Here is a 72089-nt window from a genome sequence, read left to right as displayed (position 1 = left end):
CACGGTCATCATCAGGATACTAGTCAAATTGCATTTTCTTCGGATTGATAAAATGGTATTTCTGCAAGTATAAGAGAATGAGAGGATATCAATTTGCTTATTGGTTAGAATAGGTCAGTTGAGCTAATTATGGTTCAGTTAATTGGTCTAGTTTCTATCAATGTCTTATCTTACTAGATGGAAAAAGCATAAACTTAATAAACAATGATTCTGAATTTAAAAGGGGATTTTTATTGAATTCAATAATACACTGTTTTAGATACAAAATTGGAGCCAAGGCTCCTGCAGAGATGACTTCTCCCCTCTTACATCTGACAAAATTTCTTTTCCCTATATAACAGAGTATAACTACATAGGAATACAACTCTCCCCTCTCACAATAGCTTCTCTACAAAGCAATTTCTTTCTGCAATAGCTGTTCTAGCAACTTCTTTCCACAAAAGAACTGCGCTACATAGCAGTTTCAGAAACCTTGTGTGTCTTTCTTGAGTATACCTTCCAAATGGCTAGTTTATAGATAACTGGTTCTCCTTCCAGCCCAACAAAGTCTAGGGTTGTATCGTTATACCTGCTGTAAATGCAATCTTGTCCTGAAGGCTGAAGCTGGAAATTGATAGCTGTTCCTCCCATGTTGCATCTTCAGCTGGCTTGCCCTTACGTTGAATTAAAAATTACTTCATTCTTTCCTGCATCTATACTTCCTCTAGTACTCAACCTTTTTGGTTCATCTTGCGCTTCTAGTTCAGCCGGAAGTTCAGGTTCTGTTGCATATAAGCCAATAGTTTTTGGCTGGAATTCTTTGGCCAAATGGAATGGAGGAAGTTCCCTAGAAGTAGCGGGTAGCTTCAATTTGTTAGACAGCTCTCCATTTTTCAATATCTGAAAATAACCATAAAAGCGTGGAGCAAGCTTCTGGTTGATATGCTGTGCAAGCATAGCTGTCTTTGCAGCCCAAGGTTGAGGAAAACTTACTCTCCACTAATTCTGTTCCTTATATACTTCCTCATCGGTACAATGTTTCATCTGTTTTTGAGTATTGTATAAATGATGTTTGAGCTGTTTTGGTGGATGGAATGTGAGGCTTTCTTCCATATGCCACCTGAAACGAAGTAGCACCTGTTGTTACATGAAAATTGGTGTTGTAATAAAATTCCACCCAAAGTCAGCCGAATAGATCAAGTGGTAAAAACCACTTCTGATTGGCTATCAATTTAATTGTAATAGGATGAATACATCTTTAAATCTTTTCCTCGCAGCGTCAACAACTCTTACCAAAATAAACTTGCAAATAAGTGTCAGGATCCCTTAGAATAGATTTTGGAATTCCAGGAAGTGAAATGTATTCTTGCTGTGTTGATGGTGTTTACTTACAATTGAGACAAATTTACGCGTTACTAACTCTTGAATGATAAAGCTTTCTTCAAAAGTCTGTGTATTTTAATATTAACTAGAATTGGGAGGTGAGAAAATCATTTAAATTGACCATAAAAATTCTTGTTATTCCTTTTAGTACAGTTTGTAAAGTGATTACTGAAAAATGAAATTTTGAATTCGTTTTCAGCACAAGTTTAAATTTATGTTGCATGGAGTACAGTACTGGTACCGGATACCGGTACCAAATTCAGCGTTTAAAAAAAGAATGGGTACAGGTACTTGATATAAGTTTTGTAAAAATATATAAAGAAAATAATTAATTATAAATATGATTAAATTTTATAAATGGTAAAAACATAAATAAATATAATTTACTATTTAACAAAATCAACATGACCAAAATACATATCTCATAATAAAGTACTAGAATATATAAGTTTTAACAACAAATATCTAATGGATGTGTTCTAGTTTTCTCTCACAATAAGACAATGATGATTGTAAAAGAGTTTCGATGCATTTTATTGAAGCCTAGAAATTTCAACACTTACATGAACCACCATTCTTCTAGTTTCAAATGAAGTAACCAATTTTTTTATTGTAGATTTTTTATAGGTATCTGATACCATGGTTTTAGGAGTACCTGTGCTGTGTTTTTTTGCATAATTTGAGTTACGCTGAAATCTTTGTCCCCTTTTCTTGTTTCAGAGGTTAAATTGGCTCTATGGTGGAGCTCAACTGAAAACATGAGATTCTGAATACATAATGTTAATGTAATTTAGATTCTCAATTCTCAGAGGCTGAGCCTTGGCGTAATGGTAAGGTTTACTGCCTTGTGAGTGCCTAGATACTGGAAACAGCCTCTCTGCTTTGGTTGATAAGACTGCTACCAACCTCTGTACCATATGGATACCTAAGCCATTGCGCCATCCATTTTGGTATTTTGTTCACAATTCTCTAATTTGTCACTCTTGTATATTTGATAGCTCTAAGAACAATGTCTGAAATAGTGAAATACAAAGCTGATGGTAGAATTTAGCAGTTCCCTTTTCCTAGTGAGAAACTCCTTTGGTTGTGGATGTGACAACCTCGTACATAACTTCCTGCGAGTCAGTTTTTTTTTTCTCGTTTTCCCTTTGCATTCTCAAGTTGTAAACATGAATAAGATCTTTAGATTCCCTTTATGGATTACTTTATCGGGCATCAGCAATTTCTGTTTCGATAAACAAAACGATGAACTTGTTCAAAAGAAAGAAATGTGACCAAAACTACTGATTATTACGTAAGAATTTACACAAAATTTCACATTTCACGGTTTCACCCAACTCAAAATGAGAGCAATAAACTTGCAAAGTGCAAGTTGCTTTTTACAAAGGCCTTGCCTTGCCCTAAGATCTTGTCGTGAGCTATGATGGGAAACAGATAAATTTGTTACTGATGCATTAGAAGTCATTCTTCTGGGATGCAGGTCAAACCCTGCTGTTAGGAGGCATCGGGAGAACCCCATCAAAGAAATCACCAAAATAGCCACGGGGCTCATGTACTAGCCTTGAGATGATATCTCTCAGCGTGATCAGTCCTTCAAGATTCCCATCACTGTCAGCAACGTAGACCCTATGAATCTTCTCATGGTCAAGCAGTTGAATCAGTTCTTTGATTGTGCAATCCTTATTGCATGTTATCAGTTCACCTGACATTGGAAAGGTCCCTTCATGCTTCTCTAAGTAGCTTCTAACTGCTGTCAGGAAGTCTTTTGCTGTAATAGATCTGTCATAGGGAAAACTCATAAATTAGCATGGAACGGATATAGAACACCGAAATAAAGATTAGAGTGATAAGGTCATTTATTGGTTAGACGGAAAGGAAGGGAAGGAATAGTCGTGGGTTAGATTCCTGCTAATAATTTGTTGCTAACAATATGAAGAGATAAGGTTGGTTTGGTGGATTTAGAAGGGAGGGTAGAATAAGTCGTGGGTTCAACTTTATCAAAAATTAACGACTAACATTTGTCGATGGGGAATATAAATAATGTGATGACAAACCTATAGTCATGGTAGATTTCTGGAGCAGTTAGGAGGAATTGAACATCTTGCAGGCTGATGTTACCAATTGCCCTGCTGCCACCCCTTTCCATCACTGGCAACCCCCCAATCCTCTTTTTCCTCATCAGTTTAAATGCTTGAAGCACTGGTTCATCTTCATAAACCTGAAAACAAAGAAACCTATTAGAGTCGATAAATATAAAATCAGCACTTCCACTTTAGCTTTTGTTGAAGTTAAATGAAATGAACTTCTACAAAATTTAATTGCAGATATGTAGATTCTAACTAATGCAGAAAGCTCAATTTATTTTATGTTATTATTTTTTTCTCCTATAAAAAATGTTTATGAAAAAGTTATCCAAACAAGCCTAGTTCCACTGATTATAAGCTTAATAAAACAGCTGTGGATGCCTTTGATTTAGAATTATGGAAATCCATAGTCAACCTTGACACATTTCAATGCATTAAGAAGCATGATGTATGTATGTATATATATATATTATAACAAAGTAGATTAATGGTACACTTTTTCCTATACATGCAAGAGGGTGTCTTCTGGGCATAATGGTTTGGAGTTGGTATATTGTGGCATATTATAGTAAGACTTTGTTAGTATATCATAGAGTAATGTTGTATCAGAAGTATACAACATGGAGAGTTTGTTTATTGGTTAAGGTGCAGTATAAGCTGACATTCATAATTTTCCATCATGAAGCAGAAATTAAACATAAGACAGTTTTCCACCTTTATAATATGATTTGGTGTGACCATGGGAAGACCAACTTGAGATAGCTTCTTGGTTCCCCAACTCTCAAACCACTGAAGACCAACACATTCTGCCAACATGTGAATGACAGAAGACTGTGTAATGATGTTTTGAATTCGACCTGCACCTAAGTCAACAACAGGAACACTCTTCATCTTGTACTTGGAAAGCAGCAAAAGCATGGTCAAAAATGAGTTTGATCTCTCCAAAGCGAGAAAGGGGGCCCAGCGGAATGACCCTGAAATGTCACGAACCTGTTTGCTAAACAATTAGCAACTGATATAAATGAATTATAACCAATGAAAACAAATCTGTTATTAGTTTGCATTGATAAGTCCAACACACAACCTTGGTATCCTTATAAAGTTGAGAAGAAGTCAGATCCTCAAAAAAGTTTCCTGAAGTTGTCATGGCAGATTCAAGGCCTGAGGCTTCATGTTCAAAAGCAGAGGTTATTCCATTGACAGCAGCCGAAATAGCAGATCCACTGGATGGACTCCTAGGAGATGTGGGATCAGACTGTCAACAGCATTGATTGTCATATTCAAAGCGTGTGAGAAAAAGAATCCACTAAAATCACTTCGATATCAACAAGGAAACACCATTTTTCAAATAGTTCATGATCAAATTCAACATTTTCATCCAAGAAACTATCAAATCTGTCTTCTACCCAGAACCGAGAAACAAAATTCACATCACCCCACCAGAATACATATAAATAATATAAAACATGATACAGTCCTTTTAGCATGTTCTTGCTTCCTCTACCAAATTTCTCACTTCTGAGCTTTACTAAATCAAATCCACAAATATGTTATTTACACATCATTTTTCATGAAACATCTTTTTTTCTGTTGGAGAGGGGAAGTAGATAACTAATTAATCAAATTGACAAACCAACCTGATGCAGAATCCATACAACAATTCCAGCAAACTCAACTATTCCTATGTATCTGTCGATCCAACTAGCATCTTCGGGAGCATCTACATCCACCACAGGTGCACTGAGAATGTTGTGTTGTGCAAGCAATTTCACTGCTTCTGCTAGACTGGTATCTGATTTTATCTCAACTTCTGAACAAAATTATGAACCAAAAAGAGTTACATTTTGTGTAGAATTACAATCTTTCTCTTCGTGTCAGTTGATCCAAAACACTCGGTGTTCATCAGTGCAAAAACATTTGCGTAGTTTGTCATCAAATACTAGAGGTCAATTTTCATGTGGGGGTATAATGATTATACTATAGTCAAAATCTCTTTTTTCATCCCTAAGAATCAAGGTTTGAAAACTTATAACTGCAAGTACAGTACAAAAAAACTACAGAAAAATACAATTTATGTAGTCACAATTACTTCAAGAAAAGCTTATCAGGAAAAATCCCAGTTACCCTTTTCCAAAACTTGGTGAAGATTGATAACTGAAGTGATGTGAGTGGAATGAGTACCTTGATTTGAAGGAGGTAAAGGAAAGGCAGAGACAGGGATGCTCTCAAAGCAAGCATTGAGCTTTTCATCAGGACTAAGCTGTGGCTCCTGAACGTCCCATAGATCCTCCACTCTCAACCCCACCTTCGCCTCTGGGCTCCGTGGACTTTCTTCCATTGTCACCATAACTCCCACTCTTTCTTCTCAAACACCAATACTCAAAAACTAGTCTTTACACATCCCCATAAATACTTCAACAGAAGAACACATAATCTACTAACACTTCACAAGCTACTTCCCATACACCGAAGATCACCACCGCACGATTTAAAAACTTGGAACACAATTCGTTGACTTAGGAACATGGAAAAACGTGGAGGAACACGATGAGACTACACATCGTGTGATGAAGTGTTTGTTTTACACGTAATGTCTCATTGTCTTGTCCTACGTTGTATAGCGACTAGTAATCACCGAGCTTATCCAAAGTCTGTATTATATTTTCGGCACACGTCCTCATCCGACATACCACTCTTATTGCTAATAATGGTGTGCGGTGCTATCGTGCGCCATTGAAGCTTTCTCACATTACTTCATTTTTCTAAGAATGGTTGATTTTAGTTTTAGCTATTGTTATTTTTTTTTCTTTAACTATCTTTTTTAGGGTTAAATATAATTTTGTTTTTTTAACTTTGAATGAAAATTGAAATTAGTCTCTTAAAATTTTGAATTAATTTAGTTTCTTCATGTAAAAATATGTGAGTTTTAGTTCTTTTAACAAACTTTTATTAAGTTTATTTGATATTTCAATCATGCTTTGCAATTAACATTGAAGCAAAAATGTATCAAATGGAATAAACAACTCAAATGTTATCATGAGACATATGACGCATTTGAAGTGTCAAATCAACTCAACAAAATTTGGTTAAAATAACTAAATTTACTTATTTCTAAAATTTAGGGACTAAATCGAACCAAAGTTTCAAAGAGAAACTAAATTCAATTTTCACTACAAGTTAAGAGATCAAAAATATATTTAACTTTTTTTATTTGCTATTTATCATTTTAATTACTTTTTTCTATATATTTTAAAATATTATTTATAATATTTTATTTACTCGGGTAAATTTCTCTTTAAATATTTACGTGAGAGAGAAGTAACGATAAAATTAATTTATGCACGCTTTAAAAAAATTATACACTAATTTTCTTACAAATTAAATTAATTTATGTATAAACTAATTTTGTCTTATAAAGAAACTAGTTCCATTTCTTTCTTCTTTTTTCTTGGTTCATATTAAAAAACTTGTTCAAACATTATATATATATATATATATATATATATATATATATATATATATATATATATATATATATATATATATGGATAAGAACTGAAACAAATTAAAATTATGTGAAAATTAATATAAATAATTTGACTAATTTCTAAATACAAAATCAAAGACTAATTAAATGTTATTATATATTTCATTCAGTTTTATTTTTTCCTTGAAAATTAGTTAATTTTTGTGTAATTTCAATGGACACAAATGTTCTCCTCTTAGTTTTGATAAGTAATGATTGATTTCTTTCATCAGAACAACAATGATTGACCTTATTTATGAGTCACCATTTATATGTATACTTTCTTTACACTAAAGAGAGGACAATGAGTAGGATATTTATGTTGGGCAAGCTGATAGGAGAAAAGGGAAAATGATTGGGACATTCACTATTCATTAAGCTGACTCGATAATATATTATAATTTTTCTCTTTCCCCTTCACTCCAACAATTGACTGATAATATTGTTGTTCTTATCCAAATCCCAAAATATCTTGTTTCAAAGTAAAAGAGAAGGATAAAATAAGAGGAACTACTTGTAGTTTAGGTTCTATGCGGAGAGGAAAGTTTATTTTTCAATTTTTATGATTTTTTTTTGACGCATCTTAGTTAAAAATATCTTTACAAACTAAGGGTGTGTTCTTTTGTGTGGATAAATTAGAGGGATTGAAAATAAATTTATATGGATTTGAGGAAAATAATGTCTATTTTTTTAGTGAATATAGAGATTAAAATGAGTGAATTTGAAAATAAATTTTGTGAAAGTTAGTGAGTGATTTGAGTAATGTAATAGATTAAAAAAAATTAATAAATAGAATTTGAAGATGACTAAAATACCTAAAAATATATGAAATAAATTTTACATATTAAATTTTAAAAAATATTATTTAATAAATTTTAATAAAAATAATAAAACGATAAATTAAATTAAATTATTATTATTTTTATAATAATTACTATTATTTGAAGTTATTATTAATAATTAATATTATTTTAATTATTATATATATTTTTTATTATTTATTGTTATATTTAATTATTATTATATATACTAGCGAAAACAAAAGCATTATCACACTTGTGTGTATGTATTTTATAAATATACATGATATTATTAGAGCTGTCAAAATGGATAACTCGATCCGACCCGGCTCAACCCACCAGGGGTTGATGATTTAGTGAGTCAACCCAACCCGGCTCACCTTTTAGCGAGCCAAAAAAATTCGAATCTGGCCTGACCCACTACGGGTTGACGGTTTAAACGGGTTGGCTCACGGGTTCACTTAATTAAAAAAATACAATTTTTTTATTTATTTTAGTCAACTAAATTATAATTCTAATTAAAATCTAAATAAACTTTAATACAATCCAAATACAAATCAAAATAAAAAAATACACATTATTTATGTGTTTGCTAAAAAAAACAACATAACATGATCCAAATGTAAAGCACAACTTAATAAAAAATACTTGTGTGACCCTTTTATCGGCGGCTTGATGAGTTAACCCGGCTCACCACGGGTTTAACCCGAATGACCGGGTTCTAGATGAGCCGGGTCAAAAATCAACTCGTATTGAAATTTGTAAGAAAATTTCAACTCAACCCAACCCGAACCCATGGTGAGCTGGGTTGGCTCGCAAGTTCCAACCCATTTTGACAGCTCTAGATATTATATCAGTAAGTAATGATATTATAATGTTATTAAATTAATATATAAAATTAAATTAAATTTATTAAAAAATAAAGTGAAATATATAGAAAAGACGAGAGAATAATCGTTGATAAATAGAGAAAAAGAGAAGAAATAGAGATAGACGGTTTTATAAAAAGCTTTTAAAAGTAACAATCACTTTTAAAAAATTTAATAAATAATTATATTCTAAAGGGTAAAATTGGTATTTTGAATTCTGAATGTCGTTTGGTGATAAAACTACATTCATTCATTAAAAAAACTTAGAAGTGAGAAAGATTCAAAGTTTGGAACAGAAACAAAATTCAATTTTGCATGAAATTTAAAAAAAGATGGTTGATAAAACCCATTTTGGTCTAACTTGTTTTTGGACAGTTGAAAATGGGTTGGACGACCAACCCGTTTACATATCGCAATCCAAGAAAGGCAACCAATCCTCTCCCGTGATAGGGTAGCGGGCTGACGGGCTAGCCCGTCTGACACTGACACGTCCTTTAATTTAAGAAAAATTGAGAAGAATAATGGTTCATCATGTCTTCAAATTACTTTTATAAGTTCTCAACCTAGCTTGTAAATGTGACGCAAGAATATATTCAAACATTCAAGCAGAAAAAATGAAGCATGAAAGCAAGGGAACAATCTTTGTTATTTGCATATTAATGTGAGAATACCCAAGAAGAAGATAATCCCCAATTCGGCAACAGGCACTTTGGATCGAAAAGGCAATGCCCCCAAAACACACACAAAGCATAATAAATTGGGAAGGGAATGCACCTATGACATTGGTGTTGTGGGGGACCAATGCCGATGTGGGTGACTGTCGTCGCCTAGGTTAGATTTGTCGTTGTGAGGTCACAAAGCATGAACGATTAAGACAAAGGGCATCCCCAACAAGAAGAGAAAAAATCATACTTCTTGAACAAACCTGAGACACAAGTTGTCGTGGGTGACTGTTGTCGTCGTCAGCCCGCTCGCCATCGTTCGCGCATTTTTCCTGGGTTGGGTTCATGGTGTGCCTCTCGTTTTCTCTCTCTCATTGAAGGTGTTTGTGAGTGAGTGTACTGAAAAAAAAAAGTTAAACACACCACAAACAAATTAATGATACAAGCCATGATGGGTCAGACCAATTTACACACTAAAATGGGCCATGGACCAACACGCGACCAACCCATTGTGCAACCTAACAGGTTGATGGCCAAACAGACCGGATTGATTCAATCTCACGGGTTCAATAATCTAACTCGACCTACCTATTTCCTCACAAGTTGACTGGCCAACCTGTTAAGTCAAACTCGTTTTATCAACCCTAAAAAAAGCATAAACATTTTACTTTTTAATATAAATTAATAATAACATCCCTTATTCATTTGAAAAATAATAGGTTTAATTATGCATTTGGTCCCCATTTTGGAGTCAAAATCTCAAAATAGTACCCAAATTTTTAAAAGTCTCAAAATGATCCATTTTTTTGTTGAAATGTTTCACGTTTGCCCTTTCCGTTAAGTCAAGGTTGACGCCGTTAGAGGGAGTGTCACGTGTCAGTTCCTCGATTTTTTGAATTTTTTTATTATTTTATTTTTATTTTTATTTTTTTCTTGAATTTTTTTAAAAAATCAAAAAACTGACACGTGTCAAGCTGTCATCGTGCCACATGGCAGTGACAGAGTGATGTGGCAGTGACAGTGACACGTGTCAGTATTATGCCAGATGTCATTTTCTTAGTCTCAATTTGGTCCCTTTATTTTAATTTGTCTCAATTTAGTCCCAATTTTTGTAAAAATTAGCAATTTTGTCCCTCTTCAAATTGAAACAAAAATTAATTTTATATAAATGTTATACAAATATTTTTATTAAATTTGATATTTTTATTCAAATTGATATTTTTATTATATATTTTTAATAAAGCTAAGTTTATTTAAAATTATGTTTCACATTCAACTTTACTTAAAATTTTTTTCAAATTTTAAATTTATATGTGTTTTATTGTTACATGAACTAGTTAATTTATGAATTTTTTTCTATTAACATTATTTTTTATTAACAACTTTTAAACCATTTTAAATAAAGTTCAATGTAAAATATTAATTAAATGAACTTAATTTGATTAAAAATATTTACTTGAAATATCAATTTTGATGAAAATATTTGTGTACATTTATATAGAAATTAAATTTGATTTCAATTTGGAGAGGGACAAAATTGCTAATTTTAACAAAAATTGAAACTAAATTGAGACAAATTAAAATAAAGGGACCAAATTGAGACTAAGAAAATGACACGTGGCGTAATATTGACACGTGTCACTGTCACTGCCACGTGGCACAATGACAGCTTGACACGTGACAATTTTTTGATTTTTTTAAAAAAATTCAAAAATTAAATAAAAAATTAAAAAAAAATTAACAAAAAAATAATAAAAAAAATTCAAAAAATCGAGGAACTGACATGTGGCACTCCCTCTAACGACGTCAACCTTAACTTAACGGAAAGGGCAAACGTGAGACGTTTCAACAAAAAAGGGGACCATTTTGACACTTTTAAAAATTTGGATACCATTTTGAGATTTTTACTCCAAAATAGGAACCAAAGACATAATTAAACCAAAAAAATATATCCAAATTTATACCAATGAGCTTAATTTAAGTTTAAATATCTTAAATAATAAGTAAATAATAAAAGCTATTGCAAAATTTAAATTTTAATCCAATAAAATAAAATAGAATAATGCAAGTATATATATATATATATATATATATATATATATATATATATATATATAAGTATTAATGGATATGTTGTTACAAGTTAATTGGAAAATTTTGTATTAGTACTTATGTTTTTGTTAGTTAATTGTAAACTAACATTTTATATTAATATTAATATTAATATTATAAACATTTAAATGTAGTAAAAATATTTAAATTGTATAATAATATTAAAAAATAGAAAATAAGTTCGGAAACATACAAAAATTAAAAAAAAAACTAAAATTTTAAATACTTACATTTTTTTACTTTTATTTTATGTTCTTTAAATAATAAACAGTTGAATTCCACTTTTTTATTATTTGTATACTCCGTATGTAATATATATATATATATATATATATATATATATATATATATATATATATATATATATATATATATATATTATAAACATTTAAATGTAATATAAATATTTAAATTGTATAACAATATAAAAAGTATAAAATAAGTTAGGAAACATACAAAATCAAGAAGAAAAAGGAATTCTATAATATGTATAGAATAGTTTTGTTAGTGAAGTCAAACTCATCATATACTTAATTAATTTTTTTTTTAATTATGATTTTAATTCATTAACTTTATGTGAGATTAAATTTGAAAAACGCTAAAAATTTAATGATATGATAAATGATATTGCTTAGGTATCTCATGTTTAGGGATGGCAACGGGGTGGGACGGGTTTTGCTATCCCATACTTATTTTTTTAGAAAAAATTCATCCACATCCCCGTACCCTAATCCAGCGGGTATCAAACTTTTATCTCATCCTCATCCCCACCGGATAATGGGTATAATCTCGTACACATACTCATACCTATTTTCTTACTACTTCAATATTAATTTTGATTAATTTTTATAAAATCATAAAAAAATATGGTAAATGAAACATAATATTATTAAATATTCAATATTAGGAGGAAGGTTGTTTCTTCCATATCAAATACTTTGAAATAAATTATAATTGTTTACATTTTATATTAGAATACCAAATAAAATTTCATGAAAACCAAAATATTTATTAAATTTGCAAACATTAATGAAATCTAGTTGATAAATTTTAAAAATATCTTTAAAAAAATATAAAAGAAAAACAAATATTCAAATTAAAATATATTTTAAATGTTTGTTTACTTCAACCTTTTTAAATTCTAATGAATCTCTTTATTATACACTAATAAAAGTTATAATACATCACTTGATCAAAAAGAACAAATAATAAACATAATAATAAAATTTTGACATAAATGTTATATCTTTTGAGCTCCAATATATGTTGTATGGTGATAAAAGAAATATTCATGTCAATTAAATTAAATTTTTACATTGTAATAAATACAAGTTATTTATACAATTATAGTGAAAAAAATTATAGTATGATTGATAATGAGTTAGAAAATAAAAAATAATTAGATAAATTATATCAAAATAGTATTTTACATTATGAAAATAAACAACAAATAAAAATATTAAAAAATTAACCAATTATGTCTTAGAAACAATTTGAGATACAATTGAAAGAAATTACATAAAGAAAAATAAATGTATAATTAAGGATATGATAAGATGAAAAATACCTTAGAGATCTAAGAAAACTTTTCAAATATCAATATATATACTCAATGGTTGAGAAACAACGAAATTTTTTTTAGCAAAATAAAATAGTTCTTCAAATAAAAAAAATGAATAATAATAAGTAAACTTTTTTTTATATGACAGTTGAGATTAAAACAGACAAAATATGTTTGAGGGCTTAATTAGACCCCTCTAATGTTCCTGATATTTATATATATGATGAAGGAGATACAAAGAATTTGAAACATTAAAGGCTGCAACTAGGTGCTAGGTTAGAGGTTATCTAACACTCAACTTCCTAGCTTACACATCATGATTGCCTAAATATACTAATTACTTCTACAATTACTTAGTAAATGAAATGTTTATGTTATTAAACATTTAAATTGAGAGTATTAAACATTCTCATGTGAGAGGAAAATATACAATAAATAAAAATATTAAAAAATAATAGAAATATTCAAATGTGAGACATAATTTTTTTTAATTGACATACATCATTTTAGCATAATTACATAAAGGTTATGATAAGATGAAAAATATATTGAAAATGCGAATAAGTTTTATGAAAACATATTAGAAATGCGAATGAATTTTATGACAAACCAAATAATTAAAAAATAAAGAATAGAAAGTGTATATATATATATATATATATGGTTATTTAATTAATTGTGAATATTTTAATAGTTTAAACGACGGAGATATGGTGGGAATGTATTATGACGGAGATATATACATCCCATACCCATCCCCAATTGAAAAAGTTAAGAATTCCCCATACTCATACCCAGTCAATACAGGAATTCCCCGTCAAAATGCTAACGGGTTCGGACAATACTCACGAAGACAAATTTTTTTGCCATATCTATTCATGTTAACATACATACCGACGTAGACACGTGTTTCAACATGTGAACACATATATAATAATGTCATTTACCATAACAAACCTTTAACATACTCTATCTAGAAAGAGACTAGTTTAAAAATGAAAATATCAAAATTTAGAATAATAAAAACATTAAACACTCATAATATTTTTTAATTTTTTTTATCTTTCATTCAATATTCATACAAATCCCTCTTCTTATATTAACAACAAATTTATTTCCATATTCTTTTACAAAACTAATATTACAAATCAAATCAAATTTATTTCCCTCTTCTTATTCATTCTATTTTTTTTTCCTATAGCGATCAATTAAAAGTTACTCCGCAAATTTCAAATTAATCTTTTTCAATTTAATTTTTCCCTAATATCAATTTTATTTTCTTTTTTCTTATTTTATTTATGTATCATTTTTTTTCTCCTCTCCTTTCAGACGCCATACAAAGATCCGGAATTTAGCCGTCTACAGTGGTGTCCATCTACCGATGAGTGCGACTTATATATTGTTAATAAACCAACAAATACATGGACTTATACAAAGATCTGATCATCTCATTTATATATTTCCAATTAAATTAAGAGGATAAGAGTAAATTAACAATTAGTACATATGGAAATTACTGTTTCTCTTATAAGTAGAACTAAAAGTAAGAAAAAAAATAAAAAAATTTGTCAAATCAAATTTATAATTATCCAAATCCCTTTAAGTCAATCTAAATGAATTCATCTAAAATTCAAATTCCTATTTTTAGATTTTAATTATAATCTATTTAATTGAAATTGAATTGGATATAAATTGGACAATTTTTTTAATTTTGAAGATCCAAAATTAAAGTGCATATTCGACATTTAAAGTTATGAAATCAAATTTCACACCCAAGATATCATCAAGTTGGAATCATGCAACATTAGGTTAAGTAGGCATGGGTCGGAGCCAAGCACATGAAACATCAAGTTGAGTAGGCATGGGTCAAAGCCAAGCACAACTGACTCAGGTCCAGTCAAATCGGCTCAAAACCAAGTTAAGTTGCGACAACTCAAACACGGATTGAGTAGAGTTAGCTTAGACCCAAGTGGAGTTGCGTCAACATGGACCGATGTCAAGCTATGCCACCTAGGCCTAGGTTAAGTCAAGTCAACCTAGACCCACTTTGAGTTTATTTGACTTGAGCTCATGACGAGGCAAGTCAGCTTGAGCCCATGTTTAGGCGAATGAGGTCAAGCCAATGACCAAGATCAATAAACTCAAGCCAAAGGTTAAGCAAAGTTAACTCAGGTCAAAGGTCAAGCTGGACCAAGGTCGAAATGACCAAGGCACAAGTTGAGAACCCATGTTGAGCTAAGATGGCATGGATCAAGTTAGATGAGTTAACCCAAGCCCAGGTCAGACCAAGTCAGTCCAAACCCAAGTAAAAGAGAGTTTCATGGGCTAATGCCAAAGTCAGCTTAGGCCTATATTAGGTGAGTTGCCCAGACCAAAGTCAAGTTAAGTCGTCCAAACCCAAGTTGAGTTGTGTTGCCCCTGACCCATGTCAAGTCGAGTCTGCTCAAACCCGCAAGTCAACCAAGCTTAGGTCAATACAAGTAGATCTCGACCAGATTGAGTTGAATCATTCTCGGACCCAAGTCGAGTTGAATCATCTCCAACCTAGGTTGAGTTGAGTCTTCTCATGTCAGGGTCAAAGCGAGTTGAGGTCCTAGTCAATCCTAGTTCACCCATACCCAGATCGAGTTGAGTAGATTGAGTTGAGTTGACCTTAAGCTAGAATGAGTCAGGTTATCTCAAGCCCATGTTGAGACAAGTTTGTTTGGCCCAAGTCGAGTCAAGTTAATTTGTGCGCAAGTCGAATTGAGTCAACTCATGCATGATGGAACTAAGTCAAATCGTGCCCAACCAAGAGTTGAGTTGGGTTTACCCAGCCTAGGTTGAGCAAAGTCAACCCAAACTTTGGTCACGTTCATCCGCCCGGGCCTAAGTTAAGTCGTGTTGGCCTAGTCCAAGGTCAAACAAATTTGGGTCAATCTAAGTGTGAATCAACTACGACCCGCATATGGTGGAGTCGACCTTAACCTAGGTCAAGTAGAGTCAACCAAGGCCCAAGTTGAACCAAGTAGCCAGATTATAGGTCGAGACGAGTCGCCTTGGACTTTGACCAAAGTCGTGTCGAGTCAACCTAAACTCAAGTCGAATCAAGTTGGTATGAACCAAGGGGGAATGAATTTGGCCGAAAAAGGCCAAAGTTTTCTTCGAACATATTTGGAGTGCTAGCAATAAGAGCATTCAAAATAAATTGGTGTACATCGTGGTTTCGTACCTTCCCAATGGAAATTAGCCTTGAGTTATTTGAGGATCTTGACTCTTCAATTGGCCCCCAAATAAAATTGTGCTTGCGGAGAAGGATGGCAAAAGGGAGAGGCAATGTGCGTAAAATCCTTTAGGAACCTACGGTAAAAACCAAAAACTACAAGAAAGCCACACAATGATTTTAAGGAACTAGGGGTAAACCAAGCCAACATGGCTTGGATATTAATTGGAACGAGCTTGAACCAATAGTAAAATAAGGTGGTAAGTTTAGCAACTGCGTCTTTGAGACGGCAAGAGAATGGACCTAGACGTCGGTGTCAGTTAGGTTTGTGTTAGTCATACCGGAGGGAATCAAAGCACCAAGCTGATAAAGGGAAAATTATAAACACAACTGTTCCAGTATTTGAGGACGAATGGTTACCCGCTGAGAGTGGGATACCAAGGGAAATCTGAGTAATGCTTCTTTTTCATATCCTTGTTACTGCATTGCACCTTCTTATTTAGTAAAATAAGAAGTAACAATATACATGACAAGAGGAAAATAAATAACAAACCTCAATAGTGGAGAATAACCTTAATTCTTGGGCTGTTAGATCAAAGCCTCGGAGGTTAACTTATATCACATGATTGTGATGGATCTCCTCCACCTATCCCATATTAAATTTATATAATTAAATCTATTCACTCCTTCACATGTTAGCCACAAGCTCCTCTATGCAGACATGGGTACCACTGCATCACAAGAGTTTGACTAAAACATAAATTTAAATTTTGGCTTATGCAATATCTTTTTAGAATAGCAATAGAAACAAAGCTTTATATCACCTAATGGGATTGATTATATTTATCACTCAATAAAAAATAACAAAAAAGAGGTAATAAATTCAGTAAAATAAATTAATTAAACTATTACTTTAAGCATTGTCTCAGTCTACCTCTATTACTTTAATTAAACTATCCTTCATTGGATAAACATTTCTTATCAGAGTCTTTTTAGGCTAGTCTTTTATATTTCTCTAAATGTTAATCCAGCCTCCTCAATCATAGGTCGGTCTTAGAAGCCAGAGCATGACTCGGAGGACTCAAAATGAACCAGGGGCAACCAAAATCCATGGATAGATACATATTTTCTGAAATTCTGTACAGAATGTCTGATCACATTCCCCTTGATTTTCACTACCTAAAGGTCATTTTCTTTGTTCCTACAGTCTTTCCGTTCTTCTACTCCTCGACTGGGGCACTCAAACTCTCTTCCCTAACAAGGAATATGAAAGGTAAGTAGGGTAGTTAGGAAAAACAAAATAGAAACTCCACCTTTAATGTTTTCTTAATTGCGTCCAAGAGCATCACTTCCTGCAGTTTTGCGGTTCAAGTATCGAATGGCAGCATCCTCGACCCTGGAAATATTGTAAAAAGAACACAAACAAATTAGAAAATATTTTGACAGAAAAGTATAAAGAATATTGTTAGCCCTATATTCATCCATGTCATAACTTTTATTTCTCTGTGGTATAAGTAATCCATGCAGCATTTTCAGAGTGAGTATGGTATTGTATTACAATTTCCTACCAAAGTATGACTCGTCAAAATCTGATTTTTTTTTCCCCAATATATTAAACTCACAAGTTTAGCAAGTGAATACTCACATTCAGGTCACAACCTTTCTAAGCAAGTGTATTATGCATACAAACCTTACAACAAAAACAGAAAAGGTCAACCATTATCATAATACTTACCATGGTTGATTGTAGAATTCAGAACGAAGTTCCTTTTCAATGTTATGCCTGGCATCTCCGGCAACAAGTTTCAAATCCTTGCTTTGAGAAGTAATCAAAGTATCAATAAACTCCACCGGAGACTGACTAAAACTAAGAAAAAATGCCCGTCTTCTTCGATGCTCTTGGATCTTCTTTAAGGAAGCACAAATGGCCTCATCATAAGCTTCAATCTCCTTTTGGCTCTCAAGGCTTGACAAGAATGTAGACTTGTCTTTTTCCAGTGGAAAAGGCACATCAACCTGTATATCATAACATGCAGTTACAGCTGGAGCATATCCAGAAAGCTTGATGTTATGCTCCAGATGTATTGGCTGTGGCTGTGACAAATGCTGTGCTAACTTCTGAAAAACCGTGGTGAAATCCATCTTCTCTTCACCAAACACCCTTTGTAGAGAAGGATCACAAATGAAAGACGAAGGGTCATTTGGGCTCTGTAGCTTCCTGGATTTCACATAGTTAAAAATAGAAGCTATTATTCTTGGACGAGTCTCAACCTCAATACCTAAGAGTTTAGACAGTTGTTGTGAAACCATAAACTTGTCAGGTGTATAATTCATTTCCATTGCAATCAATGCAGTAAATTCTTTGTTTCCTTTCCTCTTCACCTCAAAACCATCCTGTTGGGCAGGTGAACGTGCACTATCCCATACAATGACATGATTATCAGGATAAATGCTTTGATCCAAATGTATGGTAATTTTCTTGAAAAAAGCAGAGAACTTTGGGTACGAAGGACTCGATCTCTGCGAAATTCCAGACATCGAATCCATACCATCTTCCAATATCCTTCCAGTTATCCTGAGAGACCACGAAGATTCATTGGCCTTCTTATTCTCAGAATCCATTTTAGCATGATTTGAGAAGGTATTGAACACATAAACCCGAAGAGTTTTCTGAACATGGGGAGGGAGCCTAGCCTCCTGTATATCAAACTTTCTCCTGGCCAAAGCAGTATCAACCTGAGCCTCAAAATCAAGTAATTGAGTATACAGAGCAGACTCAGGCAAAAACATAGCCCCCTTCCCTGGTGATTGCTTCTTTTGCTGCCGAGCACCCGGCATGGATTGGTTCATATTCGATGAATTATGAGACCTTAACAGGGGCTTTGGGGTTGGTCGGTTGGCTTTTCCGGTGGCCGGGGATGATGTGCCATTAGCAGCATTAGTATTTACACTATGCAAATGGGCAAAAGGCTGAGTTTGAGGTTGTGGATGAGCACGTGCAATCTGAGACTGCAATTGTGTCTGTGCATATTGAGCTTGTGCAAGCACGTGAGATTGGGACTCTGAAAGCTGAAAGAGACCAGGGAATTGTGTCTGAGGACGTGACTGAGACTGTGGTTGTGTTTGAGAGTGTAAAGGGGTTGAAATTGAATGGTTCCATTGCTGAATGGGGTTAGGGTGGTGTGCTTGTGTGCCCATTCCAGAATGACCAAACAAAGATGATGCAGCCACATTCTTTGCTTGATTATTCATTCTGATTGCTGCTTCTAAGATCTAATCGGAAATCTTCTCAGTATGCAAATTCATGAAACTGAAATTAAATATTATAAATTTAGAAAAAAAAATCAGAACAGCTTTTGTCAGAAGATACAAATAAGATTCTGGGGATCCTGAATTCTGAAAAGGTAACATTTTTAAGAGAAAAACTTTTAGGAAATTTTTAAAACGAAAACCCTAAATACGAAAACACAATGCATGTAACCAAGATGTACGAATTGGAAAAGAACCCGGCAAAAATTCAATTTGGGTTCACCTAACTTAAGGAATGTACATGATTTATGGTTTTTGCAGAAGAAAAAGACAACGGAAAACGTAGAAGAGGAAGAGAGATTCTTACTGATAGTGTCCGTTTCGGATTCTCAGGAATTCAACAAAAGAAAATTGCTGGATTGCATGATGAATGTTTTCTTCCCCTTTTTCATCCTTTATACCCAAAAAAACATGCTCTCTGGTTTTTTTGAAATACAATGGTTTCAAATAACCTTTTTTTATTAATAAAACACTTTTTTTTTATTAGTAAAAGACATATTACCACTGACAATGCCTTGTCTGGTAAGAGAACTTGTGTGGTAAGAGAAATTGCTATTTAGGTTAAATCTTGTCATCAATATATTTTTTACTAGCATTAATTATTAATATTAAAACATAACATATGTGGATTTTTTTTTTTAAACTTACATCAATTTTTAAAATGATTCATTAACATTAAACACAACCCTCTCCTGCACATTATTAAAAAAATACTTTATAAGGCTAAATTTAAAATAATTTATAAAAAAATGCTTAAAATAATAATGGAGAGGTAAATTATTTATTTATTATTATATATGGGCGTCCAAGTGTATTTATCAATTTATATAGACACATTTAAATTTCTTATTTAAGTATGTTTTACGACATATGCTAAAGTTCACAATTTTTTATAGATATAGGTTAATGCAAAAAGCGTGGGAAGCAAGAATTTGGTATTTTAGGAATGATAACGATATTAAAATAAATGAAATTTAATTATTTTAATATTAAACGTTCAATAACAAATATAAAATTTATAAAATTTTCTAAGAAGTCTAGTTACTTTAAAACATACTATTTATTGAAAAAATTATTTTTTAAAGTTTTCTAACTTCTTTCTTCTTGTTCTTACTCTTTGCTTGTCTGATTAAAGAATCGAGACTGTAAGATTAATCTTCGCGGCGAGTTCTTCAATTTGGAACGATCAATTTCTTCCTTCACGTAAGTTGAATTCCAGCCTTTTCTTTTCTATTGCATTGAGCATTTTTCCGCTTTCTTTTTAATCTTCTATATGAGTCTCTATTAATCAATGATCATATCGACATATCTTGATCGTATTTCTGATGTTTCTATTTGTAGATAAAACATCCTCTAAAGCTATAGATGTTTTGGTTGTCTTGGATTTGTTTGAGTCATTATGTTAGGTAAGGGAAATTAGTTTGTGCTTTTAAACTTTGATTTCTGTTTACTTGAATTGAATAGTGTATGTTGGCATTATATTTGAATTAGTATAAGCTTGATAAATCTATGTTTGATTTGATGGAGAGAATGAATGAGAGAATCATAATTTGAACAATTGAGCATATTGGTACACCTTAGAATATGTTTTAAAAACTAGCTAAGCCAAAGGAAAGAGTAGGAAGTACCAATTTGAGTAATTGAATAAGTTAAACTCCATCATTCTAAATTGTGGTTTGAAATTGGAATTGAATGATATGATTCTAAATTGAACAATATCATTGATTGGAATCAATTAAAGATTGGTTTACTAATAAACCTTTTAAGTCGCTTCAGATTTTTGCAAAAATATGATTTCCTCACTAATGTAGTGTAATGTGAAACCAAAGATCAATCCTAAGAAAGACAATGGACTCAAGTGCTTAAAAGTGTGATTTTTTGTTGGAAATGGAGGAAATCTACTTTATTTAAAACTTAAAGTAAATAAAATATCCTAACAATGAAATGAAAATGATGCATGAATTCTATTCTAAACATTTATATTCAAAATGAGCCTAGAACAAAGGAAAATCCATGAATTAGCATCCTAGAGCAATCTGAAATGCATGGAATGAATTACTAAAGTATGAAACATTGTAACTGATGATATGCAACTACTTTAAATTGAAAACCATAAACTAAACTAAAGAAACCATGAAACTAATATTGACAGAGAAATGCTTTTACATGAATGTACAGGGCAATATGTGTTTTCATTACATAATGCACGAAATTCCATGATTAGCATCCCAATCAACTCATCTCAAGGTATATTGAGAAATGGAAGTGGAACGAAATCATTTGATTCAATGTGGAATGAGAATCGAACAAAACAAAATCTAGTTTAACTATGCTGATGAACTAATGAATTTAACTATCAAATTAGAAACTTTGATTGTAAGCTTCATACCTAGCTACTTAAAGGGAAGTCATGAATCAAGAAAATAAAAAATGATGCACGAATGAGGGAACAAGAATTAAAAACATGAAACAATGAAGTGTAAAAATGAAGAACAAGAGTGAACTCATAAGATTTCAAATTGCACTTCTAAACTATGAAATAAACATTCAAACAAGTTTTAATAAGTAAACTAAACAAATTTACAACTAAACCAGCAAATCAATTGATGGAAATGTGAAATTGAATAAAGAAATGAGATCTAAAATAGCAAAATTGAAGAATAAGACAGAGAATGCTTTGGTTTTAAATTTTCAATGAATTCCTTCACTTAATCAAGGATGATTGAGCATTCACTTGATTTAAATTGGTCATTTTGCACTCTTTCTAATCTTGAATGTGTTTCCACACTAAAATTCAGTTCAAGAAGTGAAGTTATGCATCAAAAATAAAAAACTATCAACATTCATGATTTGTTATCAGTGAATGCACAAAATATGAAGAATAGATGAAGAATAATCGGTAGAAATGAACTAGAAACATGATGCAATGTATTGAAAACTTATAAACCACAAAACAAATGGTAGAAATCACCAAAAACTGGATCAAATCTTCAAGCTTAGCCTATTGTGTGGTCTACACTTGGAAGACTCCTTTAAACCAAGGAATTTCCCACCTAGAGCACTATGAAAAAAATTGAAAAATATGGATCTATGATATGTCTCTTCGAACCCCCAAACTCAGTGTTTATAACTCTTATATAGAGCTCCTAATCCTAGTTAAAACTAACTAGCTACATTAGTTTAGAGTTATTCAGAAAATACAAACAGAAACTACCTAAAAACTAACTATACTAGTTACTACACTTGATCATTACTAACTCTATTCGAACTGGCATTCTTTTAGAGCAATCCAATGGCCAATCCTGCCTTGAGCACGTGTAATTAAGTGTCCTAAATATTCTTCATCAGTTTACGCTTGTCTTTGAGCTTCAAAACAAAAATTCAAACTTTGGTAAACTTTTCAGCATGTGCAATTAGCTTCACTAATTCAAATTTCATAATTTGAAAGAAATGGTGTTTGTTCCACGTTGAATCGGCTTTGCAAAAGTTCGTTTTAATGTCCTTGAGGGACTTCAACTCTTAAATCATCAATTGGAAACTTAAAAGTAAATGTCAACCACAAGGTCAAACTTCAACATTTAAGTGTTATCCAAAAATAGTTCACAATTCTTCTTAGCTGCAAAATTCTTTTTTCTCGGTTTTGAATCAACTCCTAACCATTGAATTGAATGTGTTAACCTACACACAAGTCACTAAACACAAGTTAGTATCTTATCCACCTAAAAGAATCAAAACTAGACTTAACTATGTACATTAACTACACTCTTGCTAACTATTCATGTGCAATCAGATTTTTTTTTAATTCCAATGCAAATTTAAGACTTTTCCAACTATTCACAAGTGTATTTTTATGTATTCATTGAAGTGCGAAAACTAAATTTCATATTGGATCAAAATTGCAAAAATTCAACTATTGGTCAACTTTCAACACTTATGCAAATTTTGTCCAAGCTTGCATGGCTATCACTTTTTGTGGTATTTTACTGGAAATTATTCTTGATCAACCTTGATACACATGTATGCACTTGTTTCGTTTAAGATTTCTACATAAAACATTAAAACAAAGTTAGCCACTCATTCTACACAATCTACACTACTTTAGTTCACTTAACTAAGCTAAAAACTTAGAAAAGAGAACTAAACTCTATCTTAATACTTTAAACTAATTTTAAACGGGTAACTAAAGTTAACTAAATTGTCCTAAAGAACAATTATGCAAAACTAACGTATAGAAACTTATGCTAGTCCTGCTTAATTCTAACTATGCTAACTAAGCTAAATTCTAACTATAAAGAAAAACTAAATACTTAACTATTTACTACATCAATTAGCCTAAAACCCATAACCTAAAACTATAACTATTCTAAAATTCTACTTCTAAACTACACTTAACTAATACTACCATAACTATCTAATATATACTATTCTATACTAATATTTACTACCAAACTAATGAATTATAAAAATAGCAATCAAAATATAATCTAATTGTGACTTTAAAATTGAACTTAAACTAAGAAACTAATATTAAGACTAAATATTCTACTAATCTAAACTATTTCTAAGACTAATTCTAAGACTAACACTAAAACATGCTAAAAACATCAAATTAAGCTACATTTGTAAAACTAAGATAAGATTCTCTCTAACTTAAATATAACCTAAAAAAATATGAATTAACGACTAAAAGTAACCCAAAACAATGCAATTAGTCAATCAAATTTTCAAAGATAAGGGACTTATCATTTACATCTGTAGGAACTAAAGAAAAGGGTAGAGGTACCAATTAGAGTCAATTGAGCAAGTTAGATTTCTTCACATTCACTTTTTGTTTTATGTCATGGCGTTGGACGGTAGAAGAGGGTGTTGGGCGCCAATTAAAATTTCAAGGTTTGCAGCACTTTCGCTCTAGGGCTCCAGCGGCACCACTTTGACAGTGGCTCCCTCACTTGGTTCTCGTTAAGTGAGTCTATGTGTTCATTGACTTTGTGTCGTTGGGCGACACCTTATGCCACTAAGCGACAATCTTTAAAATTCATCTAGAGGTGTTCCAAGGGTTCTGTCGTTGAGTGCCAGTTTCCTCGTTGGACATTAAGTCCCTGGAGTGTCAGCGTTGGGCGCACCTATAATACCGTTGGACGCAATTTGTTTTGCATATTTGAGTGATTTTTTTTCTCGGGTTTTATGATACTAATGGATAATTTAGTTTTTTATTTGGTTATTAAAGTGAAATATTGGCATGAATGGATGGCTTATGGGGTATTTTTAGGGAGGAAATCCCATTGAAGATGTATCTTTAGAGTACATTGATGTGGGAGTTTAGGGTTGGAAGTTATCCTGACACTTTAATAACCATTCGGACTCAAGTAAAGTAGAATGGCGTATGTAGTGAGAGTTATAGGAGGTCCTAATCTAAAGAACAATGTAGTTTTTATGATACTAAAGGGTTACCCTTGTGAGTGGAATCGTGAAGCATATCATCTGCATTGTAGTAGAGGTCACTACAAGTGCAAAACCTCTTGAGATTCGACGTTGATGTTTGTATCCAGATGAAGGAATCTATAAGAGTTTGGTTTTATGTATGCTTCTATATGGAAATTATATGACTCATTGTATTTTGTGTATGTTATCTCTTTTTCAGTTAACTTACCTTTTTGTGTGTTTCGTGGTTGTTGTGTTATTTTCTTCTCTTTGCAATGATCACCTTATTGGTTTAAGTAGATGAAGATGCAAGTGTAGGGGAACCTCTTGTGGATGAGGAGACAACTGCTTGAGTCGTGGGTGATATTAGATTTTGTCAAATATAGTATTGTAATAGAAACATAATAAAGTAAAGATTGAGAATGTATATGGGAGATATTGTTATGGTCTTATCCTGTAAGACTGTATTAATATACAATACACATTAGATTAATTGTTTTTCTGATATTCATAATGAATTATTTTAGTTTAGTAGTATTATGGTATTAAAATGGGATGCTTGAAAAAGTCATTTATTAAGCTTAAAAAATATTATATATTTAACTGATCTAATGTATGAAATATGTTAAAAAAAATAATAATATATTAAATAAGTAAGGGAAAATGGTTAACTATAAGAGTATTTGGACTACTTTAAACACAAACTTCTTCCATTTACATAATTACTTAATTTCTAATAAGATTCTGGTAAGTGTGTTTTACATACTTTTGGAACACTTAGACTTGTTCACTTATTCTGATTTTTTATTAGAAGCGATGGATTTATGGGTATTTTATGTGTTCGCTTGCATGGATTTTCGAGAGAGGAAGGCCACATATTTACGGGACATACTATTCATTATGTCCCTTTCACATTAGTAATATTGTCGTTGACGCGATCAAATTAATAATACTAAACTATAGCAACTTCAGTATTGCCAAGTTTGTAGTAAACAAACTATATAGGGTTAAGTTAACCCTGAGTCGTATCCCAATGAATACATAATTGATTTTAAATATTTGATTCTTCTAAAAATCTAAGCTAATGCAATTAAAACTATTTGAATGATTTGCAAAAATATTGAGACGAATTTGAGAATAAATGAAATAGTGGATTAATAAAAGACTTTAAAACAATTATAGTAAAATAGGCTAATTCCACTGTTTTTTCAAAATAGATTCGTCATCGACTATCTAAAAATTATTGTTAAATGAATTATTGGTGTATGGATTTGTAGATTAATTAATGTAAAGTCTCAATTAATTTGTAGGTATTGTCTCTATCAACCAAAGTAAAGTCTCAAGTAAAAGTGAGAACTTTTAGATTATCCATAGTAAATTCAATCAAAATACAGTCTCAATTAAATTTTACTATGCCTAATTATGTCTATTCCTTTGCTTCCTAGCCAAATAAAAAACTTAATTAATCAAAGTAAAATCTTGACTAATTTTAGTTAAAGTGATTACCTTTAATCAAAGTAAAGTCTCAATTATTGGTAAAAACTTATTTAATCACATGAAAGTTTCTAAATAAAATCTAATTAAAGTCTTAATTGAATTTAAAAATTCTTCAACTCATATGATTAACATGCATATAGATTTAAAATCATTACTTTCTATTCGATTAAGAAGTAAAGGATATTGATAAATGAAAATCACAACAATAATGATGAATGATGAATGAGAGAAAAGGTAAATAGGTGGAAGAATGAAATGAGAGATGTGGTGGATGGTAGCTTCCAAAACCAGAGTTGTTAATTGTCCTCCTTTTGCTCCCCTGGGTCTCTTTTTATAGAACTTGGACTGAGCATTTATGTTGATGAAATCTTCTATTAATTAATAGATATCTTTAAAATAATCCAAAATATTTGAGCAATTTTAATAATATTTGGCAATTACCCTCCGTTGATATTTTCAAATATAGTTAAATTAATTAAAAATAATCTGAGAATAATTCAAAAACTGAATTTTTAATCCAAAATTCCAATTCAGTCCCTACTTGTTTGAACAAACTTTGACTAGCTTTGAACAGTTGACCAAACTTTGGTTGTTTGACCTGTTGATTGCCCATTGATAGGTTGTCACGTGCAACGGGTGCTAGACTCGTGTTTTTTCATTACAGGCTGATAGTGATGAGAGTGATGATGTTTCGCGAACTAGCAGAGCTGCGATCTGGGTCACATGGATTTGGCATTGGCGTTGCTGCATTTTGCGGCAACAAGGTTTGGAAAGAAGATGGCGGCATCTTGGTGGCTCGGTGATAGTGTTGTAGGGTTGATGCACTGATAACTGTCAATTATTAGTTAAATTGTGTATCATTTAGACATTTATCTTGCACTAAATCAATGTAAAAATCATTAGAATTTCCCTAATTTTACACAATTACAAAATGAGGTGATGAGAAGTTAAAAAAAGTGGAATTTAATACATGTTGTGCTCTTTTACAGGTAAAATGAAGTAAATTATGAAATTGGTGTTGAGCCCAAAAGTTGCAGCTCAAGCCAAAACATGAAGTGAGAAAGTTCAATTTTAAGCTTGCGGCTGAGTAGCGAAATTTGATGCTTAAGCCATATTTTAAGAAAACTTCACTACAAAGAAACATGAAGCAGTAGATTTGAAGCTGAGCACGAAAAGGAAACCTCTAGTGTAGGGAAACCTCCATTACTGACCTACAAAAGATGGATGTCCAAGCTTGGGAAGAAACCCACTTTGGAAGGAAACCGCCATGGCTAAACTTCAAAGATGGAAGCTAGAGCAACACCTTGAAATCTATAAATACAGGGCATGACCCCTGGTTTATTCATGTTGATTTTGTATACTGGTTTTATACCATTCTAGAGAGAGATACTCTTAGTTAGTTTAGGACATTAATATATAATAGTATATAGTTATGGAAGGAAGGATGCTACTTTAATTCCTCTATAATTGGGATTAAATGTAACTTCTAAACTCTCTTTGTATTGCACTTGATTATATATATATATATATATATATATATATATATATATATATATATATATATATATATATATTGTGTACTTGTTTTACGTGTTGGTTACTTGATTTGTATTTCACTTCATTGTGATTGGCCAATCATCACACCTTATCATCACTAGATGCAGAGACATTTGGGTTTAGATCCAATCAAGTCTGTAAGACTTGAGAAATTAATTAATTAATAAATGCGGGAAGTAAGAGCCTTTATGACATTAATTATTGATTGATGTGATGTGGAAAAGTACTAGCTCATATGGTTGAGAGTACTTGATTTGTGTGAGAGGACTTGGGTTCGAGTCTTATGTATGCCAATTATGTGTTGTATGGTTTATTATTATTTTGTTTTGGTAATGTAATTGTGAATGGTGAGTGATAGTCTAATCATAAGATTATAATGGTTATCACAAAATGTGATTTGGCATAGTGGTTATGCTTTGCTCTTATGAGTGGAAGGTCACGGGTTCACCTATAGAGAGGAGCACGAAATTGAGGTTGTGAGGTGAGGTTTTAGGTGTGTAAGGGGCTGAATTGAGAGAGAGTCTGTGGCAAATCATTGGCGAACCAAGGAATCCCATTTTCTTCCCAATTTCAATCAAGCATTCAGGTTAGGGGAGCTGGCCTGTGGCAAATCATTGGCGAACCAAGGAATCCCATTTTCTTCCCAATTTCAATCAAGCATTCAGGTTAGGGGAGCTGGCCTTTGTGCATGTGAATTGATTTATGTGTGTTATGAATTTCGAGCATTGTTATTCTCAATTTAGTTCTGCATGATGTGAATTCAGTAGTATGCATGATATAATCAAGAATGTGTTTGGTTTGATGTGGTGCAAAGCTTTTTCTGGACTTGTATGATTTGGGGTTGAGGGTTTTGGTACAGGATTGTATTATGGGTTACGTTCTGGTTTTTGGGTAGTCAAAATGTGATGAAAACTCGTTTATAGGGTGTGATAGATGTTGTATGTGGAATGGTATTGGTTAAATTGAATGTTGGCGTGAATTGTGGTTGTTTCGTGTGCGATCAGAAGAGAACCTCTACAATCTTCGCCCAAGCGAGTCCATCTCGCCTAGGCTAGAGTTGCAGAGTCTCGTTTTTGAATTTGGTTCGCATTTCTCGCCTAGGCGACTAGGGGCAGGGTTGAGCGACTTGGTCTCTCGCCCAGGCGAGAGACACTCGCCCAAGCGAGTTCGCGAGGAAACCTGGATGTCCTAAGCGCGACTTCTCGCCCAAGCGAGTAGTTCTGGGGTTTTGGGCGACAAGGATGCTCGCTTATGCGAGAACGGTTCACCTAAGCGAGGTCATGACGAGACTTGTTGTTTTGCTGATTGAACCCCCATCCAGGCGAGGAGTTTTGTGTTTTGAGCGACTTAGGGTCTCACTCAGGCAAGAAGGGCTCGCCTAAGCGAGATGAAGAGAGATAGCCACTGTACACGCTCGCCCAGACGAGGTGGACTAGCTTAAGCGAGACTGAGGTTCTAGCTTGAGCGAACTGACATGGCTTAAGCAAGAAGAGCGCAGAGGCATGTGTTTGTGCACTGTTTGGATTGTTACTTGTTATTTCCTAAAGGATAGGAATCATATGCTTGTGTTTGAGGTGTTTGGCTTGAAGGACTAAGTCCAATAGGGGTCTGGGATGTGCTTGATGGTTGGACACATGATGGGCATGGAACTGGTTGAGTTCCCGTCGGCTACTAATGGGCGAGGAGTCCTTAGTATGGTGATTACATGTGTCGGGCGCACGATGGGCAAGGAACTGATATGTTCCCGTCGGCTACTATTGGGCGAGGAGTCCATAGTATGGTGATTACGTGCGTGTCAGGGTCCAATTTGAGTAAGCTTGGATGATTTACTATAGACGAGGAGTCTGTAGGGCAGGACTATGAGCAGGATAGGTGGTGAGTCATTATTTTCTTCCATTCCACTAGCCTTTGTGCACCCATTAGACAGTTGATTAGTGCTTAATTGTTCATCATTAAAGTGTTTTTCATCTGTTGGGCTTTATTGGGCCACTGTTTTGAATTTGGACTAATTTCACATTATTTGGCCTAATTTTTGTTTTTAATTATTTTTAGGTATTTGGGTGAAGCAATTTTGGAGCTTGGACATTAATATTTAGTTGAAGAGACTTTCCACATCATTGCCACATCATTTCCATGTCATTTCCACGTCAGCAAAGTCAATAGGTCAACATTTGAGGCCCAGAGTGGCATTTTTGTGAATCTGAGTGGCAGAGTGGCAATTTTGTAAATATGAGTGGCAGGGGTGATATGACCACGAATTAGGTCTGCATGAAGGGAGACCAACCGCTCCATCATCTTCAACCTCTCTTCAAAACCTCCATTTTCGTTCTCCAAGCTTCCATGGACGTGCCCCTTGCGGTTTTTCACGTTTTTGGCTCATTTTTACCGTTTTTATGCATATTTGACAGCACCCATTGAGGGTTTTACGTTTTGAATTCGTTTTCCTGCTTGGGCAGTTCGTTTTATGGGTTTTATACAAGTGGAACAACACCCATTCATGGGGTTTTTGCATTTATATATGATAGCACCGTTTTGCATTCCATTGAAGCTTTGAAATCTCTCTTTTAGCTCTTAATTTGCGTTTTTCAGATTTCATAAGTTAGGGTTTTTAATATTTATGTTTTGTTTCAGATTTAAAGTGCTTGATTATTCCATTTTTATATCTAGCTAAGTTTTTCATATTGGTTCCTTGAAGAAACTGAATTGAAAGCATGAGGTTGATGTTTTGCAGTGCACTCTAATTCCTATTTTCTCTTCATCCTATTCAATTTCGTAGCTTTGAATGAAATGGAATTTGTGATGCTTAATCATGGGTCCATGTTTTCCACAATTTCAGAACCCTTGTCATGCTTAGTGAGTTCGGGTTCTGCCACAGTTGCTTAATCTGTGTGTGTGTGTGTGCGAAATTGAAAGAAGGATGTGTGCTATGCTTAATGGCATAATGAAGCTATGTTAATTTTCGCATAGTTGATTAATTTGGATTTCATGAGAGTAAATTGGATAAGAGAATTGATTTAGTAACCTGTGATTGGCGGATTTTCAGTGGAATTAAGGAACCAATACATTTTGAATCCTGTGTTTAATTAAGTTTCGCTGTTTCTATTAGAATTTAGCAATTTTGTGTGAATCTGCCAAACCCCCCCCCCCCCTGTGTTATTGTGTTGTGTTCATCTGGAAATTTGGCTTTGAATTTCATATACTACATTTAATATGTTTTAATTTGGTGGGGTACGGCCTCTATCAATAGGCTCATAGGGTTGGACCACGAATGAGTTAGTTTCGTGGGAGCACAGTGAAGTCCCGAGACCTAGTTCATGTATATGACTCATGAAGGACTATGATGTCATGGTTGGGTTATCTGAAAAACAAGAAATATTATTTATGTTATTTTGGGATGGGTGAAATATTTTAATTCATGTATCTGATTTATATATTGTGCATAGCTCACCCTTTTGTGTGTGTGGCGATGATCGGATAACTCGTTATCCAAGAGCAGATGATGTGACAGGTGGGCCAGGAGATGCATAATCTCGGAGCGAGGGATAGCATGAGATTTTGTATATAATTGTTATTTTGATTTTGAGATAGCTTTGTAACCCTTTTGGGAGCCATTTGAATATTACTTCAGTTTTATAATTATGGACTCCTGGTTTTATGACTCGTATATTTAAAGTTTTAAATTTCTCTCATTTTTGGGAAATGGTTTTATATTAAATGCGGTATTTATTTTATTTCGGAATTTATTTATTAAATATTAGTAATATTCCTTAGGGATGTTACAAAGTCTCTTGACCCTTGACATATACTAGACATGGATATGCATGATTAGTTGGTTTAAAGAATCTTGTTTTTAAAGCAAGGGTTCCTCCACTTGGATTGGAAAATCCTATGTTTGACACCCTTAGGTTCACTCTCGTAGACATGTGATTTGATCTACAAGTACGTGTACTTCCATGAGCAATGAAATAAAGAACATAATATATAGATAATTAAAGGACAATACAGTTGAAGCTAAGAAACCAAGTTTAATCCCAACATCCTAATTAGCATCACCTCTCTCATATATTTACTTAGTTTATATTTAGTTTATCCTTAATAATATCAAAACCAAAAATAGTGTCATTGTTCCATTGCCAAACTTTCAGTAAAATTATAGACCACTGATCTAGTTACCAAATCTCTATAGATACGATCTTGTTACACTACAACTGACCTAGTATACTTGCTAGAAAAGTTGGACCTTTCATATGGCCATCAACACGCGTGGATGGTGTCGGAAATCTATTGATGGTAGAAGAACGGTTAACAAAATGGCTACAGTTGGTGGCAGCATGAAATTGCTCATAGTTAACGTTGGCGAACTAACGGTGGTGGTGCAGTGATACACAATTTTTTAGGGTTTAAGTTTCTGTTTTGGGGAGATATGATGATGTGGCAAGCTTTAATTGGTCTAAATTTTGGGTGATGGATCATGACCAGGTGGCAACATCCCATTGGTTCAGCTATGTGTGTTAGGATAGTTGTCATGTGGCAGCTTTTGATTAAGGCTGCTTTTTAGAGTGATAAGAGGGGTGAAAGTTAGTAATTAAGGGGTGTAGAAACAGGTTGACTTTGTGGCCCATCACTGAAAGATGGAATGTATATGTAATTTAGGGGTGCATTTAACTCCTGATTTATTTCTTTCTTGAATTTACTAATCTTGACTTTATTTGGTAACTTGGAACAATTTAATTTCACACTTCTAATGAACCAAATTTAACTTCAGCTACATCAACAAACATTAGAATATCTAAAAATATTTTATGTAACTAAAATCAATTTTTAAGCCATTTTTATCTCTCGAACTCAATAAACCCAATTATCACAAATCCTGATTAAATCAATCTTTAAGCATAAAAATTCAATTAAATCCCCAAATGTAAACATTAAATGAGTACAAAAATCTATACTCATCACACATGCATGATGTTTTCACATGCCCAGACTTAATTAATTAATTAATTTTATTTATTTGCTTTTACTTGTGTGAGTGAGAGAGAGACTAAGAGAATTGGTTAGGGAAGTGATTCTCGTATGTTGTGTGTGACTGAGGGAATTAGTTATGGAACCGATTTCCATGAGTCTGTGAGTTTGCATGATGGGTGATGTTATGTATTGGGTACGGGAGGGGACAAAACCAGATATGTAATGGGTTCCTTGGATTTATATATATATATATATATATATATATATATATATATATATATATATATATATATATATATATATATATATATATATATATATATCTAAGCCCTGCCAAGAAAAATGTAATTTGTGTACGTTGATCGAACCCATGAACGAGAGTTTTCCTTAGCAGTCCTTTAAATCTATCCCATGCTTGACCCAAGGACTCATCAACATCTTGTTGGAATGCGAATATCTCTTGCTTTCCCTTGTTGACTTTGGACTGGGGGAAGTATTTGTTCAAGAATTTGGCCACCACATCATCCCAGTCATTTAAGCTATTCTGTGGGAAGGAGTTTAGCCAAGCTTTAGCATTTCCCGCCAATGAGAAAGGGAATAGACTTAGGCGGATGGCCTCATCTGGTACTTGATGGATCTTCACCGTGTTGCATATCTCCAAGAAAGTTGATAGATGAGTGTATGGATTTTCATGAGTTAATCCATTGAATTGATTACTCTGGACCAAGTGAATGAGAGCTGGCTTCATCTCCATATTGGTGGCATTGACGGTCGGCCGAGCAATACTATTAAAGTTGATAGGGCTTGTGAACGCTGCATAATCTTCCAAAGTGCGTCTTTCACGACCTCTACGATCACCATGAGAATTTTCAGCCATTTCTTATCAAGATTCTGAGAAGTAGACAAAAGAGTGTCTGAAGTAGAAGAGTGATGGGCAACTTGTTGTGCTTGAGCTCGTCTTCTCCTTGTGGCACTACTGTTTCTGCAGGCAGTTTTCTCTATCTCGGGATCAGCAAGGAGTGGTTCTGAAGATGCAGTCCTCCTTGTACGGATCCTACCCTGCATAAACTATAAAGCAATACCAAAAACAAGCTCGAACTGCAAGTTAGCCCAAAAAATGTGTATGTATAAGTAAACCAAAAATAGTAAATATGAACAAAAGAGTTTAAGTCTAAATAAGTCAAAATCACACAATAGTCTAATATTAGACACGGGTCCTCGGCAACGGCGCCAAAAACTTGTTAAGACTTTGGCAAGTGTACCAAGTCGCGCAAGTAGTAACCGGTAAGACCGGGATATCGTTTCCCAAGAGACTCGTGTATATTAAATAATTGCGTAATTAGTGACTAATTTAAACTAATGAATAAATCCATATTTTGAGTTTCATTTAAGAAAGTAAATTTGTGCATAAAAAAATAAAAGGTGAACTTTGGCGGTTAAAACGCTAGACGATGGAAAAGACAAGAATTGATATGGAATGATACTGTTGGGGGTTAGATTTCACCGACCTCACTCCCATGCATATAAAAGAAAGCACACCCTTTCCATTAATATACTAATGTCAACCCACAAGTCTACTCAAACTCTTATCCCTTAATAGAATGAGCCTAGGTTTCCCTATTAAGAGTCAATCCCTTGAACTCTTAACAACAAACCCGCTTTATGAACTAGGGTTTAAGACAACCAATGGGTCAAGCTCCATTGCTAGACACAAGCTCCATTAGGCATCTTGTTTCAATTCTAGGTTTCAAAAGATATTTTCCAATACCCAATGAACCAAGTATCATGCAATGGGTGATCAAACCAAGCAAGCATTAAGCAAGGAAACAAGAATACTAGCATTTAATGGAATAGGCATATAATATATTCAAAGCATCTGCAAAATACAAGAGAGTTTAGTGGTTACATCTACCCCCAACAAAATGGGTTTAGCTCTCCATTGTCATAGAGAGCCCAAACTTACAAAATGGAAGATGGAAGAATATGAAGATACAAGGAGGAGGAAGGGATAGTTCCCACAAGCCCTAGCACATCTCCAAGCTCCCCAAAGAGTGAAAAATCGTGTCCCAAACTGCCAAAGATGGTTTCCCCTCGAGAATCCATAAGAAATAGGTTAAATTTTTCCACATCAGCACAGGTGCCGCTCAGCGTCGTCCCCGCACCGCTCAGCGTCCAAAAAATGCGAGAAGAATTGCGCTCAGCGCGGGCTTCTGGCGCTCAACGCCCAAAAGTGCGAGAAGAATGGCGCTCAGCCTTTACTTCTGGCACTGAGCGCTGGAAAATGCGAGAGGAATGAGGCTCAACCTTGATTTCTGGCGCTCAGCCTTGAATTCTGCTATATTCATATCTTCAATTTTGGTTTTTTTCTTCTTTCTTCTCTGGTTGACAACTTCTTTGACTTGAGATAAAAGCTTCCTATCATTAAATTGGACACAAAAATGGGGATTAGTGGTATAATTAGATCTATGTAACCCATATTGTATTTATTCACAAAAGCAAAGTAAAAGTGAGGATTAAGTTGGTTAAAAGCTCAAGAGGAGTTGATTTTGTTAGCAAAAGATAACCAAGATAATGGTAAAAAACTACATTATCAATATATATATATATATATATATATATATATAAAATTATAATATTATATATATGATAATTATAATAATAAAAAATATTAATCATAATAATAATATATTAGTTTTTACTATAAGGACAAAATATTAATCTTATATTTTAATCTATTAAAACATGTTTTAATATATCATATTAATCAAATCACTCACAAACTCTCACAAATTTCACTTCCAAATCCACTCACTTTCACCTCCCTATCTCTTAAAAGAAACAACACAAACTTTACCTCAAAACCCACTCAAACTCATCTCACTCTTCCTCAAGTTCATCCTCTCAAAAAACCACACCCTTAATCTTGACTTATTTATATTATAATTGAGTTTAAACCAATTATTTTTAAGATAAAATGAGCATCAAATGAAAACCAGTTTTTTAAGCTTTGGTAGATGATAGTTGTTATAGAAAAATGATTTGTACTAGATGTTTTAGTTAGCAGAGTCTAATTAAAGAGTCTAGTATGTTTTAGGCTTAAATGTATAATTGTATTACAATTTCATAATGACTTTTAATATTGTTATTTTATGTTTGGATCTTTCAACTCTTCGACACTTGGAAATTGTTGAACAATCAATGAATTTTGTTTTTGTTCATTTTTATTTGTATACTGACATATGTCTTTTAGAGTTTTATAGTTTCTATATATAATTTAAATTGTCATTATTAAAGAAATAATAAATTGAATTATAAAATTATAAATATAGGTGGATAATAATAAATAGTAAAATATTATTGAATTATCAAATTATAATAGGTGGATAATAATAAATAATAAAATATATTATTAAAAATATTGACATTTATATGACATTTTTAAATGTCACTGTTTTCATTGGATTTGTTTTCCAATAGGTGAATAATGTCATTTTTAATTGTCATTAATTAACTCTTTAAAATGCTACATTATACAATGTATAAAGTGGCATTTATTGTGGCATTTGACTAAAAAACACCATATTATATTTTGTGGTGCAGAAATTGTGACATTTTCAAAACACGCCACGTACATAAATAACGACATTTAAAAATATCGTAATATACAAAAATAAATGTCATAACATACACGGTTTTTTGTAGTGAGTGGCGGGTGATGCAATTCACAACTTAGTTTTTTCTCCCTAAAACTTTGGCTTGTCTTCAAATAATATGGGCAACACTTGTTAAAGAGCTTCATTTGATTTCCTTGATCTAGCCTTTGTCATAGGTCCTCCAAGTCCTTCAAGTGGATCCTTGCCCATTCTTATGATCACGTCCCCAACACTCACTTCCATGGGAAGGATGATGGTGAGGCATACCTTGACTGGGAGATGAAGGTGGAGCAACTTTTTGCTTGCCACCAAGTGAGTGAATGTAATATGTAACATCCCTAAGGAATATTACTAATTTTTAATAAATAAAATTCCAATCAAAATAAATACCGCATTGATTATAACTATTTCCCAAAAATGCGGAAAATTTAAAACTTTAAAATAACTGTCATAAACCAGGAGTCCATACGTATAAAACTGAAATAAAATCCAATGGCTCCCGAAAATGATTACATAATTATCTCAAAAACCAAAATAATAATACATGTACAAAAATCCACAAGCTAGCCCACGCTCCGAGTCTAAGCGTCTCCTGCCTCACCTGTCAAATCATCTGCTCCCGGATAACAAGATATATGATCATCGCCACACACACACAAATAGGGTGAGCTATGCACAATAAAACATAAACAGATATATCTGAAATAAATATGCTTCCCCACCCAAATCATATAAGTAAAAAACCCATAATTTCCAAATCACCCAACCATGACCTCATAGTCCTTCATGAGTCATATGCATGAACTAGGTCTTGGGACTTCCCTGTGCTCCCACGAAACTGACTCATTCGTAGTCCAACCCTATGAGCCTATCTCGTTCATAGTCCTGCCCTACAGACTCATCGCCTGTAGTATAAACATCCAAGTCTCACACTTGGACCCTGGCACGCACGCAATCACCATACTATGGACTCCTCGCCCAATAGTAGTCGACGGAAACATCACAGTTCCTTGCCCATCGTGCGCCCGACACATTCAATCACCATACTAAGGACTCCTCGCCCATTAGTAGCCGACGGGAACTCAACCAGTTCAATGCCCATCATGTGTCCAACCACCGAGCACATCCCAAACCCCTAAAGGACTTAATCCTTCAAGCCCACACACCACACACATGCATATACATACCTACCTTGGTATAAACATCCAAACCCACTCACAAGCACATGAAAACACAATAATTCACATAAACTCGCTTAGGCTAGGGACCTCTCGCCCAAGCTAAGCCCACTGCTTCGCTTAGGCTAGTTCGCCTCGCCTGGGCGAGCTCTAAACAACCACAATTTCACGTTATCTCGCTTAGGCGAGATTCCCTCGCCTGGACGAGTTGTACCATCGCTCAAAGCAACACTCTCCCCTCGCCTAGACGAGGAACCACTTAACCATGTCATTTCACATCGCGACCTCGCTCAGGCGAATGTCTCTCACCTGAGCGAGACAGAGTCACTCAAAACACCAATACTTCTCCCCTGGGCGAGATATCGCGCTTAAAAGCACTCAAGTTTCCTCGCGACCGCGCTTAGGCGAGCTGTTCCTCGCCTGAGCGAGACTGAGTCGCTCAACATCAAACCAAGGTCGCCCGGCAAGCAGCGCGACCCAAACCAGACGTGAGGTTCTGCAACTCGCGCCTAGACGAGATGGACTCGCTTGGGCGAGACTTGCAGAGTCCCCTCACTGTCATGCACGCATTTTACCCAAAACAAAGTTACTTCATACCAAAAATTGTACCACAAACCAGTCAATCGATACCAACGTGATTATAATGGTAATTGCCATTCAGAATCATCCATTCCAACCTACTATACCACCAATTGCGAATATAAGACTAAAAGTATCCAAACCCTCATCCCACAACCTATTCTGCATACATACACAAACATCCAAATTCCATATACTTCCATTTTACAAACACGGCAAATAGAATGCAAAAATTGACACCATTCAGAATTCAATCAAGAAGCTATAATCCAGAATCATAACGCAAATATCAACTACTACACCACACATAGAGACAGCTCCCCTAACCTGGAGTTAGTGATAAAAAATTTGAGAAGATGAAATCCTTGATTCGCGCTCTCCCTCTTGGTCTAGCCCTTGTACACTCACAACCCCACTCTCACTCTCAATTTCGTGCTCCTCTCAAAAACCCTATTATCAGCACTGCTAAAACCCCTCTTTTTCCTTAAAATGGCCTTTTATAGGTGTCTTAATTAAGGGTCTAAAAGGGTAAAACGAAAATGGTCTTAATTATATTTTTAATTTCTTATTCAATGTTAACTAAGGTATTTCAGCCCTTTGACTACTCTTGATTTCTACCTTTGCTCTTTCAACTCCACTCTAAGCTAGAATTAGCAAAAATAAAGCCTTCTTTATGCCCAACCAGGTTTGAACCTATGACCTTCCACTCATAAGGCCAAAGCACAACTACTATGCCAAATCACCTTTGATGATATACATAAATCAACATAAGTTTACAATACCAATCACATCATCATACATATCTTTAAAATCAATAATAAAACAACAACACATAATTGGCATACATAGGACTTGAACCCAAGTCCTCTAACACAACCAAAGTACTCTCAACCATTTGAGCTAGTACTTTTCCACATCACATTAACAACAATTAATGCCATAAAGGCGTCCTCTACCCGCATTTATTAATTAATTAATTAATTTTCCCGGGTCTTACAGTTCCCCCATCTTTAAAAGTTTTCGTCCTCGAAAATAGAACTTACCAGCGAAGAGCTGAGGATAAGACTTCCTCATGAGGTCCTCCATCTCCTAAGTCATCTCTTGGGTTGTCTCGTCCCAGAGAACCTTCATTGTCTTCAACTCCTTACCTCTCAGTTGCTTGACCTGAGTATCCAATATGCGCATCGGTCCAACCGGCATAGTCAGATCTTCGCGTACTTGTAACTCATCTGACTCCAAAACATGATATGGACTTGCAATGTATTTCCTCAACTGTGAGACGTGAAACACATGCAAGTTGGATAGGTGAGGTGGTAAAGCGATTTCATACGCCGCTACTCCTATTCTCCGTATAATCTGATAAGGCCCTATAAACCTCGGAGTCAACTTCCGTGATTTAAGAACCCTTCCGATACCTGTGGTTGGCGTCACCCGAAGAAATACATGGTCTCCTTCATCAAACTCCAGTGGTTCTCTCCTCTTATCTGCATAGGACTTTTGCCTACTTTGCGCTGCTCTCATCCGGTCTTGGATCAACTTGACCTAACTAGTCGTTTGTTGCAGAAATTCAGGACCAAGCACAAAGGCTTCACCATCCTGATACCAGCACAATGAGGTTCTACACCTCCTTCCATACAATGCTTCATAGGGCGCCATACCAATACTAGAATGGTAATTATTATTGTAGGTGAACTCCACCAAAGGCAGCACATCATTCCAATTTCCCATGTGATCCAACACACAAGACCTCAATAAGTCCTCTAGAGATTAGATGGTCCGCTCAGACTGCCCATCCGTCTGAGGATGATACGCTGAACTCATCCTCAGTTGTGTACCCAAGGCCGCCTGCAATGATTTCCAAAACCGTGATGTGAATCTAGGGTCCCAATCTGACACTATACTTTCGGGTACCCCATGCAATCTCACCACCACTCGCACATACAACTCTGCTAACTTGTCCATCGACCACTTCTGATTCATAGGCAGGAAGTGTGCACACTTTGTCAGTCGGTCTACTATCACCCAAACTGAGTAATGACCCTTTGTTGACCTCGGAAGATGTGTCACAAAATCCATAGAGATACTATCCCACTTCCACTGAGGTACGTCTAGTGGTTGCAGTGTACCTCCCGGCCTTTGGTGTTCAATTTTGGCCTTTTGGCATACCAAACACTGAGCAACAAAGTCTGCTACGTCTGCCTTCATACCATTCCACCAAAAGGATTCCTTCAAATCCTTATACATCTTAGTCATACCGGGATGTATGCTACGACGGCTTTGGTGACCCTCCTTCAGTATCTGCCTCCTGAAATGAGGCCCTCCTAGTACACACACTCTACCTTTAAACCGTAGAATGTCGTCCTCTCCCATCTGGTAGTCCTTCCCTTTTTCAGTACCTAACCACCCCACAAACTGTTGCAATTCCAAGTCATGTCCTTGAGCCACACGAATTTCATTCAAAAATTCATTGGTAACTCTTAGCAAGCTACACTGTATCAAGCCTGACCCAAACTGCATTCCCAGATTCATGTCTCGGAGTTTCTCAATCAACTCCAACTCCTTTATCATCATGCAAGATACATGTATCTTCTTCTGACTCAACGCATCGGCTACAACATTTGTCTTGCCCGGATGGTAGAGCAATTCAAAGTCATAGTCTTTCAAATACTCCATCCACCTGCGTTGCCTCATATTCAGCTCTTTTTGGTCAAACAAGTACTTCAAGCTTTTGTGGTCGCTGAACACTCGGAATTGAGAGCCGTATAAATAATGTCTCCAAGACTTAAGAGCAAACACTATGGCAGCTAGCTCCAAGTCATGAGTCGGGTAATTCTTCTCATGCACCTTTAGTTGATGAGAAGCATATGCCATTACTCTCTTTTCTTGCATCAGTACACACCCCAAACCTTGATATGATGCATCACAGTACACCTCAAACACCTTCTCAGTATCTGGAATCACTAGCACTGGAGCAGTAGTCAAACATTTATTCATTTCCTCAAAGCACTCTTCACACTGCTCGGTCCAAGAGAACGACTAATCTTTTCTTGTCAGCTGTGTCAATGGGTTCACCTTCTTTGAGAACCCCTCCACAAATCGCCGGTAGTAACCTGCCAAGCCCAAGAAACTTCACACCTCTGTCACTGTCTTAGGCCTTTCCCAGTTAAGCACTATTTCAATCTTTGCCGGGTCTACTGCAATACCCTTAGCTGAGATGGCATGTCCAAGAAACTGCACCTCCTCTAGCCAAAATTCACACTTGGACAGCTTCCCATACAGCTGGTGATCTCGGAGTATCTTCAACACTACCCTCAAGTGGTCGGCATGTTCCTCCCGTGTCCTCGAGTAGATAAGAATGTCATCAATAAAGACACCAACAAACTTATCCAACCAAGGTCGGAAAATTCTATTCATGTAATCCATGAATACAGCTGGCGCATTCGTCACCCCAAATGGCATCACCACATATTCATAGTGACCGTATCGTGACCTGAATGCTGTCTTTTGCACATCCTCCGGTCGCACTAGAATCTGGTGGTATCCCAACCTCAAGTCGATTTTAGAGAACAATCCTGCTCCTTTCAACTGATCTAGCAAATCATCGATTCTTGGCAACGGATATTTGTTTCTAATAGTCAGCTTATTCAGCTGCCTATAATCCACACATAGCCGCGAGCTCCCATCCTTCTTCTTTACCAACAAAATTGGAGCTCCCCAAGGTGAAGCGCTCGGCCGAATAAATTGCTTCTCCAATAGCTCCTCAATTTGCTTTTCCAATAGCTCCTCAATTTGCTTTTTGAGTTCCGCAAGCTCAGCCAGTGCCATTCTGTACGGAGCCATAGACATTGGACGTGCACCAGGAATGAGGTCAATGGTGAAGTCAATGTCTCGACTCGGCGGCAACCCTGGCACTTCATCTGGAAACACATATGATATTCATTAGCCACCTGTATAACCTGAATCACTTCCGCTGCACTTTTCTTCTCTGGCTTGGCCATCACCATAAAACACACAGCCTCATCTTGTAATGCTTTCTCCGCTTCTCGAGATGATATAAATCCCAACCCTTCATGCTCTGGGAATACCAAACTGTGCCGTCCACAATCAATTATGATGTGATTGATAGACAACCAGTCCATTCCCAATATCACATCCAGTCCCTCCAAAGGCAAGCACACTAAGTTCACCTTGTATCTTTGACCTGCCACCACCATTGAACACCCAACACAAACTGAACTGGTAGTTACCTGGCCCGAGGAAGGAGTTGAAACAAGCAACTCGCACCCAAAGTCACGCGTCACCAGACTCAATCGTCCCACACAAGCATTAGAGATAAAGGAATGGGTTGCGCCAGAATCAAATAAAACCAATACATCATGCCCCATAAGTAGACAAGGTTGCATTATCAAGTTACCTGACTGAGTCGCCTCAGTAAATGTCATGGCAAAAACTCTCCCTACGGCTCGTGCCCGTTCTGTTGGCGAGGCTACTACTGGTTTCTTCGCACCGGGACTCTTTTTCTCAGGGCAGTTGTTAGCAAAATGGCTCGGTTTGTCGCAGATGAAACACTTGCGACGATCACTGGATCCCCCTACCCCACCGGTCAGCTGTGGGCAGTTTCTCTTCAAATGAGGTCCGCCATAATGATAGCAAGTGGGACCCCCAGACGTCGATGGCCGGCTGTACGACTTCTTCATTTGTCGCGCCTCTACGACATTCTTATGATGTCTGCTCGCTACTAGGCCATGGTCTTTCTCCAAATGTTCGGCATTCTTGGCCTGTTCCACCAAGACAGGAAATCTCCTTTCTCGTAAAGGAGTCACTACCTTCTTCAGCTCATGTTTGAGTCCTCGCTCAAACTTCAAACATTTCCACTCTTCTGTCATATTTTGAGAGGAAAATCTCGCCAGATACTCAAACCTATTCACGTACTCCTGCACAGTCATATCCCCCTGCTGCAGTGCGAGGAACGCTGCCTCCCTGTCCTGTCTGGCGGTGTTAGGGAAATATTTATCCAGGAACTGCGTCCTGAAGCTAGTCCACTCCACTTGTTTATCTCGGGTCTGCATATGCTACTGCATACCCGCCCACCAATACTCAGCATCACCATTCAGGAGGTAGGTGGCAAAAAGTAGTTTCTGCTCATCTGCACAGCTCATCACCGCGAATATCTTCTCACACTTGCGAAGCCAGGCCTCCGCTTCATCAGGAGATGCTTTGCCAGTGAACTCAGTTGGCTTATGGCGTAGAAAGTCCTCCACAGTTGGCACCCTAACTGGTGCAATTGCCGCCCTAGGCTGTGCCGCTACCGGTGTCTACATTGCATCCACCATCCGATGAATGGCCTTCGCGATGTCATCCGCACCACTATTCCTCCACCTCCTATTTGCAGCCATAGCCTGGATACGCCACATTACAACTGTTAAAATCAGCTCACTTAGTTAAACAATACCACTAACATCTTTCTTACATACTATCAAATCACACACACAATCAAACGATAAGCTCACTTCCCAAAAGCCCCAAAATATTTTTAAAATATTTTCAAAACATTTGCTCTGATACCAATTGTAACATCCCTAAGGAATATTACTAATTTTTAATAAATAAAATTCCAATCAAAATAAATACCGCATTGATTATAACTATTTCCCAAAAACGCGGGAAATTTAAAACTTTAAAATAATTGTCATAAACCAGGAGTCCATACATATAAAACTGAAATAAAATCCAATGGCTCCCGAAAATGATTACATAATTATCTCAAAAACCAAAATAATAATACATGTACAAAAATCCCCAAGCTAGCCCACGCTCCGAGTCTAAGCGTCTCCTGCCTCACCTGTCAAATCATCTGCTCCCGGATAACAATATATCCGATCATCGCCACACACACACAGATAGGGTGAGCTATGCACAATAAAACATAAACAGATATATCTGAAATTAATATGCTTCCCCACCCAAATCATATAAGTACAAAACCTATAATTTCCAAATCACCCAACCATGACCTCATAGTCCTTCATGAGTCATATGCATGAACTAGGTCTTGGGACTTCCCTGTGTTCCGACGAAACTGACTCATTCGTGGTCCAACCCTATGAGCCTATCCCGTTCATAGTCCTGCCCTACAGACTCATCGCCTGTAGTATAAACATCCAAGTCTCACACTTGGACCCTGGCACGCACGCAATCACCATACTATGGACTCCTCGCCCAATAGTAGCCGACGAAAACATCACAGTTCCTTGCCCATCGTGTGCCCGACACATTCAATCACCATACTAAGGACTCCTCACCCATTAGTAGCCGACGGGAACTCAACCAGTTCAATGCCCATCATGTGTCCAACCACCGAGCACATCCCAAACCCCTAAAGGACTTAATCCTTCAAGCCCACACACCACACACATGCATATACATACCTACCTTGGTATAAACATCCAAACCCACTCACAAGCACATGAAAACACAATAATTCACATAAACTCGCTTAGGCTAGGGACCTCTCGCCCAAGCTAAGCCCACTGCTTCGCTTAGGCTAGTTCGCCTCGCCTGGGCGAGCTCTAAACAACCACAATTTCACGTTATCTCGCTTAGGCGAGATTCCCTCGCCTGGGCGAGTTGTACCATCGCTCAAAGCAACACCCTCCCCTCGCCTAGACGAGGAACCACTTAACCATGTCATTTCACATCGCGACCTCGCTCAGGCGAGACATAGTCGCTCAAAACACCAATACTTCTCGCCTGGGCGAGATATCGCGCTCAAAAGCACTCAAGTTTCCTCGCAACCTCGCTTAGGCGAGCTATTCCTCGCCTGAGCGAGACTGAGTCGCTCAACATCAAACCAAGGTCGCCTGGGCGAGCAGCGCGACCCAAACCAGACGTGAGGTTCTGCAACTCTCGCCTAGACGAGATGGACTCGCTTGGGCGAGACTAGCAGAGTCCCCTCACTGTCACACACGCATTTTACCCAAAACAAAGTTACTTCATACCAAAAATTGTACCACAAACCAGTCAATCGATACCAACGTGATTATAATGGTAATTGCCATTCAGAATCATCCATTCCAACCCACTATACCACCAATTGCGAATATAAGACTAAAAGTATCCAAACCCTCATCCCACAACCTATTCCGCATACATACACAATCATCCAAATTCCATATACCTCCATTTTACAAACACGGCAAATAGAATGCAAAAATTGACACCATTCAGCCCCACTCTCACTCTCAATTTCGTGCTCCTCTCAAAAACCCTATTATCAGCACTGCCAAAACCCTTCTTTTCCCTTAAAATGGCCTTTTATTGGTGTCTTAATTAAGGGTCTAAAAGGGTAAAACGAAAATGGTCTTAATTATATTTTTAATTTCTTATTCAATGTTAGCTAAGGTATTTCAGCCCTTTGACTACTCCTCCCTGTAATTAGCAAAAATAAAGCCTTCTTTATACCCAACCAACCCAGGTTTGAACCCATGACCTTCCACTCATAAGGCCAAAGCACAACCACTATGCCAAATCACCTTTGATGATATACATAAATCAACATAAGTTTACAATACCAATCACATCATCATACATATATTTAAAATCAATAATAAAACAACAACACGTAATTGGCATACATAGGACTCAAACCCAAGTCCTCTCACACAACCAAAATACTCTTAACCATTTGAGCTAGTACTTTTTCACATCACATTAACAATAATTAATGCCATAAAGACGTCCTCTACCCGCATTTATTAATTAATTAATTATTTAATTAATTTTTCCGGGTCTTACATAATCAATCAGTTGAATCATTTTTCGATCGATTGATTTCAATTAAGTCAAGTGAAATCAACAGATTGTATGGGAAAATCAACCTGTTGAATTCACTTAAGACCAAATTATATAAGTTGTCTTTCAAAGAGTTGAGGTACGATTTTGAGTTTTTGAGCGCAAAGAAAAAAGTCATTCATCTCTGGGAATTTATTTTAACTTTAATTTTATTTTTATTTTCTATTTCTATACATATACATTTATTTATTTATTTATTCTGTTTCATCTTGTTTTATTTTTTATTTTATTGTTTTTATTTTATTTTATATATTCATTTTATTTTATTTATTTTATTTAAATTTTCATCTTATCTTATTTTATTTTCCTTTTATTATTTCTGTTTTGCTTTTTTTTTAAATGATATTAAAAAAATTAGATGAAGTAAAAAGGTGAAAATTGAAAGTTAACGTAAGTCAGTCCTCTGGAACAGTTCCCCCTCCAGGCAAGAAAACGTTCAAATCTTCATATCCCAACTCTGGGTCTTAGCATAAAAATAGAAATATTAGATATCTGTGTGTATTATTGTGACGGCCATGGCAATCGTAGTAGCATAGGTATAGGGTGGCTGAAAGTAGAGCCATTGAAAATGAGAACTTCCTAGCAAAAGGGGGGGACCTCGAAGAGAGTTTCATTACACTTTGAAAAATAGAATGGGGAGAGGCAACAAGGGATAAAAAAGGTAACAAGCCGCTAGAATAAGGAAAAAAAAAGACTTGAGACCATTAACCAGCCAAGGAGCTCCGAGAGGTGCGGCACCTCTAATACTTGAGTGAACATGATGCAGGTGTGTTAGGTATGATATGTTTCATTTCCAATCTTGAAAGCCATGAACGAATATGACATTATTATGTTTGCTGCATTTTATCTGTGGAAGCCGTGATTCAAATATAATGCAAGATTCTGGTAATCTCCATTCTTTTCGTTGTCACCGTATTCATTCATCACCATACTCATTCATTTGTGCTCACCAAACTTCTCACACACTTCAAGGGACATCAAAACATGTTGCATTCTCATGCATAACCACCGAGACAATCGAGAGCAAAACTCACGCACATAAACACTCTTTCACAACAAAGATTCACTCACTTCCACCAACACGCAACTCGCGCACAAGCCAAAATCCATCTCGGCTTTTATCTTCAATCACATATTCATACCTTCATCCAAGACCAATCTTTCTTCCTCATTCTTCCATCACTTTCAACCTGCAAACAGTACATACTCCCAACTGTCATCTTTTTCGTTCATTTTCATCACTCACCTGCATACAACCAAAAAAAGAATAGAAAACAGAAAGACAATAGGAAGAACAATTAGGATTTGGTCGCGACAGCCAGAGGTTTGGAGTTCCATGGTGCTCGCGGACCCAGTCTCGGTGGCTGGCTTGGTGGCAGGGAGTCGCAGGACCTACGACATTTCTCTCATGCGGAAGAAGAGAATTAGGGTTTGGAGACGAATGTGCGTCGGCATGGACGCCGACGATGGTTGGAATCGTTGACGTAGTCCTCGGCAGGCAGGGCCACGCAACCGTGAGCGGGATCGGCGCCGTCGTGCGGTCACGCGAGCAAGAAGACGTCGTTGGAGGAAAGGAAGAAAGAGATGTGTCTCCGGTGAGTGGTGGTTGGCGTCGTCGTGAGCGTCCCTGGCCCGCCGGAATGGGTGCGGCGTTGATGATGGTTATGGCTGGTATTGGGTTCGTGCGTGAGAGGGAAATAGGGAACCTTCGTGGTCTCCCTTTTGAGAAGAAAGGGGTTAGGGCTGCAACACCCTTTTTTCATGTTATTGGATCAGCCTACTTCTGCTCGCTGCACCACCATCTTTATTCTTCGCACCTCTCCATTACCACAAGCACCCTGTTTTTACCTCATCCACCTCCATATGCCATGTTATGTTTCTTCCTTTCTTTTCTTCGTGCACCCCCACTTCTTATCCCTGCACCCCTTCTTTGTATTTCAGTTGAGCTTGTTCCCATATACTCTTTGCACCCCTAAGTTTACTAACTCCAACACTCACTTGTGTTTTACTCCTATTTTGGGCTTGTTCTATAATTTACTCAACGTACCACCACCTTTAATAAACACACCTCATTTACTTCATGTATCTCTCACTAATTACTCATGCACTCTCTTATTTTATTTTCCACTTTTATCCTTCTTAAATAATTTCATCCTTTTATTTATCTTTTTATTTTATTTTTTTATTTTTAAAAAAAAATATTTGAAAATTATAAAAAATTGCAAAAAATAGAAAAATCAAAAAATAAAAATGTTCTCTTTCACTTTATTGTGTCTATCCGATCGTTCGTATCGTGTGACACTTATTTTCTAAAAAATTACCAAAAATAGTTTTCTTTCTCTTTTAGTGTCTGTCCGACCGCTCGCGTCGTGTGACACTTATTTTCAAGTACTTCAAAAATTCCAAAATATATAAAATATTCAAAATATAAAAATATCAACATTTTCAAACAAATATCTTTTTAAGAAATATGTGATCCTTGATTCTCCAATGTGAGATACGTAGGAGCAAGGTCGTCTTGTGATGAAGGATTATCTTTTTTCCTTTTAGAGTTATGAATATGGTGAAGTTGTTTAAGATTTTTGAAAATTCCCACTGGACATTAAAATAGCATGCTATATGTAAGACCCGTGAAAATTAAATAAATAATTAATTAATAAATGCGGGTAGGAAGAACATTTATGGTATTTAATTCTGGTTTGTATGATGTGGAAAAGTATTAGCTCAAATGGTTGAGAGTACTTTATCGTGTGAGAGGACTTGGGTTCAAGTCCTATGTATGCTATTTATGTATTAACTAATTATTATTGTCTTAATAATATGTGTAATTATGTTGTGTAATAATATAATATGTGAATTATATTAGTTAGTAAGAAACATGAATTAGCTTGGTGGTTTAGCATGGATTTGGCATTGGCATGGTTATGGGTTCAAACCTTGGAGAATCCAAATTAAACTTTAATTTTTGCTATTTTTGGTTTTGAATTGAATATGAAAGGGTAGAGGAAAACCCTAGCAGCCAAGAGAACGAAAATTGAGTGTTTGTGAGGATTAAGAGTGTTGAGAAGAACCAAAGAGGGCCATTGGTGATCAAGGGAGAATTTTCAAAGTTCAGCAAAGGAGACCAGGTTAGGGGAGCTTTACGCGTTAAGTTTATGTTTAAACCTGATTGGCATGCTAAGTATGGTATGATTACATATGATTTATATTTTTTTTTTTAGAGTTTGTGATTCTGGGAAATTTCCAGAATTAGACTGGTTGGTGGTGAACTGCCACCAGACTATCTTTTCCTTGCTAGGCCATTTAGGGTTCTTGTAGAGGAACCACTTGCCAAGTATAACGTAAAATAGACAAATTGACCCAGGTTGACCAATCCTTGCTCAGAGTTGACTAGTTAACCAGTCTGACTTTTTGGACTGTCCATTGAGAAGCGGACATGTGGCAGCGCTTTCTCTTCCCAGAATTAGGGTTTCCTCGTGAATCCCTCCATGATTAGGGTTTCCTCATGGTGGCGAGCTGCCGTAATGGGTTTGCAATGACACAGAATGTACTTCCGACGAGGCTCATGGCGAACTCGTGGTGGCTTCCATGGCGAACTCGCGGTGGCTTCCATGGCTTCGATGGTGGCACTACCGTGAAAGTGTTGAGCTTGGTGCAGCGGGGGTGGTTCGATGTGTGAAGACGAACTGCGGTTCTGGCATGGTGTAAGGCAGATCACACGGGAGGATGTGGAGGTGTTGGTACAGGTGCTGCCGGAGATATTGAACTGTCCGACGAGCTCGAGTGGTGCGTCAATGGACGTTCTAGCAGCGTGACCAAATGGAGAAGACAATGCGTGATGGAGACAGACGAGTGCAGTGGTGGTTCCGGCAACGCGACTGCGGAGACGGTGGGGCTTCGTGTGGTGGACGGGTTGATGGTCCGAGGAGTTTCGAGGTGCACGCAGTGGTGGTGGTAGCGTGATGGAGGGTGACGGCATGACGTAGAAGACGGTGGCGCGAGGGGTTGTCGGAGGTTGGCGCCAGAGATGTTGTGCGAGCAGGTGGTGGCTGGCGCGGAGGAGGATGGCCGACGGAGGTTTGGTGACGGCCGGAGTCGGGGGTGGCGGCTGCGGCTGCGGCTTGGAGTGGGTTGATGTGGAAGAGAGAGAAAGAGAGATTAGGGTTAGGGTTTGTGTTGGGAAGGAGACAATGATGTGGCAAACATTGATTGGTGATTTGAGTTAGTGGAGGATTGATGATGTGGCAATCTGTCATTGGTTAACTTAGTAAGTGGAGGATTGCCACGTGGCGAAATCTGGTGGATTAGAGTTTAAGTGACATTAGGGGTGCAGCTTAGTAAAAAGGAGGAGTGCGGAACAGAAATGAATTTCTATTACAAAAGGGGGTGTAAACCTGAAAACAGGGGGTGCAACTAGCTCTAGAAATGTTTTATTTTAAAAATAGATATTCCAATTTGAAAAAGGGGGTGTAAACGTGAGAACTGGGGGTGCATTTAGTACCTGAACTATTTCTCTCTAAAATTCCTATTTTGGGACTTAATTTATGAATTAAAATATTCATTATTTACACTCTTAAGGACCCAAATTAGATTATTGTTGCAATAGTAAACTCAATAATATCCAATAATATAGTATACAACTAAATACAATTTTTAAGCACGAAAATAATATTAAATTCCCAAAATTTCAGTTTTGAATGTGAGCGAAGGTTCCACTCATCATACCTTCCAAGCGGTTTGGAAGTGGACAGCGCTTGGCGGTACGTGTCCCCCGCCAGGCGATTTTACTGCAGCAGTACTGGTGTGATTGTGTGATATATATAACTATGCAATATTTATATTTATATATGTGTAATTTGTTAGTTCACCCTATCTGCTTGTGTTTGGCGATGATCGTGTAGCAGTACACGGGAGCAGATGTTATTGCAGGTGGATCTGGTGAGGCCTAGAGACGGAGCGGGGCTAGTTTTGGGAGAAGATTTTACCTAAACTTTTATGAAGTTTTTATGCTTTCAAATAAATTGTAATTATGAATATTCTAGACTTTTAGATAATTACAATCTTATTTATACTTATGAATTTTGGTTTACTGTGAAAGTAACAAAAGTTTTTAATTTTCCCGCGTTTTGGGAATATCAGTTATAATAAATGAATTTTTTATTATTTACTTCATTTTTTATTATTTACTTCATTTTTTATTATTTAATATCCGGACGGGATGTTACACTATCTAGATGTGAAGGTTCATTTCTCAAGCTCATGAAAGGAAGAAGAGAGTTTGATTCAAGCTTAAACACATACGGCAATAACAACACTTAAGAGCAAAAAGAAAGAAGAAACAATAAAAATGGAAAGCATAGAAGATGAAGAATGGAAGAAGCATGCCACTCATAGGGGGATCTAAGCCAACCAAACCCTGGAGATGAGTGATGGTGCCGCCACTTGCAAGCAAGATAAGGCAAAGGTGAGTTCACTTCTAGGAAGGAGAGCTCACGAAAATTGGTGGTTGAATGCACAAAGTTTATAACAAAATGATCAACCATTTTACATGTCTAGGAGCACCCCTTATATAGAAGAGTTTAGGGGCCTCTAAACAAATAAAAGATACCTAAAGATGTATCTACAAAAACCTAACCATAGCTTCTAGAAACTAGGTCAAATAAGGTTACAAAAATGAGAGACAAAAGAGAAACTATGGTGTGTGCAAGGCTAATTTCGTTCTAGCACAAAAGGAGACAAATAATATGTCTCATATGTCTCCAAAAAGTGGCCAAAGTGTGCTAAAAATAAAGGAGACCAAAGGTACATAGGTACACTTGCTTCATGCCTTTTACTTTATGCTTTATGCCTTTGCTTTACTCTCTCCTCCACATCATTTATGCTCCCCAATCACCATGTGTCACCTAGCATTGCTTTCTTACTCCTAATTAACCTACAAAGCAAATAAACATAGATTAGCATGTTGGCTTAAGTCAAGTCAACTATAGTCAACAAGTCAAACCTAGTCAAAGGTCACCAAGTCAACTAAAGTTGATTCAACTAAGTCAACTTTGGGAATCAAAAATAATAAACACAAATAAAAGGGATGAAGGATTAGTGAACTTCCTTTCTAAACATGCTTAGTCTTCTTAAGTATGTGCCTCCATCCTTGGTTGGGGTCAATCCTTCATCACCTTGTCAGGTTCACCTCCAAAAAATCAAATCATTTTCTCAATTACTTTTTCAAATATCTCTAAAGAACTACGTAACCCTGATTTCTTTTGAATGAGAATACGTAGGACCAAGCTCAATCCTTGTCGGATCCAAAAAAAACTAAAAAATATTTTTGTTTCTTTTTACTATTTTTTTGTCTTATTATTTTTGGGGAAAAATAACATTTTGAAAACCACATCGACTTTGCATTTTTAATTAAAGGTATCGCCTTTGGGCGAGTGTTGTAGGGTGCTAAAACCTTCCCTACGCGTAACTGACTCCCAGATCCAAAATCTAGTTTTTCGCAGACTTGTCTTATCTTTATGGTTTTCCATAATAACTATGGTGGCGATTCCAAATCTCTTTCAAACCCGTTTTCTTTTTTGGTTCGTCGTCCCGTCGTGATTCCGGTCGCGACATGCATAATTTCCCAGGATTTTAGCCAATTGATTTCATATTTTAATCTGTTGATTAATAGTGTATGAATATATTAACCTAGTGTTTTTTATTATTAATCAGTTGAAAGTGCATTGTCCTGCAACTTTTCCACTCTGATTTTGTGGTCTAATTGATTCAAAGAAAAGGGGTTTTAAGCTTTCGAAAAATTTTATATGGCCAATTCAACCCCTCCTCCCCCTTTCTTGGCTTAAACTACCATTTCATTGCTAACAATTGGTATCTAGAGCAAGGTTCTTGAAAGTTATTCAAGTTTGATATTAAATCCTTTTGAAATGGCTGAAAGCAAGCTTTCTTTTGCAAAAGGTGCTTCTATACATAGGCCACCTATGTTTAGTGGTATTAACTATCAGTTTTGGAAAATTAGAATAAAAATTTTAGGTCAAATGTATAGGGTTTTGGGCCTGTATTTGGGTTTTGATTTGGACTTTGAACCTAGTAGTTACTTGGGATAGCTTGGGGCTCAAACAACCCTAGATCGCATGGTCTAGCTCTCCAAGAGGTGTGTTAAGCCCATATAGGCATGAAAAGAATGTCCTTGCCATGTGTGTTTTGGCTCCATTTTTCAAATATTTGAGTTTGAACTTTTGCTAGGGTTTCTTGGCCTATAAATAATGGTATCTACTACATGTAATTCTAACTTTGAGAATAGTAAAGAAATGCTGCCAAAATTGAGTCATTCACTTGTCTTGAAGTTCTCTCTAGGGTAGTTTCCTCTTTTAAACTACCTTAGGTTTCCTTCCTTAGTAGTTGGTCTCACCTCTTTTTAAGAAATAACCTTAATCGAACCAAAACACAACCATTCTACTCACCATTTCAAGCTTTTGCATCCATGGATACATCATTCATCACGTAAAAGTTGATCAAGCTTGGAGGAAGACCATCACTTGAACATAAAACTTAATAACCCCAATTACAATAATAAAAGATGAAGTTGTGATGAAGAAAAAGAGATTTGTAGAAAGAAAATACCCTCTAAAGCCATTAATCACTAAGGACATTATACATTATTTTATAAACTATAAAAAAATAGTACATAATTTAAAATAAAAACAAAATACAGTTTTAGTCAATAGTTGGAAATAACATATTTAACCCTAAATAAAATCAATATTAGATACAAAATCTAAGCTAACAAATGACAACTTTTTACACGTGACAAAAACTTAACATATCACACCAAAATTCACCTAAATAATTTAAACAAAAAATATCATTAATAGAAATCAACAACACAAAACCTTCTCTTCTCTAAACCTAAACACATCACTCACACACAACCTTCTTCTCTACTACTCATTCAAGATCTCAAAAACTCTCTCTTCTCCCAACACAATGATTGGACAACAAATGGTGAAAAATACAAGATGGATAATGTAATGGTGTAATGATTTTTGGTGTAGAATTAAATGGTAAGATTTTTTCCGCATGTGATTTTCGCTTCACAACCATGTGTGTTTTTTTTTTTGTATGAACCTATTCAGCTTCTTCTTTCCTTTGGTTCATAGAATGTAATGGTGTAATGATTTCCAGTGCACATTGAAATGGTAAGATTTTTCCCACATGTGTTTTTCGCTTCACATCATTTTCACTTCATAGTCGTGTGTTTTTCTCTTTCTGCATGAAATGATTCACCTTCTTCTTTCCTTTAATCTTCATTTTTGGATTTTTCGGTGTTTCATTTTTTATTCGCAAAATGTAATGGTGTAATGATTTTCGGTGCACATTGTAAGACCCAGGAAAATTAATTAATTAAATAATTAATTAATTAATAAATGCGGGTAAAATGCGTCTTTATGATAATTATTGTCGTTTAATATGGTGTGGAAGAGTACTAGCTTAAATGGTTGAGAGTACTTGATTTGTGTGAAAGGACTTGGGTTCGAGTCTTATGTATGCCAATTATGTGTTGTTATTTTATTATTGCCTTTTTAATAATATGTATGAGTATGGGATTGATGATGTAAATTGTTTGGGTTAGAAGATATCATCAAATGTGATTTGACATAGTGGTTGTGCTTTGGCTTTAGGAGTGTAAGGTCATGGGTTCAAACCTTGGTGGGTAAAGCATAAGTTTTATTTGTTTTGCTAATTATTAGTTGTGGCATGAATGTGAAGGGATAAAGATTTATATAAATTCAATAATAGAAAATAATCAAAACCACACAAATCCAAACCAAGCATTTCATGAAGAAGGAAAGAAAAGCAGGAAAAAGTGAAATTTAGACCTTATTGTTTTCTCCTTTTTTTCTACAAAAAGGGCTTTGATAATTCATAAGCCTTTATGATAAAAGATAATTTGGGACAAATATATCTTTGTATATTTTATTTGATACTTTTAAGTAAATATCTTATTTATTTATATTAGTCAATATCGAAGGCTAATAATTGTCTAATCTTATTAAATATCGCAAGATCTTCTTAAATCTTTTTAAATTTCTACAACAAACAAATTTATCTTGAAAATATTGAATTATTTAGAACATAATTAGAGGATATTACATTATCAGAAAGAATATTACAATAATAGAAAAGCCCAAAACAAAGTGGGCTTAAGGAAATATATTAGAAGAGCTTAGGAACTCTAAGGCATGCCTAATTTCATTATATCTTTTTCTATTCTTATGTTATTTCTACATTCAATGGAATGCTAAGCTTCGATGGTTGATTATGCTATAATTTCTTAACTAGATTATGAGGTTAAAGTGAATAAATTTGTTTGTTCTTTTTTATTCTTGTTGTGATGTATTTTTTATCTATGTCTTTTATCTTTTAATAAAGTAAAAGTAATGATTTTTACACAGTAGCAAGTTAAGACGATGCTAAATATACATAACATAACAACCATAGAAACTATCATATGATTGAATAAGTTTTTTCCAATAATTGAGAAGTTACTTTGATTAGAAGTAATCAAGAAGTTATTTTGGTAATTAGTTCTTCACTGGATAAAGGAGGTAAAAGAATATAAATGACTAGGCATAGTAATATTTAATTGAGAAGTTACTTTTGTTGAATTTACTATGATTAATCTATATAGTTCTTGCTTTACATTGAGAAGTTACTTTGGTTAAAAGTGAGAATGTCAATAAATTAATTAAGAAGTTACATTGACTAATTTGAAATCTTAGACAACAAAATAAAAAAAGAATAATCTTTAGGAAATTAATGATGAATTCTATTTTTGAAAAAAGTAGTGGATTATTGTTTCCACTAGTTTTTTAAAATAGGATTAATCATTATTTTATATGTATTATGAGTGTCTATTATAAATTATTTTGTATAGACCAAGTTCTTACTTTGTCTCTAACAACAATGTTGTGAAATATCCTTTGCAAGTCATACAATCAATTAAAAAGACATTATAATATCAGGATGGAACATTAGCACAAACAAAATGTTCAAGAACAAACATCATTGTTCAACAATATAAACAAATTACAATAATTTGAAAATCTATGTGTAATATTTCTTGTACAACAAATTGTATGACATTAATGAATTATTTGAATTTATTTCAGCCTACACATAAAGAAGTTCTACAAACGAACTGTATTCAAAAGCTGAATTGCAAGTTAAAAACATTGTTAATTACACGACTTTACATTATTTGTATGCATTTTGTGGCACTATTGTAATAATTTTGTTATTATGATTAGAAATTGTCAATCATGGATAACCTCCCTTGGAATGTCAGTATTGTAAAATTGAAGTGTGGTATGAAGAAAGAGCTGAAAAATAAAAAACATTAAACCAAATACAATTCTCATAGTGTTGCCAAAAGAGAGAGGAGCTACTTACTATATTACAACAACCACCCAATTTGCTTGAAATTTTGTGTGAAATAGTGAAGATCATCGAAACAAAATATTAAAATCTACAAAACATTTTCATCTAAGTATTGGAAGTTTATAGTCGTAAGATGATCAAGTCCAAAGTTTGCACATTGTTAAATATAGGGTTAACTATGTTTTATGTCCTCAAACTATTAAGCATTTTTGGTTTTGGTTCCTCCTTCAAACTTTAATCTATTTTGGTCTCCCATCTTCAGAAACTTGTGGAATTGGTCCCCATTTTAGGACGCCATTAGTTTTTTTTTTTTTTTTTTGAGCTGGCAAACAAAGTTCCATGTCACCTGTTATTTTAAGGGTCAATTAAGCTACAATGAAACCTGGCAAAATTAAAGTTAATTACTTTATTTTACTCAGAAGCATCAAAGAGAGGATTTGAACCCTAACATTACGATTCGTGGATTGGAACGGGATTGGAACAGTGCTAAGGTGCTAAAGAGTGTGACTGAAGAGGAAGATTGCTTTGTGTTGGGGAAACTGAGGCAACAACATTCGTCTGGAGTCAGTGATGAAGAGTGGTAGCAAAGGTTTCAATTTTACGCAAAGGAAGATTGGTTCGAAAATATCGCAGAGTTGTGTCTCGTCTTCGGAAATAGCATCAAAATTATGTGGGTGTGGGGAAAGATTGTTGCTCCTAGAGGCAACTACTATGAAGAACAAGGGCAGATTGTTTTGGAGATGTAGAAATTGGGTTGTAAGTATAAAAAATTCCATCACTTTTGCTTGAGTTTGATGTACGGTAATGGTTTAATTTTTTTCTTTTGCAGTCCAATTCACACTGTAACTATTTTGAGTGGGTTAATGAAGAGGAATCTAAATTCGAAGGTAAAGAATCTGAAATTGAAGCTAACAGCAGAAAAATAGTAGAAGAAGATGAAGTTTGCTTGGATAGGGGAGAAAGTTATCTTGGAATTGACAAAGAAAAATGAGAAGTTGAAGAGGAAATTGCAAAAAGAGAGAAGATTAGGGAAATTCCTGCAATTTTTATTTCTTATGTCGTGGGCGTTTACAGTTGTATTTGTGGTTATGTTCTTGTTGAAGGTGAATTGTAATTAGGTTAGGTATGTAGTTGTGAGTTGTGGCAGTAAAGGTTTTTATGTTTTAGGGGTTGTTTTAGATAGGTAATGTATTCGTGGGAATTTGCTATTAATGAATGAATTGGTGTTCCATTTAACTTGGTTGAATTGGTGTTCCATTACCCTTGTGCTATTATCAATCTGTTGGCCATGTTTTTAACTGCACGCAGGCCATATTTTTTTCCTTTTGGTAGCTTTATTGACATATTGGTTTGTTTTAAATCTGGCTTATGTGAAGATTGCCATAAATCTGGCTTATGTGAAGATTGCTATAAATCTGACTAAGACATAAATGAGTTAATTCTTTACTAATTTGAAAATTTTGACAGTTTGAACCAAATAAATAATTAAGATGAAGTAATTATATAAAGTGGACCTTGAAACCATATGAATTAAATAACTGCTAAGTCATTACAAAAAGCATCATGGCTGCAATGTTTTAGTAGTGGTCCATGATCAAAATGAGGTCCATGCATCAAAAGTGGTGCCTAGAACAAAAGGTGGTCCACCACATGCCTACCCACCGCTATAGTGTTCCATTAGTAGGGGCCAATAATGCATACATGTACATAAAAAAAAATAACGTTTTCACTTAATCCAACAAACCAACTACAAAGTTACAATGAATCAAATCACGTGGGTTGTCCAGTGGGTGCAATGCTACTTGCTTGGGACCCTATAACTTGTGGAGTTGTGTTTCTTCTTCTTGTTATTGGTCGTTGGTTGCTGGTGCCAGCCAAGGATGAGGATCTCTCCCTCCTACGAGGCCTATGCCTTCTTGATTCTGCATAATTGTTACATCCAACTTCAGTTGCTGCTGGTGCAGGGGTGTTCCTCTGTGTGTTACTCTATAAAATGAGTATTCAAATTATTTTGAATATTGTATACCAAAATAAAGACAGAAAATTGAATTAAATGTTACCTTTCTGGTTGTTATGGTTGTGTTTCTCTTTCTGCAGGTCCTGATATTATGCCCAAACTGATTACATCTTGTACATTTCATGGCAATATTTTTCTTAGTTATCTTTGAATGACTAACATGTTCATCTGCTTCCCTCCTACGTAATTTCTTGGGTCGTCCTAGTGGTCTTTTGTAGATAGGTCATAGCAGCTCTGGGAAATCACTTTTAGGCCACATTTTTTGTCCATTTATGGGGGTTATTTTAGGTCCATAACAAGCCAGATATGCATTTTTCTTGTAATAGGGATGAACATAATCTTTAGGATTTTCTATCTTGTCGTGAATTGCAGCCATTGCATGCCTACATAGAATGCCCACCAAATCCCATAAATAACTACTACAACTATGTTCAGTTAGGTCGACAACAAATTTTTCCATGGTGAACCTATGAGTCACTTCAATCTTTGCCCCCTTGCCCAGACTGGAACCCAATTTGCACTTTTTTCAATTTCCTTATCTAGTCTTTTTTGAGGTTTAGGCATCACGTTTGCAGTATATAAACTACATTTGTCTTAGGGATGCAAACCTACCCATGATGTATGATCTAATCCACTCTATCATAGTTATGATAGGTTTATCTCTAGCAATCAGAATTGAACTATTGAAGGACTCAAATAAATTATTCATCAACACATCACACCTAGGATACATACAAAATTCATGTTTACACCAAGATTTCCTAGGTATTTGAAGTAACCAGTTATAAGCATCAAGATTAATTTTCTATAACTCCTCCACCAAATTTCAGTTCATAATTGTTGTAAAGGTGTCTCAAACAGAACCTATGCTTCACTCCTTCCAATATCTCATCGAAAATTGTCATTAGTCCCTGCAAACAGTACAATAATATTGTTATCATTTCAATTACGATGTATGAAACAACAAAATTAAAACTGCTTATGATTAGGTTTACCTTCTGTTGATCCGAAATGAAAACCCAACGATTAGATTGGATGTCCCCAATATCTTCTAGTAATAATGATTGAAACCATCTCAAGGTTTCTTTGCATTCATTTTCCACCACTGCAAAGGCTAATGAAAAGTACTGATCATTTGGGTCTCTACCAACTGCAACCAGTAATTGACCACCATAGCTTGTCTTTAAATGAGACAACCATCTACACCAATGAAAGGTCTACATCCAGCCAAGAACCCCTGCTTGCAGCCATCTAAACACATGTAAAAAGACCCAAATCTTGGTTGCAAAGTGGGAGTGGGTTGGTTAATTTTGATCTTAAAGGTTCCAGCCTTTACTCTTAATAACTCAGCCACATAATCATAAAGCAGAGCATATTGTCGTTGACCATCTCCCACCATGCAGTCCATTGCAATCTCCTTAGCTCTGGTAGCTCTCCAAGGTGTTACCCCAACACTGTAATTCTTTCTAACTTCATGAATTATTTGGTTTACAGTCATGCTCCCCACATCTAAAAATTTGTCCAATAAAACTTATGCAATCCAATCTTTATTTGCATTCTTGTTGAACATAACCCTCACACATCTATGACTACCAACAAGTGTCTTCACTCTAAAGGTTTGGCTACCACCAACCTTGCTCACCATTATGAGATAGCCACACTTCTTTTTACAAACAGCCCTTACTCTTTTATCATCATTCTGCACAAATTTAATCTCCTTCCCATTCAATACACTATGCTCCATAAGGGCATGCTTGAAATCCTTCAAGGAACAGAATTCCATCCCTAATCTGAATTTGAAGCTCTTGTTCATATCTTCAGCATTATACTTCACAAATTTTGGCACTTTATCACTAACACCTTCATCAGTATCAACATCAGAGCACACTTGCTCACTATCATATTCTTCATTGATTTCATGTTGTCCAACGCAATCATTAGTCACAAATGACCCTTCACCAACATTTCTCTTTTTCCTAACTGAACTGGACTTTGCTTTCAATTTATTCCACCTCTCTAATACCTGCTGAAAATTTTTACGTTGCACATTATCCGTGCCAAACCCATCATCATCATCAGCAACCCTTTCTTCTTCACTCTCATCAAGTCTATCTAGAACATCTTCTTCCCTCACATCTTCTTCCCTCACATCTTCTTCCCTCACTTCTTCTCCCCTCACCTCTTCTCCCCTAACCTCTTCTTCCCTCACCTCTTCTCCCCTCACTTCTTCTCCCCTAACATTTTATTCCCTCACCTTTTCTCCTCTCACCTCTTCTCCCCTAACCTCTTCTTCTCTAACATCTTCCATAACCTCTTGTTCCCTAACCTCTTCTTCCCCCATTACCACTTCATCAGCAACCACTTGGTCAACAACTACTTCCTCGACAACCTCTTACTGTAGAACTTGTTCTTGTCTCGCCTCTTTGCCCACTCCTTCAATACACTTAATTATTTCTGGCATACTAGGAAGATGCTCCACGTACACTTCAACTTCTTCTTCATTATCATTTGCATACTTAGCTAGGTTCAATGCTTCCCTATCATTACTCAGTAGCCTTAGATTGTTGTATACGCTTTCGGATGAACCCTTCCACCAAAGTCTAAGTTCACCACCATACTTGAATTCTTTGATTATCCCCAATGCTTCGGCATACGACCAACGATCAGGATCAATGCATTTAACAACATGTATTTCTCCACCAACATACTTCACTCCCCTCTTCTTTTCAAACCTTCCCATATGATATACAAAACGAGATCAAAACCCATCTCGAACCCTACATTGCAAAGCAACAGAAAAATCACTTCGATGCAAACCTAATGGAACTACACATAGGAAAGCAAAAATGAAACCAAAAAATAACCACTTACCTTCGTCGAAGAACTTCGTGACACGAACCCACCAATTTGTCTTCGAGCTGGAAACCAAAACCCCCAATTTTTCTTTCAATCAGAACCCTATTCCAATTCGCAATCCCACTTTAAAGCTCCTCTTCGAAAATAACAGTCGCACTACCACTATCATGCAAGGCAAGGTGGGGAAGGGTTTATTCGAATTCTTTTCTACGCTTTCTAATTAACAAAACCAAAGCTTCACACTCCAGTTTCATTTTCGTCTTCCACATTTGCACTATAGTTGAAATCTCTCTTAAAGATAACGTGTGACGTGGAACTCCGTCTACCAGTTCAGAAAAAAACTAACGGCATGCTAAAATGGGGACCAATTCCACGATTTTCAGAAGATGGGAGACTAAAATAAATTAAAGTTTGAAGGAGGGACTAAAACTAAAAACGCTCAATAATTTGAAGATGTAAAACATAGTTAACCCTTAAATATATGATACCAAAAATGAGATCAATGGTAAAAAGAAGAATTTTAGTTATAATCTATTTTATTTTTCTTAAAATATATGTTACTTTTCCAATGTTTTAACTTCAATGTTAAATATCTTTTTAAGTCTAATTCTGAAGAATCTATAATAGACAATTCATTGATTTATGTTACTCTTCCAATATTTTAACATTCATGGTTAAATATCTTTTAAGTCTAATTCTCAAGAATGCATGATAGACAAATCATTGATTGCTGATTTCATAAAAGTATTACCGAATATTAAGTTCTTACGATGTTCTTGATAAAAATCATTTAAGATTTATCAAATGAGAATATGAAATCAAATTTCACACTACAATAAGAGATCAATACAAAAAAGAATAAGAATTCGTATCTTATTTGAGAGAGTTTATTGCCTTTAATGATTAATTTAATGATTTAATTTATAAAATAGAATAAATTAATTAAAATTTAACTAAATATTTAAAAAATTATACTTATAATAAAAATTATATTTTAAAAAATAGAAAAACTAGTATTACACAAAGGGCAAAACAATAGGAATGGAGATTCGATCTAACAATGGCTTGCCGTATTTCAAGCTTCCTTTTCCTAAATTACTTTCTTCCCCCAATTGCGTAGTTTAAATAAATCGACCACTGTTTCTGTGCAGATGGCAAAGTTTAATTAGGTAAATTAACCGGAGAAGGAAACAATTTCATTTCTAGGATTAGTTTTCATCAATTACATACCTTTTTTATATGTGCCACTATCAGTATTTTACATGCGGGATTAAACTATCAAGTAGCTTCTTTGAAGTTTAAAAATGATATATATATATATATATATATATATATATATATATATATATATATTCCGACGATTTAAACAGATATAAACCGTTTTGCAGTTTCTAGTGTATTTTCTCAAGAATATACTTGCTCAAATCAACAAAACAAACACGACCATCTACAACCAAAATTTGAAAATAAATAACACAACACACATCATAGACTAAAAGCCTAAATTTATTACTCTCCAAATAATCCGACGGCATCACACAAATAGACTAATGTATAAAAAAAGTAATAAGCAGGCTTCTAAAAACAAAAATTCTCACATGAGAGCTTTCTCTAGAACATAATTTCTAAATAGCGCAATCCCACTCGTTGCCATAATTTTCAAGTCCCACGATTGTAGATTTTCTGTAACAAAGGTTGCCAAATTGCATTAGAACAAGCAGCAAAACCATAAACAATGTGCATAACAGAATACAAAACCATTAGGGAATTACCAAGGAGAAAAAAAAAACCACTTAAAAAATACTTACAAATTTTATTGAAGGCCACAATGTCACAACTCTGGACATATTCATTGATGGGCTCAACTGTGAGATGTTCCTCAATAAGAGTGTCGACAGAAACTAGGTCATCCACGATAGTAAGCATAACTTGCAGTTTCTTGATGCCGTACCCAACAGGAACAAGTTTGGCTAAGACACAAACAACTGATATCAGAATCGCAAAAGAGGAGCAGACATGATAAGCAGAAAATAACAGTAGAAATGCAAACATAATGGAAAGAAAAAGTATGAACTCTCTCTAAATCAAAGACTGGAGAACACAACATTTACAAATACAGGAAATTGAATGATATAATTCAACTATTTTAGGAAGTACATCAGAATGAAAACAGTTAAGAAAGTTCAAAATATGTACAAAATATCAAAAACCAAACCCAAAATATATAAATAAAAATGACATACATGCACCCCAAAGCAACCCTTCCATGCTAACAGATCTCACTGCTTCCTCGAGCTTCTTCATGTCGGTTTCATCATCCCATGGTTTCACATCCAACAGAACAGATGACTTCCCAGCTGAAAAATGGAGTCAGCCGAAATCAATGCCCGCCGCACAAAGTGCTATAAACAGGGTTGGGAGCACCATAAAGTTCAAAGATAACAGGTAAATGATAATAGTGAAGCTTACATTCTTTCTTTTTTCCAGATGCCTTCACTGCAGCTGCTCGTTCCTCCGCTGCCTTCTTCTCTTCCTCTGTCTCTTCACCAAACAAATCCACATCATCATCATCGTCATCCTCAGCAGCAGCAGCCTGAAAAACAACGTACATTCAGTGAAACGTCAATAAAACATTGTAGTTAAACCACACAATGCAAAAAGGAAATGAAACCAACACCGCAATTGAAATATCTATCATTAGAAAGATACTTGCCTTTGTATCAGCAGCTGGGGGAGTTGCAACAGGCTCAGCAACAAAAGATCCCTTAACAGTGACGCCAGATCCCTCACCAGAAACACCACTGTAAACACAAAATTGGCACAAAAATGTATCATCTTGCGTGCCAAGTATTACACATATAATTGGCGAGCAAGTCAAGGGAAGCAAACTTACGAGATTCTCAACAAAGCATCAATGTGCTTGAACCACCTAGACACATTGACATACTCAGCTGATGGAGCAGTTGGCAAAGCTGCATAGACAGTAAGATCATCCTTTGAAGCTTGGTACCTATAGAACACGTGAAGTGGGACAATACACAAGAAAGAAAGATCAGAAAAAAAAAATAAAGAAAAAATACAAACGAAGATGGACGAAGGCAGTGACATACCCGGTGATGTAACTGCGTGAGAGAAGGTACTCATCAAGCTTCTTCAACCCAGAGGCAGAGCTAAGATCATAGAATGTGACTGCCATGCTTGTTATGTGCGTCAATTCTTCTACAAAATATGCAAAACATGAATTGCAATATCAGCAATACGAATTTCAAAAAAATAAAAAGAAAAATCAGATCTTCGACTGAAATCCATTTACAGAATGCTTCAAACTGCGAAGTGAACTAAAAAGGCATTAAACCCCTAAAACTGTAATTCCACCAAGAGAATTTGGAAATTCAGAGAGAAAGGTGTAGCAATTAAGGTAGGTTTTGGGAACACAAATTCCAGAGGAAAAAATCATGGATCGAAGGAGACTTCTTACCAGTGCGAGAAAGGCAAACAAAAGGCAGCACACGAGACAGGCACAGTGAGTGTGAAAGAGAAAGATAATCCCGTTTTAGTTGCTTCAAACTGAAACCCTAACCCGAATTTGCAATTGGGGCATGGGCCATCATCAAACTGGGTTACTTGCCATTTTATATTCAAATGGACTTTGTTATTGTCACCTTTTTTTTCCTAAGTTTACTTATTTGGTCCTAATATTAGTTTCAATTATTCAATTAGGTTTTTTAATTTTTATTTGATTCAGTTAAGTTCTTGCTTTTGCAAAAATATCTAACTAAATGATTAATGATAGAGTGAAAAAGACTACATAAGTGGTAGGTGTGTATAACGTGACGATGTAATTCTTTTTCTAACTTTGATTTACCATGCAAGAGTTCGGAGCAAAACTTTGATTTACATGCCCTTGTTTCTTCTTCACCTCACCCTCAATATTTATTTTCTTCTTCTCCTCTAACAGGAAGGGAGAGCATACATAAGAGGCCTCCATTTTTCTCATTCTCTTTTTACTTCTTCTGCAAAACCACATATAGGCCACTAACACAACAAAAAAGCATTCTTCTCCTCCAAAAACCACAACAGAAATAGAGCCTTTCTTCTCCCTATTCCTCCATTCTTCTTTTCTTCTTCACCCATCGTTTTCCTTTAAATTTCCTTATTTTCCTCCCCAATCCAATACACACCATTGAGCCCTAAATTGAGTGGCCTTATCAATGGGAGATAATCCCCTTCATAAAGCCAGTTTGAGCTTGCCACAATTGACATGGTAGAAGTAGTGGTTCCAATGATGAGAACCTAAGTAGGTTCTCGCTCGTTTGCTGCCACCAACGGCATATAGCAAAGACTCATTTTCACTTTTAGCAAGTATGTTGTTTAACGGTGAAGAAAACTCAAGGAAGATTCTCAATGGACATTAAGATAACCCAAGGGTTATCTAAATGTAAAGGATCACTTCAAGGAGCTAAAGAGAGTAAGAGGATTCAATTAAAGGAAACCAAAACAAGAATGGAAATGGAAGCATAATAGCCAAATAGAAACAAGCATTAACAAACCAAAAGAGAAGAAAGATAAATTAAAAGTTGGGAGACTAGAATGGTGGAGGGGATAGTGATGCTAGCACGCCACTTGAGATGGCACAAGGCTCACCATACTCAAGATTAGTGGTGTATGCTACCACTTAAGCTCTAAGCTCATGATAAGACAAAGAAAATAAACACTCTCAAAATAGCACTATCACAAATGGTTAAATATAGTGTATAAACTCCAAATATTTTTCAACTTGTTTTACAAGTCTATAAGAGCCCCTTTTATAACTGATGGAAGGGATCTCTTTGCAAAAACACAATAGTTTTCATCTATGTAATTGTTCATAAAATATTACAAAAATATGTATCTTGTATGATATTATGGGTTTTATATCAAAATAAAATATTATCTATATTTTGAATATCTCCTAAAGATATTGATGTAAATTGTCCACAAGTCAATCTTCAAATAGATGCCTCGATAATTTCCTGAATAGCTCTCATTGAGCATGTTCCTCTTCTACTCGTACAACATGTACACATGAAAGAAAAATATGAAAGGAGTGAGGTCTTTATAAGCCTTAAATATCAATCTTTATAAACTCAAAAAATAATACAAACATTGGGGGCCTAGAATTGGACCTACAACCACACGACTCAATTTCATTTTATTAGACATATGAATTCATATTTCACTTTTGATGATCCACTATGAACATTAAAAGTTACTTTAGGAAGTAATTAGGTAGTTGAGTATTTCTCATAAAAACATTGGTACAATCATAATTATTTCGTTCTTAAGAGTATTAACCATTTATCGGTCTATAAAAGAGATATATACCCACTACTTAACCTTGACAATGCCGAGCAGATATCGGATAGTTCCAAGTTTGACCTATGAATATCCTATTCTAGGGCGCTAATATCAACTATCCAAATATTCACATACTTGGTAAAACTTCCTTACACTCGACCATGGTCCCTGCCTTTCATTTGTAGTGTACCAAATTGTGACTTCTCTAATACAAACACTTTGACATTGGTTTGATCTTAACTCATTGAAATCAGACTTAAGACTCTTTCTTAACTGACATACTCTTGGACATATTCAAAGATCATAAAATGCGATGACTATCAAGTTAAGTCATTCTTGACAAATTATATATACACAATACATAAAAAAATATAAAATAATAAAAGATATATGTAACTTTCTTTTATCCAAGTTCACTCAATAAAAAATATTTACTTTTACTTTTTTTTATATTTTATGAATTATAAAATAATGATAAAATAAAATAAGAATAAAAGAAATTTAAATAAATAACTATATACAAATTAGAATGTTATAAACAAATATGATAAAAAAAATTATAAATTAATATAAGGAAACCGTGCAAACCTGGAGGTAAATTAAATGAAATGAATAAATAGATGAGTACATAAATGAAGATAAATTACTAAGTAACTAAACAAAACTAGTGTGTATTTGGAAATAAAATAAATAAATAGGACAAGTGCATACTGAATATAAATTAAATAAAATAAATAAGTAGGATCAATGCGTAAATAGAGATAAATTAAGAGAAATAGGGTTAAAATACACATTTGATCCTTATTTTCATTTAGTTTTGTCATTTTAGTCCTAATATTGTTTTTTTGTTCAATAATATATAATTTAAAATAAATAAAAAATTAATATAATACACATGAGTTTATCAAGACTAACATAAAAAGAGTTTAACCTCACTCTCCCCTTATCTTAATTGTTGAAAGGGCTCACTAGCAATATTTTTAGAGAAGTAAGATTTCTTCTGATCTTTTGCTTCAAGCTCTCTCTTTCTCTCTCTCTCTCTCTCTCTCTCTCTCTCTCTCTTATTTCTTAAATAACTTAATTCTATTTTAGCTTCTTTAATACTTCATTAATTTATAGGCCAAATTACAATGCATTTTGAATTCCAAATCATGATTGGATGTAATAGTATTTGAACGCTCTTATGTTGATGTTGGATGTAATTGATTATAATTCTATGTACTACTACATCTTTAATTATTATGTATGACTTTATTCCATGTTTGTTGTTTGACTTGTGTTAGTTGTTTAGATAAATTGACAACTCATCTTATTTCACTAGTTTGGATTGAGTTGGAAAAATAGTCTCAAACGGGTCCAATCAAATAAGTTCATTCTTGCTAGAAGCTTGTATATGATCTAAATGGTGGACTGGTTATAAAGTCATGCACTTAAGGCAAGGATTCATTCAACCAACAGTAGAGGAATTGCACTAGGACTAAATTTTTTAGGTTATAAGTTGCAAGAATGGGCCTGGGTCTACTTTAAAATACTTCCAAGACATTGAATAAATGACATACTAAGTATAAAAGATAAGTGACAGTACATTAGAAAAATAGGAGATAATCCAACTTCAACACATATTTATCACTATATTTTCCAAAACTTAGTTAAAACTTATTTTTATGATCAACATAACTTTTACAAACACTTTTCCATTCAATCTAGAAGTAAAAACTAGACAATCTTGACAAATCTATATGGATACGACACTTGTTTGATACTACTACACACCAGTATATTTGCTAGAATTAGTTACTACTCTAGCGCCGCATCAGAGGTGCAGTAATGAATGATAAGTCCATGACTCCTTTTGAGAGCATAAATGACAATCCTAGAAGGATTACTAGGAGCATGACAAGAATGGAGACCTTGACTTCACCTTTGAATTTATTGAGCATTAGTTTATGATGACTTTATTTGTGTTTACTTTATTTGTGTGTGTGTGTGGATTTTGTAGGCTTTGCTTATTGCACCTTGTATGAAGGTGTGCACCCTTTTGGAGAGAAGAAGAGGAGTGGGCTTGGGACAAGAGCATGGGATGACCAAAGGGAGCTAGAGGAGATAAGGTTAACCTTCTAGAAAGGTCAAGGTGCATTGGAGAGTGTTAGAGAGCAAGCTTGCACCTTAGGTCATGCCTTTCATACATGGGCACTCACTCTCATGATAACCTGCCTTCTAAAATCCATCTTTATGTAATATCTAAGAGGTCCCTCCCATTTGTAAAATGGTTTAATATTTAAGTATTGAATACACATATTTGACCACCTTTATGACTTGAGCTCTCTTTTGAGTGTCTTTTTCTTAGTCTCATCTTGAGTTTTTAGTCTCAAGTGGCAACATCACCACTTATCTTGGGTGCTTTGTACCCCAAGTTTTGTGATTCCTTTTTTTTTCATCTTTTCCTTCATTCTATTTTATGTTCATGTTCATAGCTAGCTTTATGTTTCACGCCCTCTATCTTTCTTTTACTCACTATTGTAGGAAAGGGTTTGGGCACCGATTATTTTAGACATTGTATTTTGATTCCACAACTGAAGCATATGAAGGCAAAGTAAAAAATGGGGGACTTTTAGCTTCAGTTTCGAACATAAGCTAAAACTTCCATATTAGGTTTCAGTTATGGAAGAAACTGAAGCATAAAACAATCATAAAATAATGGAATATAAAAATAATGCAAAGTGTTTGATTCAATTAAATTGTTAACATTTCCCAATCAATTGTAATACAAACACAAAAATAACGATTGGTATCCATTGCATAACATGGTAACTACACTCATATGAGTCAGTTTGTTTAGAACACTACAATATATCAACCCAATTATAAATAATTGAGGAAAAAAATGAATCAAACAACTATATATATGGACCAAAATAACGAACCATGCAAGTTTTTTTTTTCTTAGTGGTTGATCTCCCTAACAACATGCTATGTCGAGCAAATGAACTATGAAAAAGGGAATGTTTTAGGATACACTTATATAACAAAGAAATTTCATAATATTGAGGTTCTTATCAATCTATTACTTGTTTTAGATGCTTGGGGGAGACTTGTGCAAGGAGGAAAACCATACAACAATGCTCTCTTTGAGGGAAACTACAACCAACTGTTAATAACATCTGAACTGAAAATGTAATCATTGTTATACCTTATAATGATGGAATATAATTATAATACAACAAACTACACCGACGAAGAAATATAAGAGATTAATTATATTTGCTTCCCCCGTTCAAAACATTTGGTGACATATGCTTGGGTGTCGTCAAACTTATTTCCTTCATCAATGAGTTGGGTCTATGAACTCATATACATCACTCAACTCCATATTCTTACTAACACCAAATATACACATGAACACAAAACATTTATTTAATATAAGTAACAAGATAAATCAATTAACTATAAAGAATGGTTCAAAATTTATTTTTAAGATTTTTTGTAATTATTTTTAGGATTTGTTGTAAAGTGTTTTTGGGCTTGGACAAAAATATTAGGTTGAAGATAGGAGTGCCACATGTATGCCACATCATTTGTGCCATTTCAGCTCTATTTCCATGTCAGTATTTAAGCCAGAATGACAATTTTGTAATTTTGCAGCCCATAGTGATAATTTTGTAATTAAGGAAATGTTTGTGTGAGGTGACTACAAGTTTTCTGAGGGTTTTAGGACCATAACCCTTCTCCTTCACATTATCTTCTATTTTTCACGTTTTCGAAGTCTCCCTTGGAGAGCCATTGAAGGAACCACCACTTGTTCACGTTTTTCTTCATTTTGGACAACACCTAGCTTAAAGTTTGATATTTTGGTTTTATTATTCTCGTTTTTTACTTAGTTTCTCACTTTCAATGGAGCATTTCCATTAGGCGTTGCTTTGTTAGTTCATTTATATGGCTTGTTAATTTATGTGTATTCACTTCTTGAAGATAATGCAATGAAGCTTTGAGGTTTTCATTTCAGTAATTGCTATTTTTTTCTGTGTTATCTTCATCATTAAATTTGCGTTTTGATGATAGGCTTCTTATGTTTATGCTTAATAATCATATTGGGTGTATGTGTTCTGGTTTGGGTTGTGTTCATGCTTAATGAATGTAGTCTAACTATCACAAATTCTCGAATGTATGCACTACTTAATTGCATGATGAAATTAGTTGTAATCTTCGCTTAGTGGCTTATGTTCGAGTGGATTAAGATTGGAACAAAATGAATTATTTTTGTGACATGTGATAAGTGGATTGTATTTGATTCAGGAAGTCAATGCATTTTTATATACTGAGTTTTTAAATCTAAAGTGTTTTGTTAATTTGCCAAACCCCTATTTTCTTGTCTTGTGTTTGGACTGTAACCTTTGATTGAGAATATTAGCCATTGGGAGACGACCTTGAGTTAGCTCTTGAGTACGATATTTAAAGTGTTTATTTATTTGGGTACGACCTCAATCATTGGTCATATGTATATTCCTTCATTGTGATATTCCCGAATTGCATGTACATCGTCAACTAAGAGGTCTTCATCAAAATTTATCATTGTTTTAAATGGATGAGTGTCATCAATATGAAGATTACAAATATTCTTATCATTAACATCCATTTGTTTTTTGCCATTAAAAGTGACATAGCAATGTTCAAACATAGCATCTTTTACATGAAAAAAACTTGATATACTTGTTTTGCATTGATAAATGGCTCGTCTCGATTACCCACCTTCCGAAAATCAACTATAGTCATACATGATTCATCCATGTTGACACCACTCTTATTGTTAACCTACTTACATTTGAACATTAGAGTGGTAAACACAGTACAATTGTCAACACCCAATTTCGTCCGGATGAATAAATTTATTTTCAAAAAAAAAGGTTTTTAGTTAATGGAAAATAAAAAAAATGTCAAACCAAATTTTCTTCATACATTTTCAAACTTTAGATTTAGAAAAAAAAAGAAAAAAGATAGATGAAAAAAAAAGAAGGGAAAATAGAAAGAAGAGCCAATTTGTTATTGATTATCACACTCATTTTCATGAGCCCAACAACTCAAATATTTTATACCCTTTTGTTCCTGATAGAGAAATTAATGATATGATTCTAATAATTAAAAGCAATATTTCTTCATATAATTAGAATCAATATTACTCATTAGGATTGATTTTTGTGCTCTGATTTGTTAACGATTAGAATCAATATTACTGATCTTGATTGATTTTGTGCTCTTA

The 72089-nt window shown here is 34.9% G+C and overlaps 4 protein-coding genes and 1 long non-coding RNA gene across 10 annotated transcripts in view; 2 read left to right on the top strand and 3 right to left on the bottom strand.

Moving 5' to 3' along the window:
• Nucleotides 1-2395, top strand: part of LOC114162634 (uncharacterized) — a 3943-nt gene extending 1548 nt beyond the window's left edge. The window contains exon 6 of one of the 3 annotated variants that reach the window (XM_028046590.2): nucleotides 2083-2395. The gene's annotated coding sequence lies outside the window, so the exon portion shown is untranslated. Of the gene's footprint in view, nucleotides 1-341; nucleotides 460-1561; nucleotides 1581-2082 lie in introns of those variants that run through there. The other 2 variants (XM_085666476.1, XM_028046591.2) reach the window with 2 other exon arrangements.
• A 238-nt stretch (nucleotides 2396-2633) lies between these two features.
• LOC114162633 (SNF1-related protein kinase regulatory subunit gamma-1-like) lies at nucleotides 2634-6018 on the bottom strand. Its single transcript, XM_028046589.2, has 6 exons — nucleotides 5628-6018; nucleotides 5084-5256; nucleotides 4531-4701; nucleotides 4161-4436; nucleotides 3417-3580; nucleotides 2634-3141 (listed from the first exon to the last, which is right to left on the bottom strand). The coding sequence occupies exons 1-6, from the start codon at nucleotides 5791-5793 to the stop codon at nucleotides 2844-2846; spliced, it is 1248 nt and encodes a 415-aa protein (XP_027902390.1). The 5' UTR covers nucleotides 5794-6018; the 3' UTR covers nucleotides 2634-2843.
• Nucleotides 6019-17039: 11021 nt separating this feature from the next.
• Nucleotides 17040-19944, bottom strand: LOC114162141 (SWI/SNF complex component SNF12 homolog). Of its 2 annotated transcripts, none has more exons than XM_028045926.2 (3): nucleotides 19795-19944; nucleotides 17914-19488; nucleotides 17040-17574 (listed from the first exon to the last, which is right to left on the bottom strand). In XM_028045926.2, the coding sequence occupies exons 2-3, from the start codon at nucleotides 19428-19430 to the stop codon at nucleotides 17505-17507; spliced, it is 1587 nt and encodes a 528-aa protein (XP_027901727.1). In that variant the 5' UTR covers nucleotides 19431-19488; nucleotides 19795-19944; the 3' UTR covers nucleotides 17040-17504. The 2 variants fall into 2 exon arrangements, with proteins under 2 accessions (XP_027901727.1, XP_027901728.1); XM_028045927.2 differs by having other exon boundaries at nucleotides 17914-19451; nucleotides 19795-19915.
• A 26762-nt stretch (nucleotides 19945-46706) lies between these two features.
• On the top strand, nucleotides 46707-51360 carry LOC146883649 (uncharacterized). The gene is made up of 2 exons (XR_014984479.1): nucleotides 46707-49316; nucleotides 51093-51360. It is a non-coding gene; the product is annotated as an uncharacterized LOC146883649 (long non-coding RNA).
• Nucleotides 51361-62986: 11626 nt separating this feature from the next.
• On the bottom strand, nucleotides 62987-65114 carry LOC114196327 (elongation factor 1-delta). 3 transcript variants are annotated; one of them, XM_028086936.2, is made up of 8 exons: nucleotides 64977-65114; nucleotides 64609-64717; nucleotides 64392-64508; nucleotides 64212-64299; nucleotides 63968-64091; nucleotides 63742-63855; nucleotides 63307-63468; nucleotides 62987-63181 (listed from the first exon to the last, which is right to left on the bottom strand). In XM_028086936.2, coding segments are annotated over exons 2-8 (693 nt in total). In that variant the 5' UTR covers nucleotides 64695-64717; nucleotides 64977-65114; the 3' UTR covers nucleotides 62987-63179. The 3 variants fall into 3 exon arrangements, with proteins under 3 accessions (XP_027942737.1, XP_027942739.1, XP_027942738.1); XM_028086938.2 differs by having other exon boundaries at nucleotides 64609-64714; nucleotides 64977-65026; XM_028086937.2 differs by lacking the exon at nucleotides 64977-65114 and adding an exon at nucleotides 64812-64959.
• Nucleotides 65115-72089: the final 6975 nt, after the last annotated feature.

Source organism: Vigna unguiculata, chromosome 9 (genome assembly GCF_037176805.1).
Source record: "Vigna unguiculata cultivar grain cowpea cultivar isolate G323 ecotype 2 chromosome 9, ASM3717680v1, whole genome shotgun sequence".
NCBI lineage: Eukaryota > Viridiplantae > Streptophyta > Magnoliopsida > Fabales > Fabaceae > Vigna > Vigna unguiculata.
This window is presented reverse-complemented; position numbering and strand designations above follow the sequence as displayed.

What these genes read in the sequence shown, in the direction of transcription:
- LOC114162633 (XM_028046589.2), bottom strand. Translation starts at nt 5,793, where the DNA reads ATGGTGACAATGGAAGAAAGTCCACGGAGCCCAGAGGCGAAGGTGGGG. An exon ending in AACTTTATAAGGATACCAAG is followed by an intron (nt 4,437 to 4,530) that starts GTTGTGTGTTGG and finishes TTTAGCAAACAG; the next exon opens with GTTCGTGACATTTCAGGGTC. An exon ending in GAAATCTACCATGACTATAG is followed by an intron (nt 3,142 to 3,416) that starts GTTTGTCATCAC and finishes TCCCTATGACAG; the next exon opens with ATCTATTACAGCAAAAGACT.
- LOC114162141 (XM_028045926.2), bottom strand. Translation starts at nt 19,430, where the DNA reads ATGAATAATCAAGCAAAGAATGTGGCTGCATCATCTTTGTTTGGTCAT. An exon ending in GAATTCTACAATCAACCATG is followed by an intron (nt 17,575 to 17,913) that starts GTAAGTATTATG and finishes CAATATTTCCAG; the next exon opens with GGTCGAGGATGCTGCCATTC.
- LOC114196327 (XM_028086936.2), bottom strand. Translation starts at nt 64,694, where the DNA reads ATGGCAGTCACATTCTATGATCTTAGCTCTGCCTCTGGGTTGAAGAAG. An exon ending in TCACGCAGTTACATCACCGG is followed by an intron (nt 64,509 to 64,608) that starts GTATGTCACTGC and finishes CGTGTTCTATAG; the next exon opens with GTACCAAGCTTCAAAGGATG. An exon ending in GATGCTTTGTTGAGAATCTC is followed by an intron (nt 64,300 to 64,391) that starts GTAAGTTTGCTT and finishes TTGTGTTTACAG; the next exon opens with TGGTGTTTCTGGTGAGGGAT.